Source organism: Gavia stellata, chromosome 9 (assembly GCF_030936135.1).
Source record: "Gavia stellata isolate bGavSte3 chromosome 9, bGavSte3.hap2, whole genome shotgun sequence".
NCBI lineage: Eukaryota > Metazoa > Chordata > Aves > Gaviiformes > Gaviidae > Gavia > Gavia stellata.
Genome location: NC_082602.1, coordinates 6,907,564 through 6,979,652, shown reverse-complemented (window position 1 = coordinate 6,979,652; position 72,089 = coordinate 6,907,564). Strand labels below are relative to the sequence as shown.

Genomic DNA, 72,089 nt, shown 5'->3' with positions numbered 1-72,089 from the left:
GACTTGCTTTCATGAATGTTGCAGTGCTGGTTATGCAATACTGTTTCTCACTGAGCATATGCAAATACTTGCATCAATTGCTTGCTTTCAGCAACATCCTTAATCTACCTTAGTGGTTTACATTAGTGGCTTACAAATGCTAGTATAGACTTAACTGTTGTACAGCAACAACGTAACTTTGATATCTTTAACTATGGCTGTGCTGCTTCCATTAATTGGTGTAAGCTGCAAACAAAAAACCCAGGATCTTTTGCAATTTCTTCACCCATTGGTGAAGCAGCATGAGGCAGCAGAAAGTGTCAAACCAGCTGCAGCCTGTAACATAATTCAAATATCTCGCATTCTGCCAGGTAAATTGGTCCTAAATACTTACAGCTTCTCATAGCTTCTTATGGCCTTACTGGTCTTTTTACACGACTACAGTCAATGCCTGACTATAAAGGAGAACACGTAATTTCTGAGTAACAGCTTCAAAAGGATCTTGTTGTGTACACACTATCTTTGCTGCATTAACAAACTTCAGTTCTTACCTGTACAGTACAGATTCTTGTAAGGTGGTATTAACAAAGAAATCAAATTATAAAGCTTGGAAGGGAGTGGGAGCCTAAAAGCCTGAGAATTTGAATCAGTGCAGTTTCTTAGATGTACTGATTACTTTTAAAACAGGTATAACTATTTGTTGGTTAACCCTCATTGATGTAATGCTCTTTTTATTTTAAGGCTCACCAGCAGAGCAGAAAAGCAGACCGTTTGTTGGCAGCAGGGAAATATGAAGAAGCAATTTCTTGTCACAAAAAAGCTGCTGGTGAGTAGGTATTTCTCACATTCCAGCTCTTAAAATCAGTTTCTAGATTTGCATGCCTCGTGTAAGTAGAATATCTAGTTACTTGCAAAATATTATTTTTATTCTTAGAATGTGAATCTGTTTTTCAGTCCAGATCAAGAACCTTTTTGGAAACTTTTTCTCTAATATGAGCAGCTAAAGCCAGATGTTTCCAAAGTTGTTTTGATTGGGGGTGGTTATCACTGAGAAGGCTGTTCTTGACTCAAGATGAAGGTAACACCCTTGTGTAATGCACAAACTGCAGTTGGGGACCTGCTGTAAGCCAGTTTCACTTTACACGTTGTATTTTCTTCACTGCTTTCATAGCTGAAGTCACCTGCCTTCTCTGTTGATAAAGGAAATACTTAGACAAATGTTTACTTACAAAAGTTTACTTACTTCCTTTTCCTAATGTTTGAATCAAGGCAGCTGAGAACAGGTGAACAGGTGATGAGCTCAGCTTTCCCAGAACTCAAGAAAAACACCAGATTGCATCGCAGGCCTTGACGCTGCAGTTGACAGCCTCTCCTAAGTGAGACTTTGTGCATTTACCCGTCCCTTTAACTAGTCACGCTTAATTGTGTTGGAGTCCGTCAGCTGGCCGAGAGTGCGGCAACTGCTTGGCAGAAGAAGAAAGAGGAGGTCTTAATTGATGCAACAAGTAGGACATTTCCAGTGACAGAGCTTGCGTGGAGACAAAATAAGTGGCTACTCTGAACATCGTAACCTAGATACCAGGCATTCTCACTTTCCATTCATAAATACTAGAAAAACCCATAAAATGAGAAACTGATAGTTTCTTTGGTACTTAGGAATACTCAGAGCAACAAGGGAGCGCACTTACATTCTAATATGCAGGCTTTTCTTTTTGGTTTCCTTCATGTCATATACCAAGCCAAAACCCAGAAATGCATTGAATGTTTATTGCTTTTCTTCATCTGATGATTCTATGCCATTATCTTATAACCTTCCAAATTTGGTTAAGAGTTTCTCATATCTTGTCATTTTCAGCACTAGCCAGATACGCTCAAAGTCTGAAGTGCTGCTCTGACTGTAAGCCAGCACCGTTTCTGGTTTGGAGGGGAAGTTGATGAAAAAAGTGGGGAACTACGGACTATACCTCTTCATCAAGAATAGAATTAAACAGCATGACTTCATAATACTGGTGTGCCATGGGCGAGCGGATTTTACTTAGCACATTTTGTCTTAAAATGCCTGTATGTTAAAAGTCTGGTACTTAGCTGTGTTTCTTCCCTTCACGGGAAAGTTGTTTTGAGACTTTCTGGAAATGACTGCTGTCCTCCTCTGAAAAACAAATTGGAACCACCTGAGCCAACAGGATGCCATGGCAAGGGTGTAGCACGTATTACATGATCTTACAGTAATTTTTTCAGACTTTTGAAAAACAGCAGGTGTTTCCAGCCACTGTAACTTGGTAAATACTTTGCCTCTGGACTGTTGCTTTTATGTGGGGATTCAGAACACGGAAGGTCTGAAGCCTTTTGTTAGCTTTTATGGAAATGTTCAGGTTTTGTAACCCTGTCCTAAGTGTTTATCAATTTTCTCTTCTGCAGCATACCTTACAGACGCTATGAAGCTGACCCAGTCAGAGCAGGTGAGACCAAAGTGCAGCAGACACCAGAATCAGCCATAGCTGTTGTGTGCCTCTGTCCCCTGACTGATCATACCCCTCTTGGGCCTTAGCCTCTGCATAGTTTTCTGAACCCACAGCAACTGCACCAGGAGTTTCAGAAGTGCAGTGATGCTAGTCTTCCTTGAAAGTTTTTCCAAGTTTACATGGAGCAGGGACAAGAGAACTAATAACCTATCCAAGTGTTCTCCAACAGTGGTTTCTAGTCTGCAAAAGGCATCTTCAAGTAGGCGATAAAACTAGTTTCATATTTAACTTTTGCTGTGAGGCACTTAGGCTGCTTTGCTGAGACACGAAGCTGAGCATCTCATCTACAGTCAGTAATTTTGGTTTTGTTCACCCTAACTGGGGGATATCCAGAACAACAGCCCTACACCTTTCCTTATTGATTGCACAAATCTATCTGTGAATGTAGTAGTGTAGTCTGCTCAGCACTCTTTTATAGCAGCAGGCTTTGATTTTAGCCAATATTATCAAAGCAAATAACCCTTGGAGATCAGACATCTGTCTTTCCTCCAAAGGGTCATTCTTGTAGAAAAATGGTAGCCTCTTACCCAGGTAGTTCCCTTGAGTTATTAACCACCATGCCACCCCCTTCATTAAATATGGCTGAATCATTGGAGACCATATCTGGCCTTGGAGCACTTTTCTGCTTAGTGTTGGGTGTTATTAATATGTCTACTCAGATACCATCACAGAAGCATACAAATAATCTGTATTATTCAGCTAAAGTAAGTCTGTGCATGCCAAGTGAATCTCTTCCTTCTTGGTGTTGGTCATAGGTCAGTTAAACTCCTAGTGCCCCTGCTCAGAGGTATTATCATAGCCTAGTCAGTGACTCAAAAACAAAAATTAAACAAACAAAAAGACCAAATGTTAACTCGCTCCTTCACGATACTAGTAGTTATGCTAAATTTGGGTGACATATCTGAATCTGTTGCATTGTACAAACAGAGATCACTTCTTGTTGGATTCAGTATCTGAATAACAAAAGCTTCTCCCCTTCTCTCGGGTATGCTGTGACGCTGTTTATGTAAATATTTACATGCATGTAACTTTACTTGCATGAATATTTGGGTGGGATTAGGGATCACCAATTAAATTGTTTAATCTTGTTCTTACTCAGGCTCAGCTATCACTGGAATTACAAAGGGATAGTCACATGAAACAGTTACTGCTCATCCAGGAGAGGTGGAAAAGGGCAAAGAGGGAGGAAAAGGTGAAAGCCCAGCAGAATGCTGACAAGGAAGTAGCTGCACATCTTCAGACTTCTTATAAGCCACCTGCTGAAGACTCTGATGATCAAAATGTATTGGTTCCTGTTACTCAGAAATACAGCCCTTCCACAGAGAAACATCCACAGGATATTCAGGGTGTCTTTGACAGGGACCCGGATACGCTGTTATTTCTGCTTCAGAAAAAAAAGGAGCCAGTAGAAGCATGTATTGGGAGTAAAGCTCCAAAAGATGACAAAACAATAATAGAAGAGCAGGCAACCAAAATTGCAGATTTGAAACGGCACGTAGAATTCCTTGTAGCTGAAAATGAGAGATTAAGGAGAGAGAATAAGCAGTTAAAAGCAGAAAGAGCTAGACTCCAAAAATCTCCAGTAGACAAGGAGTTGGATGTAGATGCTGACTTTGTCGAGAAGTCAGAGTTGTGGGGTCTGCAGCAACACTCAGAATCTACTTCTTCAGCTGCAACTTGGCAGAAGTTTGCAACAACTGCTGGGAAGGCAAAGGACATTCCAATACCCAACCTTCCCCCGCTGGACATCCCATCCCCTGAACTCCCTCTGCTGGAACTCTCGGAAGATATACTGAAAGGACTGATGAATAGTTAAAAACCAGGAAAAGCGCTCAGTGTAGTTACCCAAACTTAAGAAAAGGGAAAACCACCAGGACAATGGTGATCTGAGGGCAGAAACATCTAACACAACCCTACTGTTGGAGAAAAGGCATTAAAGCAACTTTGTTACTGTGAAATACACATCATATCTGATCTACTTCATAAAAGTTAAAGGTACCATAATCGGTATAAGACGGCAAGCTCTTTAGTCTTTCTCCCATTGTTTCAAACCAAATGACTGCCTGGAGAATGTTTCAAGTAACACAATCCTTCAGGGTTTTAAAGTATGCTATATGTAATAGTTAGTTATCTATAATGCCATAAATGATGGTGCAGAACCTAACTGTTATGGTTGCCATTTGGCTGCCAATTCATATTGAAAAATGCTTTCTAGCATGAATTTAAACTGTGCATTTCATTATGCATAACTTTGTTAATTCAGATACAGTGCAATTTATACACCTCCTAGATGGATTTATGTGCCACGGTCTATATTCCTGACCATGTTAACCTCAAGTCAGGAGAGATTTTAATTTCCATTCTATGAAGGAACCAACTTATTAGTTCTGTTGATGAGTTTTTTTGGGTTATCTGTTTACATAACTAATCAGGGTGCATCGAATCTAGCTATTGGTTTCTGTATAAAGTGACATTGTTTAAAAAAGAAAAATCTATACGTGAGGAAAAATACCCTTTTTGTTTTCAGTGATGCATGAATGGAAGTAATTCTAGCTGGCAGTATTTGATTGAAAAAGAAATTGTTTACAGCTTAACCTGATTCAAAAAGGATATGAAAATAAAAACCAAGGTGTTTTGACACTAAACGTGTGTTAAATATCTACAAATGTTGCAGAGTATAAAAACAAATTCAGATTTATACTAACAGTGTTAGCGTACGTGTACAGCTGAACTTCTGTGTTCATCGTCCAGCAAGTACGGGAAAGCTGGGATGAATTCAGAGGGCCTAGCCGATGCGTGAAGTGACTTGGCTGTCTAACACATAGAGAGCACTGAAGTGTCAGAGGAAGTAGCACTACGGTTTTACTCGGGGACAGGCTACCCGGAGCTGAACGGCACCAGCAGAGCTGTGCACACCCACTCAGGGTTGTGGTTTCTGAGGAGGGCCGTGCAGCCCTCCTCACACTCAGCCCCTTTCAGCACGGGTCAGCCCGTGCCCTGCCGCAGAGCGTTAGCCAGCCCTACCCCTGCACTAGAGTGTTACCTGAACCCAGGCTTTCCTGGGGGGGGGTGTTGTAACATGTAGTGGAGGCATTAGTTAACTTTAGCGGTTACTGATTAATGAAAAGTGTTAAGCGTTGCAAGCTACCCCATTTTAAGTTATTCTTGTGCTGTTACAAGGTGAACTTGCTTTCCAGGGGTACATTTTTCTTCCAGATTAGACTTGGAAGAGCAGCAAGAACACCTGACTGCTGTGCAAATTCTCCCCTTACCTCTGTATACCTGGTGTCTCCTGTGCGTGCTTGAAGGAGAGCAGGGACTGGAGGCTAGAAAAAGCCTATGGATACACAGGTAAGACGAGTTCATTAGAGGAGGTCTCTTGTGCTGAATTGTAGCAGGAAACGAATCTTGCTGGGGAAAAAAGTGTTATTTTTCAGTTGGAGCGGTTTAGGACGTGGCCCCACAGAACAGTGTGATGAGGTAACCTGTTCCAGGTCAGCCCCAGCTCGCTGCTCCCACAAAAGGGCAAGTTACATTCTCCGCCGTCACCTGCCTGGCTGGCTGTTACAGGCAGCAAGGTAGTGGAGCGTGGTGTTTCTATTCATGTAAGTAAAGCAAAGAAAATGGTATGTGCTCACAAGAAGGAAATAAAATTATTTAGGCACCTATCTCATGTCACTGCCAGGGATGATAGCCCAGGGCTGTTAGCTACAGACATTTCAGCTGTCTCTGTAAACAGCAGCTATAGGAGAAGGAAGGAATTTTTAGCCTGGCTACCTCTGCTGAGGAGTCAGGATTCTTCAGAGGGAGGTAGGGGAATTGCAAGCTCTACCTTCTGTTTTTAAGACTAAACTGTCCCTTCATATATAGGTGCATAAACAAAACACCAGATCCAAAGGAAGCTGCTTCTCTGTAGGAAGATAGCCGAGCAGGGGCAAGACTCCACGCTGCTACTTTTGAAAGTGTTGCTAAAATTTTTCTCTCTCCTGCAATGCCAGTGTTTGTTCTTGCAGCCTGCCTACTCACCACGTGACTGCTGCTGGAATCAAACTGCAGGCAGCATGGCTTAGCACGAGAGTTTGCCACTCCCGTGAGGGATGCAGAAAGGAGAAGGGGTGCAACGTTCCCTTTAGTAGGACAGGAGCACTAAGCTGCAGCCGGAGCACTGCTAGCGTTACTGCTAGCGTTACAGAAGCCCCACGAAGGTGATGTGGAAAGCTGAATATTTCTGTGTAATACAGAGACAGTCCTAGAGCTGGAGCAGGCGATACCAGTAAAGAGTCAGACCACGGCCTATTGAAGACCACAGTTGCTCCTGCCAAAAGGAGAGCCCTGGCACTGCCAGCCTCCTCTTTTCCTCCCTTCCACGCAGCAGCACGGCCAGCCAGCCATGAAGCCTACGGAAGGACGGGCATGTGGGAGCAGGTAGGATCACCCCTTTCAGCAGCAGCAGGGGACACTTGTAAAACATCCTGCAGCTGAGAATCCATAAAATGCTTTATGTTCCAGGGAAAAAGCTAAGTGTATGAAATAAGATGAAATATTTTAATTTTTCAAGTAAGGAATCCTTCAGTCTGAATTCAGAGCTAAGCAATGACACGGTCCATTTAAAGAATGAAAGGTTGTATAGAGAATACTCACCACTAGAGGACAAGTTTTACGGGTACATTGGGATAAACGTAAGGAAATTCTTCCCCGATGTCCGTCAGCAATTAGTTTATCCCCGACAGTTTAAAACCGTTTTAAATGATTGTTGCCTTCCAGCTCGTTTGAGTTCTGGCACGCTGAAACGATGAAAGCAGCAGCCGCTTTCCCTTGCCTGCACCTCGGCGCTGGCCGGCACCGGCGTTCCCGCACCTCTCCCGCGCTCCCTCCCCACCGGCAGCGCCCTTTCCCTCCTCCCCCGGACGGCGTTACCCGCCCCGCGGGCAGCCCCGCTCGCCCCCCGCCCCCCCGCCCGCCGCCGCCGCCGCGCTCGGTTGCCGCCGACCGCCCCCTGGTGGAAGCCGCGCCCTGCGCCGCCGCCGGCAGAGCGCCGCTTTCCTTCCGTCGGCCGGCGGACTCCCCGAGCCGTGCGGGAGCGGCGGAGAGGCGCGGGCTCCGCGCAGTGAGACACCGCGCGTGAACTACAGCGGCCGCAGCCGCGGGGGAAGTTAGCGGTGGTCGCACAGCGTGGAAGCAAAGCCTGGGGCGGTACCGGGAAAGCTTCCCCCGGGCGGTGAGTCTGAGCTGTATTGTTTTATACCGGCCAGAACTAAACACTGCTGCGGTCCGCTATTTCAAAGTGTCTCACCAAGAGCCAGTTTTAAACACGTGTCCAGACACTGACTTCTCTCCATAGACTCCGCCTTACCACAGAAACCACTCTTGTCTTGGAAGGCAGAAATACTATCCCTGTTGAATGCAGCCAACATACGCTTTGCAAAAAGAAGTTGTAATTACCCAATCTCTGGCTGTATCTCCACAGAAGGAGAAACCGAAGAAAGGCAGCTGGGAAGCAACGTGGAGTCTCCCGAGAATAAAATCTGCAGACTGCACCACAAGTTGCTACTTACAACGACAGCTAAAACCAAAATACAGAAGTGTTGGGTTATACATTTTGGTTTTATATAAAGGGAAAAGAGGATCTTGTGACCTCTTCCTCTGACAGCATTTCCATTTTCAGGAGCTCTGGCCTTGGACTCCTTCCCACTCTCCTGTCAGCAGCAGCTCTTCAGCCATCTGCAATTCCTGTTGACCTGCTTTCAGTGGTGGGGACTACACCTCATCCAGGCTCCCTTTCCCACAAAAGGTTGGACCAGATCATCTTTCGAGGTCCCTTCCAACCTGGGCCGTTCTGTGGTTCAGGGAAAGCAGGCTCACTAGAAAAATAGATGGAGAAAAGCAAGTACAGCCACAGCAGCTGATAGAACACCTACTGAACTGGACTAAAAATACAGTAGGAACCAAAATCAATCAATCAAACTGTTCAAAAGTAATCAGAGTGGTAGTGTGGCTGCCACAAATCAGCTATAGCCTGGACAGCATTTGCCAGACCTTTCTGCCCCAGTACGTGGCCCGTGGAGTTCAACTGCACAGCAGGAAGTTCATTGCTCCCTAAAGACTCAGAGCTGGGGCCATCTTTTCCTCCACCTCCTTTCTCTCCCGTGTTTGTTTTACCAGCAGTAACCTAAACTTACCCAGGCTTTTTGTCTTGTAATCAGTCAAAGGGTTCCCTCAGGCCCGTTTGCTGCAGGAGTTAAGGTATTCCTGAGATCAAACAATATGAAATCCTCAGAGCTGTGAGAACACAGGATTTCCTGCCTCAGAGCTACTAAACCCTACTCTTTAATTCCACTAAGGAAGCACAGAGCTACGATAAAACCACGTGCCCAGGGACTGGGAAAAGAAACAGGCAGCTGTGTCAAGACAATATTGTATCGGTACGGTTGGAAGGTACCAGAAATGTTCACTTTGAAACATAACAGTAAAAATCCTTCAGTCTACCACTCCGCTTGAGAAAAGCCCCTGTTTAAAAATGCAACTGTTTGTATGCAAGACATCAGGTAAAACATCTTCAATTTTCTGTGAGGCAAGATTTTCCTACTAGCTATATATAGATCGTAACTTCCTTTTCAAAACCTATGAGAACAAATGAAAAAAGTACAGAGGTTAGTTTGTGCGTGCTGCTAATGCTACAGATCATCTGCTCCTCGGTCAGAGTTTCCTCAGCCACCCTGCTGAGATGGAAAGAAAGGGATGTGCCGGTGGACACTGCATCAGAGGAGCCCCCACGCCACCGAGTGCTCCCCTGCCCTCCTGGGGCACACGTATCACCGAACACAAAGGCGGAGAAGGAAAAGTGGCACTTCTGCCAACAAAGGGCAGGTCAAAAGGTGGAAAGCAGGAGCACAGCGGAGAGCTGACATTGTCTGAGGCAGAGCTGGGGGTTAGGAGGGGAAGGCACAGCAAAGCCTTAGTCCAGGAGTCCCAACAGGGAGAGGCGGCTCATCCAGCACGGATGTGGGGGAGAGCACAAACATCCTGCTCGGGAAAGCAGCAGAACAGGGCGAAGGTGGCTGTGGAAGGAGGAAGGAAGGGAAATTCCCAGTTACGGCGCAGGGCAGGGAAGGCTGTCAGCTGTGAGGGCAGGAGAGGGCTTGACAGGGTGTCACGGGAGAGGGTACGAACAAAATTACCACCTACCGAAAAGGTCAGAGAGCATGAGAACGTAGCGCTGATCAGATGGGGGTTCGGTTTACACACACAGATCTGAGCAATTTCCGTGAAGCTGGAAGAGCAGAATAAATAGATTTAAAATCGGACTGTTATAACCCCCTACGTCTGACCTGCATAACGGGGACCATGGTTTCATTGCCGGTAATTCCAGCAGTCCGGGAATTTCTGTTTCAGCTAAACCACATACACAGCCAGCCAGCCATGCTGGAATACTTCAGGTCATAGCAGCCCCGCTTTATTCTTTGCTAATTACTTACTCTTTGTTAGTTACCTCTGCAGTTACAATAGGAAGAAAATTGCCGCGGTCATTCCCTGTACAGCAGTGCGGTGGATGGAGGTGATGATAAGGAGCTGGAAAGGGGTGTGGGAAGGAGGGTGCGTGTGGGAAGGAGGGTGCGTGTAGAGAGCAGGGCTTGCGGTTTTGATGACTTTGAGACGTGAGCTTTCAAAGGACAGGAAAAAAAAGAGAGGAAGAGTTTCGTGGAGAGCGTAGCAGATCAAGGCAGAGCTTGGTCTCAAGAGGAAGGTGGCAAAAGATGACGCGGTACTTCACATTCTTCTTCTAGGATTTGACAGTGTTCCCGCACTCAAACAGCTTCAGCTGATCTCATCGAATACTTTTGGCTACAGTAAAATAGTTGAGATTGTATACCAGAAAACCTCCTGAAGAGTCTTTAGGAAAGGAAGATGGGAAAAATGTGCCCAGTAACGCCTGGCAGAACATGGAAATGGTCGAGAGGGAAAAACTAACCTTAAAACAAAACACCTCCCACAAACCCCTCTTTAGTCTCAGACATCAACTATGAAAACCTTGGGTTGTACCGGCAGCAAGCACGCTGCCAGCCCAACTTCCCGCTCCAATTTCCCGTAGGGGAGCGGGGAGCTCCACTTCATTGTGACGGAGCCAGAAACCTTAAGACATTGACTAAGCTGAATTTGGTACACTAAGGATTTAAAAAACACAAAATTTTTGGCCTCTTTTAGTAGTATTTGGAGTAGCTGTTGCCTTTAACAACTTCTTGTGGTCTGCTAATGCATGCAGCATGCAACTTGCAGAGTCTCTTTAAGATGGTGGCGATAAACGCTGTACAGTGCTTCCCGTCGCGCTCAGCTTGTGCCACGTTTTCCTCGTTCACTCACTTTGGACTTCTTCCCTTCCCATCAGCTACTAGGAAACACCGTCACTGCTATGGGCAGTTTACAAGGCCGTCCCATCCGCAAGTGCAGCCATTCCCAAAGCAAAATGCACCAGGTTATGTTTTTATGTATTGCAAATCCATCAGACATACCCAATTAACCACAAAATTTTAAAATCATGCATCTGGTGTAACTACTGTATCAATTTACTACAGATAAACTCCACTAAACAAATCAAGTGGATAGTTAGACTCTATAGTGACTACGGTGAAATCCTATTTATGCAGTTCAAACTAATTTATCAATTTATCTTTGGTACGAAAGCAGCAAAGATCTACTTACCCCAGCGACTGTGCAGCACGCTGTGCAATGCTGCAGCTTGAGCCCATTGGTTTTGCCTCTCCAAACTGAGACTTTTTTTCTTAAATTCCTGTCAATCTCTCAGGCGTTTCTTTGGGAGGGTTCTTGCTGCTTTGCCATCCGCTTCACCCACATCTTTCTGCAGATTAACAACTTAGACACACACTTCAGGATTCATCAGCAAAGGTGGCAGGAAAAAAGTCACAAAGGAAGAACTTTAATATTCACACTTGGAAATACAAACCAGCCTCTGTTCAGTGACTCACTCGGTGACCACCCGAGGAGGCAAGAACTTCTTCAACCTCACAGGCAGAGGTGGGGATCCCTCCCTGGGTCTGTAAGTGCTGCGGGGAGACGGGGGCAGCCATCAGTGCCCCGCGGGGGCCCAAAGGACGGTACCAGAGCTCAGACCTAGAAGCACGGGGTGCTGCCTGCTGTGCGGTCGCTGACGGTAAAGCACCCCAGTGCCTTGGGGAAGAGACAGAGAAGGAAGCCCGAGGCTTTAGCCAGGACAGACACAGCAACGTGACGCTTTCTGCTAATAAATGGGGGGAAACCAACCGATTCCCTTCAACTGAACTACAAAGACGCCCCAGCACAAGGAGCGAGCTGTGACAACAGCCGTGGCTCAGGCCCCAACAACTGCTCTTTGTGTAGAAAAAAAACAAGGGGGGGATACAGCCGTCTGCAGCAGGAATGCAAATTTCAACAGCCTCCAGAAATTTCACAAATGTTAAAAGTACCTCACCAGAACTCAACTCAAGGGGAAAAATACTTAAGATTAAAATTCACTTACATATCCTGAACTTTAAAAAACAAGTACATGCGACTAAAGTCCACCTGTCCTTAAGCAAACGTGCATTGGCAGGTTTCGCATCTTCAGGCAGTGCTCTAGTCCTGTGCTACAGGCAGCGTAAAGGCAGATGCTGCACGTAACTGGGTACGAAGCTGAGAATCAACCACCGAGCACAGCAACATTCACCCCAACATATTCCTTTGCAACTTCAAACAAATTCCAAGTTTTCAAACCAACTAAATAAAGAGCTTTACTGTTAGAAGCAGAAATTGCTTTTGTGTTCCACTATTTTTTTTTGTGACCCAAAACCCAGTCAGACTTAGTCAGGCAGGGCGCAGTACCCAGGGTAGTTACTATCCCCTTTTGGACATGGCACGAGCTAGCTAACAGCTGCACCTAATGTTTGATATAAAATCTAAACATTTGAATAGTTTTAATAATTTAAATCCATGTACACTTTAACTATTCAAACTAACGCCAAGAGCTGGAATTCTGCTCAACTGTAACATTTAGCATTATTAAATAAAAACAGATACAAGTATTTTTTTTAAACTTCCAATATTTTGCTGTATTACTTGAACTGTAAAAAGCCAACATGCTCTAAAAAATGGTTCTGTAGAAATTCCTTTCCCCCTTCACCCAAAGGAAGTGTTGGATTATTAAAGGCAGAACATAAGCCACATTTAAATAGTTTTATTCTTAAGGAGAGGCTCTTTCTGGCTCAGCCATGTGAGCTGCGCTCCAGCACTTCCCCTCGCAGTTTTGTCTCAAACCCGGAGAGGGCAGAGCGGTGCACAGGAACCGCAGCAGGACATTGCAAGGCCTATGACCAGCGGAACGAGGACTCGGGCTGTCACGCGTGGCCCCAAACATAAAAACCCAACATGACGAGACAACATTTGATAAAGTCATTTTAATGGAAAATGTAAAACCCCTTTCAACTTCAATGTACAAAGCATGTGTAACACTTGCACTTTTAACAAATTAAAGCAAGCCAATGTTTTAAAAAAATACATCATTGAATGTATATATGTATATATTTACATAGCATATTAAGTTTAATATTTAGCTTTAAAAGTTCACATAAATTTTACCAAAATGAGACAATTTTTAAATAAATTACACCTTTTGAAAACGTTTAATTGTACACTGAATAGCTTCAATAAAATACTGAAGTGTCTGTATTTAATATCTACTTTATATACTTTCTATTTTACAAAGTTTACAATTATTTGGCAGTAATTTTCAGATTATGACATGACTGCTGTGCGGACTCAGCAAGATCCCAAATGCAGGCAATAGCTGGTGTTTGTGTCCTACTCTCACAGTAACTGTCTCAATGTAGTGAAAAATATCTGAATTATTTTAGCAAACTGTACAAGTCACATTTACATTTGATCAACAATATAGCATAGAATTTTGTGTTTTTTTCCAAAAATAAATACATCATCTTAAATCTTTGACATTTCACAAACTTCATGTACATTATAATACAGGACAGCAGAATGCTGCTTAATTGTTTGCAAGTCTAACATGTAATCACAGTGGCTGTGATATGAAGCTCTACCGTTGCAGTGTCATTAACAAGTAAATACGATGACTATGTTTTCTTGGCACTGATGGTTTGTGAAGCTTAAATTAGGGTGCATACTGTTCACACATTAGAAAAAATAACCTCCATTTGATGTTAACACAAAAAAGCAGAGAGCGCTTAGTTTTCATCCATATCTTCCATTTCTCCTTCATGAATCTTCAAAGCTCTCACCATTTCTTTAACTGCATGATACAAGATATTTTTAACCTGCAAGAACATCAGACACATTTTAGTAAGGCCTACGACTAAGGAACTCTAAAAAGTAACTGTTTTTAGGACTGAGCCTTAAGCCTAGTGGATGGAAAAAAAAAAAGGAAGGCTACATCAAGGCAGTGCAAAAGGGAACACCTTTACGCACGTTTTAAAACGTAAGGTGAAATCAGTAAAACCAGCAACTGAAGGGAGTCATTTACACCCCTGGCATTCATGCTGCTGCTCATTGTTATTCTGTGTGAACAGCAGCGAGGAAGTAGCTCCACGCACTGCTCCGCATTTCAATGAGCCTGAGCACGCCTTGCCTTTGCAACAGCTTCCAGAGCAGAATTCATTTCCTACCTGCAGTTTATCATCATAATTGATTTCTTCCTTTGACAGCCTCAGCTCCTGCGTTAAGTGGAATGACTGTACAAGATGTTCTGGAGACACAAAGTCTTCAGTTACTTGAACGCAGCTGTGAAAATTTTGCACCTATCCAAAATAACAAGAGGAGACTGGTAATTAGTATTTTGGGGTTATTCTTTGGCAGAGATACCTGAGAAAAGAGTGGGCCTTGAGATGTCTTAAACCACAGGCTTATCAGACTAAAGGGCATCTTCATACGTTTTATGCAGAGAGCAATTAAGTGTATTCGACTTAATCTAAGTTAGCTTCTGGCAAAAGGTACACTTTGAACAATGCACATCTGCCTGTGCTCCGGCGTGTCTGCCTGTAGTCGGCTCTGACATTAATTCAACGTACTCTTGATGTGTTGTTCCACCCTTTTACCAGCTGCACAGGCGCTGCTGCTGTGTACTACTGCTGCACAGCCATTTCCAGAACACCGCGCAGGCGCCGACGCCGCAGACCGACTCTGCGGCAGCCTTGCCCTGCAGGACCCGGCTCCTCGGGCCACGCAGACACGCTGGAAGCCTGCACCCACGCTCTGCCAGGCACAACTTGCCACGTTAACTGAAAAGTAATTGCCGGTGGAAATATTTAAAAGAAAGAAAAACATGGACAAAGGGGCAAGTTCAGAAGAGGGGAAAAGCACTTTCTTTTTTCTCTAAACAATTCTTCTTACTGGTAACTACTGAGAGAAATGGATGCCATCTCCTGACACCCAGGTTGTACCCGGAGGACAGGTGAAAGGAAAAAAAAGCTTCCTGGTTGTGACCCAACTACAATTCCTGTTTGTACTCTTCAGAAAATACAGCATCAGGTTCTCACCCCTAAACCCTTACAAATCACACTGTTTCTTCAGCATGTCAAAAACCTCATTTCCCCAAATTCCAACAACTGCTCATGAAGTTGTGCAATGTCAATTCTGCAAACTGACAAAGCCTGGGGGGGTTGCGGAGGGCGTGCCTTTGCCATCCTAGCAAACAAACAGTCCCACCCTGCTCAGTACTGATGAGATCTGCATATTTTAAGCTTGAGCCTAGCAAAATCTGGAGTTTTTTAATGCATGCTCTAAAACTTCCATTGTGATACCTGACATCCAAAAAAGCCTTTGGGGCCTACACAGTTGAGGACACAGCACTTAATTTTAGAATTTTCTTCTTCAAAAACACTGCCCGAGTCTGATTTTAGAAGGTTTGCTTGCCCCCTTACGGGTGAAATCCCAGAGGGTAACCCCTAGCTCAACACTAGCGTTGTACGCGGGGTTTCTGCAGCCTCATAGTCACCAAGGACAAAGCAGTGCCGTTCCCTCCTGCAGATTAATCGGAAGAGAAACCATTCCGAAGACGAAGAGGGGTTGTTGATGCCACACAACTTGCAAACGGCAGAAAGCCAGGAGCAAGGGAACAGCTGCAGAAGTGCCACCACGAGGCTCCCACCAGTGCTCAGGGAATTTCCTAGAGCTTCAGCTGAAAGGTCTCTGCGCTGCACAGCTGGGCCGCTGGCTCCAGCCCCTCCTCTTCCCTCGCAGGCTTCTCTCCTCTTTCAAGTCTCTACCCGCCCTTGTTTTCCTTTCCACCCCATGCAAATCCCACACCACTCTTTCACTTTCTCCTCACTGAGAAAAGATTTTACTGATTCCCTCTCCCACCACTGCAGAACAGGCAGTATTTGTTGCCCTCAGATCCTTCACTCTGCTGTGCCTTAAACCTCCTTCCCTTCCAGGGCCTGTCTTATCGGTGTGCAAGTCTTTGGGGGGAAGACAGATTTTACCCGGCTGGTCTGGAACTTAACATGGGAATGCCCCGCTGACAGCCCATAGGCAGTTCTATTTATAATATTTATAATACAAGCTGATACAATGACACACACAAATAAGTATGTTTAGCAACGGTTCCCCTGAGGTTTGCGGGGCGAGAACTACAGCACTCCCACGGCTGTGCCAGTTCCAGCTGAACTGAGAGAACAGCTTCGCCCTCAGCCCACGCAGAGCGGAGGTTTTCCAGCAGTGCCCGGGAGACGGGTGGAGCATCGGAAAAGCCTCAGACCTGGGCTGGGGCAGGAAAGGTGAGAGGGCAGGGAGGAAAGGGTTGTCCACCCCAACGGCCGTGGCTCCTTGCTGCACTGATGCCTCCTTCTGTCCTCACATCCAGGATCAGCCATTTCCTGCACAGCTCAGCTCCGGGGCCAGCGCCTGGCCCAGCAGCTCCGCATACACAGCTCCCAGACCTTTATCCTACATCCTTATCGTAACATCACTAGGATGTCACATTACCTCCCGCAGGTCATTCTGCAATATATAATCCTACTGTTAAATCAAGATAATACCACTATAAAACATTATAATAACCTGTTCTACTATGAACAAGTTTTGCATGTAGCCCGAACAACGCATTTCAATCACTGACTCAAGTATTTCTAGCTTTTAATTTATCACTAAAATATTTTACAAATTTGGAATCACCAGATTAAAACCAGGGAAGGCATCCCTAGGGGACGACTGTGATACAGGATGACCCAGAGCGGAGCAGCAGAAAGAACAAATAATCCAAAAAACAGTAAAAACCCCCTTTTTTTAACTGGGGAAGTTTCCAAGGAGAGCTGAGGGCTCACTGTTACAAGTGCTAGAGAGGGAACAAGGCCCAGATGTTAGCAAAGCAAGGGATGCTTCTGAGCTCCGCTACTCATACAGACAAGAAAGGAGATACAATCCTACAGTGCACCACTCACAGCACATTCAGGGAAGCATCTGCAGAGGAGACCAGCCCATCGCTGTATCTATTTCTGGTGTGTGTGTGTCGTGTCGCCCGCCAAGAGAGCAATTCCCTCCACAAGAGGTACTGACAAGGCTACTCTGACCGTCACAGCTCACAGGAGAGGCTCTCCCTCCCACCCCACCACTGGAGCAGGTTGACTTTGCCTACTGAAATGATCACAAGGGGGATGTGACTGCTGTCTGCAAGTACACAGGGAGGAGGGGGAAACCTGGGAAGCAAGAGTAATGCTTTATGCTACTATAAAACATTAAGAACAAGTTACTCTAAAAGCTAGACATGACTCCATAGAAGCTGGAAAGAAAAAAGTACATATATAAAGAAATACACACAACCTCCCCCATGCCCGAGCAGTACAATTCCAGACCAGCAAGTCAGAAGCAGCAGTGACAGTAATCCTAAATGGCTCCAGGATGGAAGCGTCCGAGCTGCACTACGCAGTGACCACAGACAGATGGGCTCCCTAACTCTGTCCCTCAGCCTGATTTCCTCTGTTCCACAACATTACCAATGAGCAAATAAAAATGTTAATTTACCACCAAATTTAGTATCAACTGTCACCCAGTTTTAAAGATTCGTGACGTGCATGTAAATCTGAAACGCTAAATATGTAAACTTAACCTGGTATGTATTCTTGTTCAGACTTCTTTTTGTTTAAATGTGCTTTGTATATTTGAAGTGTTGGTGATCCCTAAGGTCAGTATTTATGTATCTCTATACAGAGTACTATACACGTACATGAAAGAACGTGATGCTTTCATTTCCTCCTACGTGGCAGATTCACAGGAACTTCTCACTGAAGATGAAAAGGTTCTCAGCTTCACCCACTAAAAACACCATGTTATTAACTCCTTGGTGCCAGAAGCTAGAACGTTACCACTTCAAAAGCAATTTGGAGCTTAAAGCCAAGGAGATAAAGATAAGAGTGGTCTTATTTTTGGTCCTTAAACCTATGAACTGCAGGGAAGCCTGGAACAGTCCCACTACTTCATGTTTTATATTCTGCATGCCTTTATGTAACGCCACACGCTATATAAAGTAACTTTCCCAGTATGCTTGTTGATTTTCTGTGGGTTCCCCTTTTCACTCTCCTATCTGTGATACCTCCCCTTGTTTCAAGAGATCAGATTAAGGTTACTGGAGGATGCAATACCTTTGTGAAGGAACGTCAAGCCCGGGAGATATGGTACAGGGAAAGGCAACCTACAAACAACCCAAGATTTGGTCACCTGGGTTTGGTTTTTTTTCCTTCCTTGCCAGAAAACAAATCCACACAGATATCCACGGTTAACATACCACCATGTGAAAACCCATCTGAAGAATCAATGGAATGACAAAAGACTAGTTTGGGTAAGGTACCTGCTGCTCTCAATGCCCCAGCAACTGAAATAGCCAGCAGACAGATTAGGGACATAACACTTGTCATCGCTACAACCCAGTCGTTTTTTTCACAGAGAAAACCCCGCTGCCCTGGTCACAGTGACATGGTAGGCCGTTGCTTCCTCTCTGCACAGAGGAGACAACCGTTGGAAGCTGATCTGCAAATCAGAAACCAAACAGCATCTTCTTCAGAAAGGCCTGGCCTTGCTTGAACCCAGGTGGAGATCAGTGATAAATCTTGTAACAGCAAGATGGTTTGCAACCCCTACTGCAGGGTGGGGATGCTCCTCATTGTTGATAGTCAGCTACCTAATTAGTGGTGCTCGACAGCTGGCAAGACAGCAAGAAAGCAAGCTCCATTTCCTGTTTCAAGAGGAAAAGATTCATGGAGTGAAGAAAGAAATACAGCTAGAACTGTCCTAGAACCACGTCTAAACAATTGTGCTTTCTTCCTCTTTTCACCAAGGAGAAGCAGTTCACAGACTGTTAGGAAGGAAAAAAAACCCCAAACAAAATGAAGTAAACAAACCCTATGTGCTAGGACTGAAGTTTGCTACACAAACTCATACTGTTTCTCCAGAACTGCCGCACTGGCAGTACTTTTTCTTACATAACCAAGAATAAAATCAGCACAGCTGCTGCAAAGGTGACATCACTCTTTCTAATGGTAAGGAAAGCTGCTGAAGCTGACAGTGATGACTCCTGGCGACTGATGCATCTTCTGTGTAAAAGGGTACTTAACGTGGAGCAGAAAAACAACCTCCAAATCCTGTTACAGAAACATCTTGTTACACCCAAACTATCTCTACAATTCTCATATGGCTGAAGACAAAAACGATATGACACCTGACTTGCAGATATTTTTCTGCTTGTGCTCCTCCCCCTGCCTCTCCAGGGTTAACTTTCTGTTTAGAAGAAAAAAAAATCCCAACCTGACTTTGACATTAACTAACACCAGTTTGTTTAGAAAAGTGCTAATGAAATGAAAAGTGGAAAAAAGTGGGTAATAATAGTCTGCTTATTTTTCGTTTTAGAGGAAAAAAAGGAAAAGTATTTTTTCAAGTGTTCAAGTTGCTGTATGTTAGTACTAGCTTACTCATCTATACAGGCAGTGGTACCTTATTATACATTCCTATACACTAATAGCTACCAGCAAGAAAATAAAATCTGTTTTGAGTACAGATGTAGTTATGTCTTTGGAAAAAAGTTTTTTTATTGTATTTATGTTATGTAATCATGCGTGTCTTTAAACAGATGTACATTACCTGGTGAAGTGCTCCTGCTGGTAGAATAATAGCATCACCAAGAAACTGAATAACCGTACAGGTTTTTACTCCATATTCTTCAAGAAGTCTTTGGCGAAGCTTTTTGTTCACATACCAACTCTGATCACGTATTGGATCATGCTCTGGTAAAACTTCTAAGCCTTGCTCTTTTGCTATCTGTAAGTACAGAAAAGATCCCAAGTCACTTTCAAAAGAAGCTGAACCTTTTGCTGGTAAGTTGTAAGTATACCTAACTTACAAAGCAACACTACCGTGTTCCCAATACCCAAACAAGAATTTTAGTTAGGGACTCAAAGGAACTGGGAAGTCCCACTGAACTGAGGACATCTGCAGAACTCCCACTCCGAAACGTAGAGCTTTAAAGAACTCGGCACAATAATCTATTAATAAGCAACACGCTCTCTGTGTGACTTCTTTCACCAAGAAAATAAAATCTGACCTCAAGAGTTCCTATACTGCCAATTCCTCAAGCTTACAACCTTCAGTTCTGACACAGGCAAAACCACCACCTCAGTTCATGAAAAAAAGCAGCAGATAAAACTAAGGGTCATACGGTCCTGGGCAACCTGCTCCAGGTGACTCTGCTTGAGCACGGGGCTGCACAAAAGGACCTCAAAAGGTCCCCTTCCAATCTCAACCACTCCGTGGTAAGAAGTTTTTTTCCTACCATCCCATCAAGGCATTGGGAAAAAATGATGAACATAAAAAAAAAACAACAACAAACTTCCGGACAGCAGTAGACTTAACTACAACAACCACTTCTCATCAATTTAACCACAGGGGGACAAATATTACCCTTAATCAATTGCTAATTAATGAATCATAGTGACTAAAGAAAAAAGTGACTAAAGATAAAAAACGCATCTTGAATCCATCTGTCATGACTCAGGAGTCAATTATCTCACATAACATAGGTTTTTATTCATATTGATATTAAATATACTTCATTATGTGATGCAGAGCTTGAAACTGTTCTTGTGTATTATCACCTTTCTTCTGTACTAAACAAGATACTGAGATTTTATCTCTTACCAGCAGACAAAAGTGGTCCCAAGGTCTAGTCATCGATTAATCTCCAATTCAGTACTTCAAAAATACCACCACACCAAAAATACAAGGCAGTACACAATTCATTTTGGATACCATGGCAAGCTGTGGCAGCACATGACAAACTTTATCACATAGCATCTTAAGTGCTTTTGTTTGAAACCTGCTGCTCAAAGAGTTTCACAATATCCCTTAATTGCTCTGAAAGAAGAAATGCTGAATAACACTCATTGTCCACCTATTCCTTTGCATTTGTGACTTTGTTCACAACTCTCTTTTCCACACATAAGAGCCACCATCTACTTTATGAGCATCTACTTTTTGAATTAACAGAAAAGCCTTGCTGTATAATTCATAATCTCCTGGAATTAGCTGTATTTTGCTTAATAGTGCTCATTTCTCCCCACAGTTCAGCTTGCCAAAGAGCAAATGTTTGAGTCACCACAGGACAGCTGCCCTGGGACTGAAACACTGCCTTATTGTCCAAGAGAATCTTTACTGCTGAATTTCTTAGGCTCTTCCTGCTCGCAGCTGAGACCTTGGCCTCCAGCCTGTTTATGGACCCCTTTGGTTTAGCCAGTTAAAACTCATCTGATTTTTTTTCCCCATTGTAGAAGACAGTGAAGACTTCTTTTCCTCGAGCAACCACTTCAGTGATATTTTGGTATTTCTATGTCATCCACCAAGACCGCCTTCTAGAACATGAAAACATGCTAAAGACAGGGCACAGAAAACAGCTTCCAAGATGGTATGTCTAAATGTACTGCCAGTGATGACTATCAATGGCCCAGTGGTGGATACTCATCCTATATGGTAAGTAACAACCTGAAAGGTTCTGATGCGGCTCTAACTTGTTCATCACATGCTGCCAAAGGAAGATCTGCACCGTAGCCAACACTGCAGAAGTTTGCTGCCCTTGGGTACATTATCCCCCACTGCCTTCATCTTCGCTAAGAACCAAGGCATGTTCTTTGAGCTAACTGACGTGACACAGAGTCCTTATGAAGATTGGTGGCTGCTGGGTTGCAAGGTCAGGTTTTTTCGCATGGGACAATTCACAAAAATTTCAGCATCAGATAATGCAAGAATGGATCAGTGACAGAAAAACATTATCCTACAAACACTAATACTAAAAAAATAAAATTATTCTTTGTATTAGAGAAGGACAAGAATAGATCTCCATGCCCTCCTGAGTGTTCAGAGTTTGCAGGCTACCTGTAACTCTTAATAGGCGAGTACGTATCATGTTATGTATTTTATTTGTTGACTGATGTAGCAGGTCAATGATAGTTTGTTTTATGTGCTATAAAGGAAAGAATTTTGCTTCCCCCCCTTCCCTAAGCATAGATGTGGGGGTTGTGGTTTTTGCCAGCCCCCTTTGATTTACCAGTTACTTAGATTATATTTATAAAATATCTACTATAAATCTAACCTTCTGCAGAAACTCCCTTATCTTGTCGGCATCTTTGCCAGCATAAATGTGCCATAAAGCACCAGGTAATTCACTTGAATCTTTCAACCGCTTCCTTAAAAGGTCATCCAAATCCTCCTCTTCAAACTTCTTCAAAACTCCTAAGATTCAACAAAAATATTTTTTAAAAGTGAGACAGAGGAAAAACTGAAACGAAACACCTTCTTTTCAAACTTCTTGTGTAGGACTGAGCAGATAAAAGTTTGCTGAACACAAAAGAAGCCCCCAGGTGATCCTCTTGTTCAGTGTTTGTAATTAGTTACTAGAACATGAATGCCATAAATACCTTAAAAATAACGTTTAATTTTAAAAATTTTTACACCTCTTGAATTTGACAGAACACCTTCTCCTACCTGAAATAAAGAAGCAGGGCTGGCACCAAAAAATGAAAAGATGAAAAAGGTGTTTTCCTGCGGTCAGCAAAAGCAGTGTTTTGCATGCTGTTCTGCAGCAGCTAGTCACGCAGCTAGAGCACTCCCAATATGCTGGAGTTTTGCTGCTCTTAACTCAGTGCATACACAAGGGAAAACAAAGCAAATAAAAGACAGCAAACCTTACTGCAGCTCTATCAGTCACACCCAAATTCTACATTTGCCGATTACAGAATGAGAGGACAAAAGAATAAGGGGAAAGAAACAAAACTATTTCAGTGATTTAAAGACTGTTTCACATAAGCAATAAACCTCATACAGAGGACTAACATACACCAATTTAAGCTCTCCGGTGCTGAAAAATTACATTACAGTCCAAATTCAATAGAGCCAACACAGTGCATCCAGAGGGAGCAGAATAAACAGAAGGTTTGGCAAATACATCATCCTGACATAATTGTTAGAACTACCACAGCTTCCAGAGAAAATCCTTCATCCTGCACTTCCATTAGTTCTGCCAGACCCGGCACAGGAATGGTAGGTCAATTACAGGTAATGGCAAAAAAAAGTGAGAAGAGTTTGAAATACCATTTCATAATTCATGAACTGCAGTGTATTTTATGCAGAATTAATTAATGTGCATGCAAATTCTCGAAACAAAGAATCTCCCAGATTTAAGCAAGTACTTATGGACATCTTTCATCCGCTTCGACAGAGAACAGTGTCAATTTTTAAAGTGGCAGATCATTCAGCCCACTTACACCTCTTACAATGAGCTTCCCTTTACCTGATTTGGAAAGTACACCATTTCCTTTCGCTATGCCAACATAAACAAGAATGTTCACAACATCAGAAACTTCAATATGGAGATTTGTGGTTCCTATATCATGGTCTTTAGTAGCAGCCACACCTATGTTACAAGATAAAATTAAGATTTGTTGTATTGCAAATTCACCTTCAAACAGAAATGTGCAACAGCTGAGAAGAAATTTCTAGAAGTACACCAAGCATCACATTTCATGTACAGACAGGCTTTAAAGTGAAAATACTGAGATAACACAAACTACAAACATGCTTTTGCTGCACTTGCTAAAAAAGTAACTTTGCTACTTTTTAACAAAGACCTTGAGATATCTCTTAGCCCAGGTAACTGTCCCTACATAGCAGTTGTGTCAGAACAAAGTGCAGTTCGGCAGAATAATCAAAGGTGTTTCCTGACCACTACGTTCCTTCACAATGTTTCTTTCAACCTTTCAGATTGTTCAGGGCAGATATAAGTACAATGAATACCCAAGGTTATCACATCAAATGTGTCGCTTTTATGCCTGGTTATAAGCTGAGGTCTTAACAAAAGAAATCCCCAAGCAAAGAAGAAAATTAATTTTAGTTCTAAGAGGTGAAAACATACATGCTTAAGTCAAAAGGACATTTCAGAACACTAAGCCCTGCAGCAGTATTACATAAAAGCGTCATTAATGATTCAGTTCTTCAGACCCATGCCTTGATCACTATCGTAATATGTTTATTTCAAAGGACATCTGGAGAAGTTTTTAAATCAAAGACCTCATGCTACAAATTACAACTCATTTCTTGTCCTATTACAACAATTTGTAAAACAGAATTGAACAAATTTGTTTGCAAAAGAAGGAGCAGCTGGAGAAGGTCTGAGAGAAACAACCTTTTCTAAACAGGTTTTTGAGTGTACAGCATACAACATAAATACAGGTTACAAGAAAAATGCTGAGATTTATTTATGACCAGAATTATGAACACAGTAATACTTCGTGAAGTATTCTGTCATATGGCATTATTAAAGCCAGTATCTCTCTTTGTGTAAAAGCAGCTAACCATTTATATGCTTCAGGAGACTGTAACAGCACAAGAAAAGACAGAAAGAAATGCAGAAGCAAAATCTCATGCCTGAGGTGCACATACTGTTAATACGCAAGTCAGTAAAGTATCTCTCCTACATTCAGTGAACAATTATCCTCCAAGCAAACTCAGTTTTCTATCAAGCATTGTAACGTGTGATATTCCACACTTTTAAGGGAAGAGGTAACTGCTACACTTCTAGGGCATACTCACCATATGCACTGCATAGTCTGGGTCCCAAATCTGGACGGACAAAAAATCCTGGCAGATGAGAAGCCAAGTTTAGTTTTCCTTCTGGACTACAATATTCAGGCAAGGGTAAACTTTTTAGTAAGTCCTCATATCTGGAGGAGAAAAGAAGAATGTAATTGAATTTGTGTCATTACACAGAAAAAAACCAACATGAAGATTGACTTAATATCTAGTATCAAACTCAAATACCTTGCTGGCATCATAGCCTTGAAATCTTCACCAGAAGGCCAATCTTTCAGTTTTAGTAGAGCTGTTTCCCCATTTTTTACTTTCTGCCGTTCTGCAAGTAACACAGAAATTAGTAAAAACCTAAACACATTGTAGGTGTTTTACTTTATTCAATTGAAACGTAACTGAACTCTTAACTTGTCTACAAAGATTTCATCCACAAAACAGGAGATAATTAATTTTGAGACTCAAGGAGGATATAAAACAAACTCAACTAGCTGAGGAACAATGACATTTGTTTGGTTTCTTATTTAGACCTAACTAATAGATTAGTGTATCTTTAATTCTGCAAAGGTACAAAATGCAAGTTTCCAACACATTCTCTCGAAACAGATTACTTAGAGCTTTCTTTTTAAACAAAAGTTTCTTCAAAGCCTCAAGATCCATAAAGAATATTTTTAACTGCAGTTTCTAACATTGACCGTGTTCAGAATCAATGGGATAACACATTTAAAGTAACATACTTGAAACATCTTCAAAACCATCCCAGAACTCCTTGACATTGGTGTTTGAGATAATACTGTCTTTGCAATTCAAGATATCAGCTTGCTGGTTTCCAAAATCTAGACTAATTGACTCAGCTTTCCACAGGCTGAAGTTCATTTTCTTATGCATACCAGACACTAAAACAGGCTGTAAAAAAATAAAATAAAATAAAAAAAAAATCAATACTTATCCTTTTGGAAGTGAACAACTCCTTCAATTAAACTGGAGTACAAATGCATCAGAAACACACACTGAAGACCTTGGCCCTGCTGAGCTGTTAACTCTTCCTCCAACAGCAACTGTCCCCAAGATGTCATACACACATCTTTTTGGAATTTGAATCTCCCTAACAGTAATTTCTTATTTATTATTAGCAGTTAACTGAAGTTTAAACTATACAAGCTTCCTATGTGGGCTATACCTGACAAGCTTTTGCCCACTGCTAACAATACATTTTCAAACATGGAGTTAGGCAAATTTGTCCTCTAACACAAACTCCTCCAGAGTTCATACTAAGGTCACTTTATAGACCGAATGGCTCAATACCCACCCTTCCTTGTTTCCAGCACTCTTTGAAGAGCTTCCAGTTGTTGCTGTTTTTATGGTCTCTGAGCCACAAAACATGCTTATCACAGATCCACGAATACTGAATATCACTGTACAGTTTACTGCAGTCATCCTGAATGCATTTTCTATCATCCTTTGGCTCATCTTTTATTTCAGATTTCACATTTATCTTTGGTGCTCTATTTGGTGGAATCTTGTTTTCTACTACTGAAGCAATTATGTCATCAAGAATGTTTGGCATGGTCCTTCCACTCTTGCCACTCTATCAGAAATCAAACAAATGTATGCTTAAACAATGTAAAAGCAAATAAAGTTAATGCAATTCCTTTTGCAGTAGAATGACAACATTTCATTACCAATTAGAAGCTTGCCGTTATCTAATTCCTTTGTAGAAAACTGCATGCATCTTTACATGGAAAAAGTTAGAAATACACAGTTATTACAAAACCCAATATATTGGAATCTTCCTTTGCTTTGTCAGGTTAAGGCTTTCTCTACCTTCAGGGACATTTTCTTCACAGTACGTATCAATTATCACTACACGTATATAAAAAAAGAGTTAATGCAAATGTGTGTGTGTGCATATAAAGTTTTAATTATAAACGAGTATTTAAAGCAATACAGCTATCAGACTGCTCTAACTACAATGTATCAAAGATAGAGATTTTCAAATCCTGATATAAAAAATGTCCATCTTTTAAACACTTACTGCTGTTCCTGTGGAGTAAACTGGAGCAAAAGCAATACCAGCATCTGTAGAACCTAGACGTAGTTTGCCTGCTGTTGTAGTTAATAAATCTCGTAAGGTTGAGCCCTGCTCGTTGTTCTGGGATGCAGGAGGGGAGCTTTTGCAGTTTTGGGACTCCAAATTATCCTGGTCTTTCTCTTCCTTTGAATGTTTTCCAGAAGGACATTCTTTGTTCTCTAAAACAACAATAATCATTGGAAGTTTACACTGTTGTATCAAGATGCAGATATAGGAACAGCACCAGTATCCTGCATTTTATAGTGGTGGTAACATACTGTAGCACTAGCACTTTATTCACCTGAAAACACACCAGAGGATGAACTAGATCCTTCAAAATGCAGTCAAACAGTGTGACCATGAAAAGGCCTTCCTCAGCATCTCAGACATGCAGCTGAGTGAGTACCTGTCACAAATGAGAGATGCTGTAGCTGGAAATACTGCCACATTACACATGCATTCCACTAGTGGCTCTTCTGTTAACAGATTCTGATGCCACCAGGAGAAGGCATTGCAGTTTCAAGATTAAAATGAAGGGGGAAAAGAACATCATCTTTTCTTTTTGTTGAACAGAATACTGTGTGAATTTTTCCTAATTAATTCAATTACATACCACTAGTGCTCCCAAAGACATGGACATGCTATGACAATTTCAAACATATACCTTTCTTTTCTTCTCTGGCTTTCTGCTCTGCAAGATCAGCTAACCAATGCAATGGTGACTGGGATTCAGGCGGTGTTAACTTGCTGTCTGTGCTTACATCACTCCTTGGACTTGTATTACCATTTGTCTCGGACTTTTGAGGAGTATTCTGCTGTTGAGACTCAGGCATGCACAAAGAAATTTTATTACTGTGGTTAAGGACGTTCTGCAAAACCTGTAAGAAACAAATTCATTTTTAAGTATCTAACTTTGCTTTAATGTATTTCAAAGACAAGGCTAGCAATTAACCATCATATATGCAAATTAAAATGCAACTGGTACTATTCAAATATAAAAATCCACAAGAATCTAAACACCTGAACAAACTGCGATGTATAAACCCATTTTAGACTCACCTGAGACACACCGTTCATTGCAGGGAGCTTGCCAGCTTGCGTGCTCTGCTTGTTCGTACACTGACAATGGGATTTAATTTCAAATTTTTCTCTAATATTGTGCATAGCATCTAGAAGATCTGTCAACACTGGAAGACAATTAAGAAGAAAATGATCAGCAGCTCTCAATCATTTTGTGACCCTCTTTACAATACAGCCAGTGTGATGCTAAAATGCTATCTCCAAACCTTTTTAAAACTTCAACTATTAAAAATGCTAAATTTAACACTCAAAAATACTATAAAACTGTCCAGTTTACCTTAAAGCTTGAGCAGAAAGAGAGATGGTCTTTAATTAAATAATTGCATACTACTCTTCTGAATGATCTAACCTTTACTCTGCATTCCCGTTGCATGGCACACAAGCAGCAAGCCAGTCATTCATTATTTATTCCTCATTGTTCAACTGGTGGATGACTGCTTCATTTAATAAAACCGTCAAACTACAGACTGAAGTGAGTCACATCTTGACAAAAAAATTAGTATGTGATCATGTAATTTAAGGCTGTTTGGTAAAGGGTACACGAAGAAGAACAAAACTGAAGTTACGTAGGCAGTCTTCACTGTGCCATTTCCAGTTGAGTGGTTCACTTCACAATTTAAAATTAAAACCAGTTTCAGTCTGGAACCTGTTCTGGGGAATCTCACAATTTGAATTTATTATGGAATCTAATCAACCTTCATTTCTACCTGAACTAACATGCAACAACCCATAAAATAATGACTGGATCTGTATTTCCAGCTTAAAATAACTTGGGAATTTGCTTAACAAGTTTAAAGGCACATTTAAGTTTCCTATTCTCTGCTCTGCATCAACGCTGTCAGAGATCACAAGTAAAGTTGCGCTAGCAACAACAACCACACCTAACTGCACTTCTTTACAAAACTTGTTTGGTTATAAGAAAAATTCTGAATTTTGCTGTGTTTAGGATTACTGTTTAGTTTTTCATTTATCACAAGCTCCTTTACTGCATTTTGCTTTAAGATGCTCAGTCAAATGTCCAACTAAAATCACACGATTTTTTTTTTTTTTTTTTTTTTTGGGGGGGGGGGGGGGGGGGGTGTGTCTGTGTGTGGAGAAGAAACACAACAAAAAAGTCAAAAACAAATCCCCAAAAATCTGTTGCCACATAATGTTCCTTGGCAGTACTAGTCTAAGATTTTAACAGCTAAGGTCAGATTTATTAAGTACATTCTGGCTGGTTTATTCCGCTCTGAAAAGGTACAAAACAGTACAGAAAGCACCCTGAATTTCTTCACTGCCTGTCCCTGAAACCCCTTCAGACATCTGTCAGCATACTCCTCTTTCTCTCCTTGTCATCTGTGCCCCTTGCTGTTAACTGCCCAGAATCACTTGCCTTCCTGCGATGATTTGACACAATTTGCAGGTTCTTAAATGGGAAATGAGAAGTTTCCAAGAAAAAACTCTGGCCTCTGTTCAGAGAAAGACCCAGGAAAAAAACACGTCCTGCTTGTTCGCAGGTCTTACCAGAGCCTGGAATAATCTGTGTTGGCATCAGGTGTTTGTGATCATGAGGCTGTCCCTTCACACACTTCATCCAGGCATATAACTCCTTATCTGCAAAATAACATCGCCAATTGTTTTACTTCACTACAGCGGTACACAGAGCAAGCTAACTAACATTTTTCAGATTTCTTTTAGTTAGAAATGGTTTTCTACACATACTGTATGTCTTCTGTCCTGGTATCCTGCGTGACAAAGATTTGCACACAACAGCTACTTCACTTTTCACAATAAGGAAAAGAATAAAGAGTTTTAACAATACTGAAATCTGAAATAGCAGCATCTGTAACACAGACCCTTGTCGATAACCCCAAAGTTTCAAAGTATATTCCCTTTATTACATTTAGAGAGTTGCCAATTTAGCATAGGCCGAAATCCTGTAGAGTTGCAATTGAGGCAACGAGACCCCCTTGACGAATTCTAACATGGAAAAGAGACACAATTAGGCTGTCGTTGTATGACCAATTTAATTTGACACAATCCATGCTCCAACTAAAAGTGTCTGTCTTCAACCAGAGAGGGTCAGACAAGCCAAAAAGATGAATTTTTAACTGAATCAATTCCCTGATTTGGCCTACCATGCAGCTGCACTGATGTTACTGGTGGCACAAAGGAGAAGGGAGTAGTTGCATCATGGTCTTATGTCAGATTAAAGCAACCATGAAATCACAAGTCTGTATGTACTGGTTGAAAATCGTTTGTGACAGCAGAGAGGGCCTAACTGGTAAGAGAAAGAGGCTTTCTATAAAGTTTCAGGAAGAATGTCCCTATCAGAAAAATACATAGTGTAAAGACAAGACAAAGGAAGAATGACAGCGAAAAATGTCTGGCCAAGCAACCGGTCACTGATCTACTATATGATTTTGGGGCAGAAATACAAATGCAGTTTTCTCTCTCAACCCCCAGTCTTGTATCCTATCCACCGAACTGCTAGTTTTAAGAGACTCTTCAAATCTTTTTACTAGTTTGCTCAGCTCTAGCAATGTAAACTTAAGACAGTACACTAAAGGAAGCATTTACCATATTTAAAGCATTTTCTTGCACTGTAATAGATACACAACATACCAAATGTTCCCTTCAGATACATATTAAGATTTGTTAGCTATTTTGTAGTTTTTAAAACTCCTAAATAATTGAAATATGTAACTGGACACAAACGTAAATCAAATCAAAAACCAAAACAGCATATATCTACTTAAAAGTATTTTATCGCTGGAATGTCATAACATGGCATTCCACTTGATGGTGCCATGAACTGTTTGAAGGTAACAACGGATGCACATTCATTCATTCATGAAGTAAAGTAATGAGAGAAGTCATTGATAAATATATGATTATGGAATACTTAAACCTCTAACATTCCTGCTGAAGCAGGGGGAAACCAGTGTATTATCCGTTACATTTAGCAACTGTGAAAACAACTACCGGTTCCAGGAAAAATGGTGTAATATAAAGTGCTATTATATAGACACGGGTGGGTGGTTCTGAACTTTGTAAGAGAGTGCCAAAGGAGAGATGCAGTTCACACGAATCCCACAGCACCACTAGAAATAAAGCCGCAGAGAGAGACACTATCGTACTTCTGCTTTTGCATGTAATGCTGTCACAAACAGTAAAGGAGAACATCTTCCCTGTTAGAAGACTGAAAAGCAGCCTGCTTCTGTACACTGCTTTTTTAGGCTTTGAAGATATTTTACTAAAATTTTCCTGGCTGGTTAACACGCACACTATAAAAAGCCTCTGACTGCATGTTTCCACTAGGGTAAATAACGTTCAGCGGGTATCCCAAGCCATGTCAGATGGATGCACACACAAGCGCACACACAGACTTCAGCCAGTTAAGAGCTGCTGAAGCAGCCTCCAGCATTAAAGCATTAACGACTGTCCTCGGTGTTGGAAAACACCGACATTAGCTCCCTAGAAACTTCAGGCTTTGATGGAAGTCTCTGGGAAAATCCTATAATCGCAGTGTAGGAGGCTCTCACCGCAAGCCGAGGACAAAGTGGATGAGTCTCCCCATTTATTAAAGATCTGCCACCTAACAGTTAAACTTTATTTTACTAACATTTCACATCTGCGACATTATGCTGCTATGACAAACACAGAAATGCTTTTCAAAACAGCTTTATATTGAATCAGTTCCTGGTGCAGTGTTTGACCGCAGGACTGTGCCAGGGCATGATGCCTGCCCCCCAGGGAAAGGCAGCCCTTTTCAACACACAGCTTGAACACCAATGTCACAGCCGAGGGCTCAATGACCAGATTAATCTTCCAAGCCATTCCTCCTTTCAATTGCAAGCAGGCTGGGTCACTCAGAAATCACAGGTTTGCAAGTCAGTCCTGTTATACTTCACTACAGACTAAACTAGACGTTTCCATTAAAGCACAGGAATTAGATTAAACCAAGTGTGTGTGTAGACTGCTGGATTGCAAAACCTCCATTAACACTCATTTTAAATACTACGTGAAGTATTCTTCTCCTTCTCACTTTTTCTTATAAAGTAGGCTGTTAAGTGAATATGATAAGCCATGTACTTCTGAAGGGAAGACTCCAGAAAGCACTCAAATCAAGGCAAGCCTTAACAGCAATGAGTTACCAAAAAGCAGGGAAGTATAATGGAGTATCAGTCTCACAGCTGAAGAACAAGACTTAACCTTGAGGGGCAAGGCACAAGCCATCCAAGACAATCCACACAACAAAAAGACTGAGAGGTCGACAAAGACCTACAATAGCCCCCACAGCAGTTGCTTTCTGAATGACCGATTCTACATCTACTGACAAAAAAGGAGGCAAAAAAGATCTAAGAGAAACCGAAACACACAAGCAGTAATTTAACACTTTACAGAAAGTCAGTTACACTAGTGGATCAGCAGCTCTACAATAAATGAGAATAAACAGCATATACAATGCTCTAGTTCATAAAGAACTGACCTCTAGAACTTTTTCTTTCCTTTGCCTTGTAACAATCTAGGCAGACCACAAATCCACATTTTTGGCAGACCCAGTGAATGTTAAATAATGTGGCTTCACATGCATCACACATCTCACGGACTCCTCTCACTGCTCTCTTCCATGCAATTTTGGCTGAAATACAAAATAAGCAGAATAAAAGGACTGAAATTTAAATGCAAAGCACAGAATGAATAGTCTTTATAGATGAAGCATTCGTAATTTTCCCCTCAGACACAACTGGGTGTGGGGGGAGAAAAGTGATCCTTCATAAACAGACCATCAGCATCTACCCCCTTAGTTGCATTACGCAGCATCCCCTTCCATGATAGTATCAATACACTATAAAGAAATTAAAACATCCAAAAAACACAAACTAAAGTAATACAGGAAGACTATTCCTGCTCAACACGCATGTGTTGCAAGTGCGAAGAACTTCTTTAACATACGCTTTTAACCCCACGCAATGAAGAGAGCTGGGTTTTTCACTTGACTGCCTATGGGACATGTTTTAATCTCAAGGGCAGCCAAACTGGTGAGTTGGATGGTTAAAGCTGGCAGGCGGGGAGGGAGGTGCCTGTCCTGGAGACCTGGCTAGTGCTTCTGCTTTCTGCCCCACTTCCTCCTCGTACTGCGTGGAATTAGCAGAGCCACCAGCCTGTTTAAAGCCTGTGCCCATCTGCTGTGGGCCAGAAGGATGGACTAACTGTGGCTTTGGTGGGGAGGAGGCGACGATGTTAGCATACACTCCGCAGGGCCCATACTGTCACATTATTCTCCTTTGTTTTGGGAAGGACTCGCATCAGAAACACAGTATCTGTTGGCAGGACCTGGCACGCTGTGGGCCTTGGCTTGGAGCTGGCTGCTCTGGCTGGAGAGCTGGAGGCCAAGCTGGAAACCGAGGCTGCTCCAACCCCAACAGCAGCCTGGCCCTGGCCCAACACAGCCACCAGCACGGGGAGGGGGAACAGGCTGGCCCACTGAGGAAGGTCCCTGCCCCTTCCTGACATACCCTCTTAGAAAACAGCCCAGGAAAATCCAACGTAACAGTCCGGTGAATTGAGCTACTCAAAAGGAAGCAATGGGTCATGACGAATGCAAACACTTGAGCAGAACTGCAGAACACTTGAGAGCGTTTGAGATTTCCTTACCGTCTTTCTTCACCCAGGACATAGCCGTTTTCTCGGATGTTACTAACTGACAAAATTTATCACCTATAATATCTAAAATGTATTTAGAAGTTTCTAGGTCCAGTTCATCATCTTCATAGTTTTCATGTGTCCATAAACTCAGTGCTTCATCATCATATTGATCAGGAGAGGAGAAACCATCTATCCTAACCACTCCGTTCTTACTAAAAGATAACCTAAAAATGAAAACAGATAGTTTAACTGCAGATCTCATTATATTCTGTGACTTAGAGTTTACTTGCTAGTTTACCTTACACTGCTTATGTCTTACAACAAGTTAAGCTTTCTTTACCTTCTTTAGCCTCCTGCCATATTTTTTAATTTAAAAATAAATCCTATTGACAGAAATGGTTTTAAAACTAACAGTGAGGAAGCATGAAAACTAAAACTGACTTTTTAGGCAGTTTTTGCATTCAGTTTACTCGTCATTCTTTCTCTGTAACATTTATTACTGCTTTAAAATTGCAGACAGGAAAATTATCTCTTTTTTTCTTTTTTTTTTCTTTTTTTTTTTTTGGCCAGTTTGGTTCCACTTATTCCTCCTCTTTAATTTTCGGAGTGTCTGTGACAGCAATCACTCATTCTGACTCGTATTTCATAGATCTTTCTATGCTACTGCTTTCATACTCAGAGAAGAGGAGTTAGAACACTATATTTAAGTCTTTCTAGGCAGAACAAATCACTAATACAAGATAATGTTTTTGTATCTGCTAAATTCTGACCTTTAAAGTAACTAAAGGCTTTCCTGTTATCCTGCCTGATACCATTCCACTAACCCTGCCTATATTTAGCCTATTTTTAAGCAGTAACAACTAATTATTCCATCTTGCATAATACAGAATAATTCATTATACATATGCAATTATTGTAATAGTTAAGGAATTTTACAAGTAACACCATTAAAACAGTCCTGAATTCAGAAATAAGTACCAAAATTATATCTAGATATGTATTTAATGAACAAGAAGATATGATGAATTTTCAGTTACAATAACGACTTCCAACAGCAGTGCAAACTATGTTTAAAATTCAAGTCCTACTATCTAAACACAATGAAAATAACTAAACTGCTGTAAAATTTACCACAATATATTCAAAACACCCCAATTTTTAAATTCCGTAACTGTGCTTTAAAATGTTGGCAAAACTTTTAACACTGACATTCTCTCCTTTATACAGGAGAAAAAAACCCAAACTCTGACATTGCCACGTTAGGAATTAAATATTCTTACGCAGAACGTATTCCGAGTCCAACCTTGAAATGATTCCTGCAGGACTACCAAGTCTTGTAACTAAAGCTTCATTCTAAAAAATTAAACCCAATCTAGGGAACAATTTCCTGTCCAAAATGAGTTGGATATATACTGACAACACAGCCTACGTGCAAATTAAAGCCATTTTGTTCTGCCTCGATAGCTGTTCTGCCTGCACCATGTACGCTATGCTGCATCCTGGGAAATTTTCCTCGCGACTTGTGAGTTTTCCTTGATTGGCCATTAATTGTGAAAAAGGAGGTCACAACTCCTCTGTCCTCAGAAAGCTCCCAGCAAACCCTGAGCAGCATTCCCACCATATACTGGCATAAGAACAATTACGAATTAGTGTCACTCTGCGGTTGTACAACTTGTCCAGAATAACTGAAGCTTGCCTTTTGAAAATCCCACTTCAAATGTCAGACACCTGTGTAATGGTGATGTGCTGTATTTTCCACTTGCCTAAGGTGCACTGGGCAGCTGTTCTGATGTCTTTGCTATAAAGCTTTAAACAGCAATAAAGTCAATCCACAAAAGAAATAAGAAATACAAATGTAAATACTGTTAAATTAGACGGTGTCTTTTATCAGGCAGACTGACTGAGCCAGAAAAATCAGACAAGCTTTCAAGCGTGCAAGTCCTTTGTCAGTATTATTTTTAAGAGTTAAAACACCATGTTATCAGAAAAATAGCTGTACTTACCGCCGAAAGTAGTAAAACCTACAAAATACTGGTGAGTGAGTTGGTTCTTCTCCTTTCTTACTTCTTATTAACCTACATTCTCTGCATTTTTGCAAATTTGGTCCTATTTCAGAGCAAGAATCATCCTGCAAAAAGGACTCCCCCGTTTGCTTCAGCTTCTTTACTTTGCGCCAATCTTTTAACACCGAGCGAGGTATACCAGCTGCAAAAGCAAGAAGAGTTTCAGATGAGGTACTGGCAGCCCTTATTTGCAGAACCCAGTCAGATCAGTCAGCGTTCAACATTTCTGAAAGTACATTAGTTACCTGCATATTTCATTATTACTTCCATTTGTCCACCTGTCAGCATCGAAGTTTAGAAAGCGTAGCTACCCATTAGACTTACACAGGCAGGAGCACAGTTACCTACCTGCTGAGCTACCAGGAATACCTAGGACACTGTATTTTCTCTTATATTAGGTGTATTGTTCACCAAATATTCCAATAAACGCATCTTCAGAACCTCATTCTTACAAAACAAAAAAATACAATACCCCAAGAAAGGTTTGAATTCTGTTTCAAGTGAAGATGTATGCAAAAAAGGCAACAATTTAATGAATGAAAGCAGAGCTTTAAAAAAAAAAATATATCCTACTTCTTCAAAATTTATTTTTGCCGAGGGTTACAGATATGATTACAGAAGAGCAGCTCTATTCACATGTAATTCATCTGAACTTAATGTAAAATATCCAACATAAGGAAGAACAGAACCCATTTACTCTCTGTCAAGTTTGTTGGCTTTGCAAGGCTAAGTACAATTCCATTTTCGATAAGAAAGTCAGCAGATCTGACACCGAGTAACATGAGGAGCAAATCTATTGAGCAATATGCGCAATTTTCACATACACATTTTGAAACTGAACTATGTTGTTATTTAACCAGGCTTTCATTTTAATGACGTTGAAAAGTGGCACCAGTTTTATCTGCAGACAGATAGGAGTATCTGCCATTTCATCTACCACTACTCTTGAAAGTTCATGTCCTGTAAACAGGGATCTGATGTAAAATGATAGAGAGGTCAGGGTGCTAACTCTGGACTTGGTACCTGGGCTCAGATCTGTATTTTGCCAGAGATGACTTGGGCAAACTGTGCTTCAGTTCATGGCCTACAAAATGCACTCCCAAGTCATCTGAGGAGCAGGTTGCTAACTGGATTAAAACTTGAGAGTAGAAAAGGCTGAAGTTTAGGTTTGCTAGTCCAAAATAATGTTTTCTGCCTTGGAAGCAAAGATCCTGGCTGTCATCTGGGAGCTGCTAGACTTCAAGATCTGTGGGCAGAAACTTGGAAGACCCCCCAACGCCTGCAGGACTGTAAAATGCCTTGCTTTGCAGGAGGGAGCCTCGCAGCCTGGAGCTCTGAGCACTCTGGCTAGCACACAGGCTCCCAGGGCTTTCCGAAACGACATCGGGACAAAGCAGTTTTCAAGCCTGGCAGTATCCAGATACCACCCACGTTGCGGAACTGCCACCGAGCCCCCCATCCTGAAGCACAGTTATCTTCAGCTGCCTATGGGAAGCCCAGGCAGCCATCCCAGGGGGACCTGTGCTTTCCCAAAAGCTCCTCAAGGTTGATTATGTTTTTGTGTAAATCTTTGTGGGAAGTCCTTTTCATAAGAAAATCTCTGACCAGCTCTCTCTCAAAAATTATAATGAAGCTCCCCCAAAATAAAACTGACAGTAGTATCAGAAATGCTCATCTGTTTAATGGGTCAAGTAAGACCTCAGGTCTATTAAGATTTCAAGAGAGGATGGCAAGCACAAGAAGCTGCTATCACACGACAGGCCCAACCTGTTAATGCGCAGGACACAGGCTGTGCGACTCACAACAGAACGTAATACAAACTCCTACCCATTTCCCAACATAAGTTCCATGGAACAGCTCCATAATGTGTTATCATATATCACTCTCATACTTAGGTACCACTAGCCAAAACAAGAAGTGACTGCCTTCCCTCAGCTTAGGTAAACAATCCTTCTGCAACAAACATACAAAAAACCTTTTGCAACAATACAAAGGTCATAAAGACCTAACATGTTACACATATAAATTTACAGTTCACTTTAAGAAGTGAAACCGAGAAAGACTTCATAGGTACGTTCTCCTTGATCTTCCCTTTAGTTGGGAAAAAAGTAATACTACTATTGCTGGACCCAAGCCAGAATAGCTCAGACAGACTGCAACACCTCCAGCACCCAGTACAACTTAAGCATCAAGTACTCTCAGATACCAGAAGAGTAACTTTATATACTAGGCAGTGAAAAGCCAGAAAATGTAATTACAGGGAGCAGTACTCATTTTCTTACTACCTGTACTTAAAAATTCTTGCGAGAATTAATTTAATGGTAGACTTTCTCATACTCAACCAGAACAAAGACAAAGGAACAGTCCTTGGAGAAGAATAAATCGGGATTAAAAAAAGTAAAGTAAGTTCTTAAATAAATTCCCTCATGTTGGCAGACCAGTTTCTCTTTTCAGATGAACCTACTTACAATCTGCTACATGCTACAGCATTACATTTAAATTGAAATTTGTATTTCCCTGAATTTCTTTATTCCTTAAACAAGAGGGGTGTTAACACCATGTAATACACATAGTAGTTAGCAGTGTGAAATGATTCTCCCCCAAACCTTTCATTAAATTAACCAGATCATAACAGAGTGGCATCAGGCTCTCAAGGAACTGCCTCTGGCTTCCTGATCAAAGGATGAATTAAAGTTCAAAAATAGAGAATGTCTCCCTCCAGTAGCGCTCTAAAAATAAATGCATTGTATCTTTTAAAATATAAATAGATATATATCTCTCTCTCGATACAAGTGGCACAACTATATGCACCAGTCTGTTGAATTCTGATGGGACAGCATAAACCAGTTTGTTTACTGCTCATTTTTAGGCCAAGAACCAGTTTGTTAACTCATATATACAAACTGCTGAATTTCTTAAACCAGGATATTTCAAATGGCCTCAAGACAGATAAATCTGGACCTACTCATTTACACAAGCATGCTTTTTAACTCTTTTCCCAGCTATCGTGCATGACGAGCACTCCAGGATTAACACTCCAGGATTAACACTGTTAGACTTCACGTTTGTCTGCCTCTTCCAAATTAGATTAATATACTCACTGCTGTTACTGCTGCTCTGTAACTTCAGCTTGCTTTTTTCTTTGGCACTCCTGCTAAGAACACCATTCGGTTTTACTTCTTCCTCTGTATCACCCTTTTTTTTCTGCAAATCATTTTGTTTCTTTTTGTAAGTTGGCTTGGGCTGCCGTTTAGTCCTTTGCTCTGACTTGCTCTCGCTTTCATCAGAGTCTCCACTTTCAGAGCCAGACTCGTAAGTTCGTTTTGCTTTTCTCCTAGGGTGCTTATCTTCCTTCGCAAACTTATCTGCCAAGATTTTACTATCTATGTTATTTTGCAAATCATTTGATGTAGAAGCTATTAAATTAACAGTACATGGCTTAATAATTTCTGAAACACTGTTCCCTGAATTCTCTTTTTTATTAGTGTTTTTATCTTCCTCTGAATGTCTTGTTAGCCAAGCCTTTTTCAGTTTAGTGTGGTAGTTTGGCTGACTCGTCTGGGAAGTTTGCCCACTGCCTACAGAGTTCGCTTTGTTTATTGTATTACAGACGATAGCAGTGTCTAGGGAGAGAGAGGTTGAAAATGTCTGATTTTTCACAGAGTTGGACTCGGTCTCACTGGTGTTACTACTTTTAAACTGAGCTGCAGCCAAGGCTGCCTTGTGCTTTTTCAAATGGACAAAGTCGGTGGAGGTGGAGAATCCCGAGCTGGGCTGAACAGCGCTGCCTGTCTTGCCAGTGGCGGGTGTAACCGGAGCTGGAGTGCTGACCTTGCATTCCTGGGTCTGTGCCACCGCCTGACTTGCCGCTCTCGAGGCAGTACACTCCAGCGGCGCACAGGCCAAGACCGTGTTCGATAAGGAGTAAGTCACTTCTGAACTACCCCAGCTTGACACGCTGGTAGTTGTTGCTGCTGATGCGGTGACATCCGTTTTGGTACAGCAGATCATAGTTGTGGTAGGGGTGACAGCACGAGGAATGCTGCCTTGCGAGACAGCTGGAAATTTCTTTTCATACTGTGTGCGAGCACTGTCTGAGTTCATATTTGGCAGAATGATTCTTCCAGTCTCCCTGGCTTCCGCTGTTTTCAGGCAATCTGCTTGATTTGTCACAGCTGAAGATCTCTCACTAACTCGATCTTTGGAAGCAGACTGCATTACTGGTACGCTATCGTATTTCGTGCTAGAAGGAGGACGCACAATAACAGATGCTGTAGCGGACTGTGACTTTCCACTCATTCTTTCAATGTGCCAATCCACTTTTTCATTATTTGGGGCATTATTGGACTTCCATATTTCTGATAAATTCTGTTCAGAAGTGCCCTTGTAAACAGTCTGAGCTTCCTTAGGCTCAGGTACTAAAGTTGGTGGCTTCTGCAACTCCTGTATTTTGCCACCACCAGCATTAACGGGTTGAACGGGGGTTAGAGTCGGAGGTGAAAGGCTGCTATAGCTGCTTTCCTTCTTCTCCAGGTTCTGGTGCACAGGGGGGTGAAACACGGGGGCTCTATGCAAGGCAGGCATACTCCGGAGTGTATTTGAAGATGAGATTGACAACTGAGTAGGGCTCCTGCTGTCACTTCTAAAAGAATTTACAGAGTGAGCCTGCACTGACTGTGAAAGCTGCTCGGGTATCTTGCTTGCAGAGCCTTCACTCTCTGGTTGATGCTTAATTAAAGGAGGAGGTTTTGAAAGAGAAGAAATGTAAGAGGGGAGAGACTGGGGACTAGCTGCAGTTGAAGGACAATTAGTTTGCTTATCAACATACGCACTTGAAGCTTCCTTTGACGGGTACGATCTTGGTGGTTCATTTACTACACTGTTAGACAAGGTGGTGAAATAGTTACTCTGCGGCAAACTCTGTGGAACCGAATGCTTCATTTTATACAGTTCTGACACAGAGCGCTCAGCATCTTTGTCGTATTTTACTGAATGGCTTTTGGGACTTGAAGATAAAGATGTTACCCTGGCATAGTTCTCTCTCTCTCCCTCCAGTCCCTTTATTTTAGCTGTAAAAGGAGCAACTTCAATACTTTCTTGGAGTATCCGTCTGTGTTCTTCTTTGTATTTGCTCAGTCGCTCCCCAGTCTCCTGTGGTGGCCTTGGCAGCTGGTTCAACATTGGATCTGCGAAATGTCTGTGCATATGGCTCTCCTTTGCTGTCTGCGTTCTGTTTTGCTCTAGCTCCGCCTTTACTGGTGCAGTTGTAACAGAACGTAAAGGTTCAATAAATGCTTTCCTCTCCAGTTCTCTGTTTGAAAAAGGTTAAGCAGACACAGGTTAGTCTGAACGTAGCGCAACGTGCTAAACAGAAGACCTTTTTTCCCATGCTCGAAACAAAGTTATCTATTAATGCAAAATGAACTTTTCTTTATATTAGGTACAATTTTCAAAAGTCTTCAGATAACTCAGGAGCTCAAATACCATTCCAAGTCAACAGGGCAGAGTCTGGTTTGCAGCACAGTGACAAGCTTTTCTCTATCACAGGCACTCACATTTACAAATAAACTAAAAGGAAGCTAGAAGACAACATCAGCTGCTGAAATGTACCCCCTCACACAGAGTTAAACAGCAAACTTACTCTTTGTGATGCTCCACGATACTTTTGGACAACGGCGGGCTGGAATGCGTTGTCAGTTTGAGAGGCCGAAGGGGATCTGCACTGGATGGTCGCACAGGAATGTGACTCAGTAAACCAAGGCTATCAGCTGAGGTCACCGGCGTCGGCTGGTGTAACCACGGGCTGGGAGTATTCTGTTAACACCATCCAAAACAAAAAAAGTAAAATCAGGTTTCAGGATAATCGTGGGACCACAGAAGTTACTGTTTCAAGTCCTACCAATGATCAGAGTGAAGTAATGTATTTCATCATCAAATCATACACAGTAAATAAAAGTCAACATTTTAAGTCACTTATTGATCAACTGGAACATCTGATTGTACTTCCCCTAGACTTGCGGCATACAAAATAGTTTACACGTTTCAGAAGCATTCTTAAACTGTTTAATTTTCAAGTATTCAGCATGAATAGTTAATTCTAGAACAGCATCTCAAGCTCATCAAAATTAGCAAACCAATGATAGTCTGACAGCATTGAACTTCAAGTAAACAGACCATTAGCTCTTCAGTGAACTGTAAGAAGTATTTCTTTCAAAAGACAAATATGTTTAGTATTTCTGGAAAACAATTTCATCTCCAGCTTTATAACAAATCTCAATATAAGGGACAGAAGTATCTCTTTCCTGGATGATTCCTCTCCTCTCCCCAACCAAATGATTAAGTATGATAATCCTAATTAATCTGCTTTATTTTGCCAGGCATTTTTATTTGGCATAATTTCAGCAGCAGCACACTATTAAAACCATAAACGTATACGCCTGCCATCCTTTGCAGCACAGCAAATGCACGGTACGCACAATTTTGTGCTGTGTACCTAAACACTCAAAAGGTGGGCAATACCAACCTCGTCGTTTACACACATCATGACAGCCTTAATTTATGAAACTGTTTTTTAATTGACTACTTGGGTAAGTTTCTATTCTCGTATCTTCTCTGAAACTTGGGCAACAACTCTGCAGAAAAGACCAAGAGCAGCTCTCTGTCTCTCTCCCCTTTCCCTCTCTCCTCTGAGACCTGCTTACAAGAAACACAGGCAGAGAAGCGGAAAGGCAAGGCACCCTGTTGAAGTGGTGCTCAAGTGCTAGGGACAAGCCAAAAAGGGACTGGGACATGAGTGAGCAGAGCTCTCCTGCGCACCCCAAAGCCCCTCGGTACTGCTTCACCCCTAACTCCTTGCACTGCCCAGAACTTCTTCCCCTCCTCTGCTCCTCACCAGTCCACCCTTCTCCTTCTCCCCAGTCTTGGCGACTGCCAGTTGAAAACTGTTGAGGCAAAAGGAGAGCCAAGAGCTCTCGTGACACATGCATGCAACACAGAATAGATCTGCAGGTGCTACAACTTTGAAGTTCTGATTTCTATGCTTTTGAATATTTAAAGCAACCGTTGAGGTTTGTGCTAACAGTTTTAGTGCACAGACTTCCTAGGCCTGGAGTTCCCACACTGTGGTGAGTTCCCACAAATAGCCTGTAAGCTGTATTAAAGTATTATGCAAAAAAGGCCCATCACCTTCTCCCTAGCAGAGCTGGGGAACATCTGCTTGAGCACCAAGCATTGCCCTGACAGCTCTGTGACTCCACCTGCAACCATCTACGGCCCAGCCCAAAGACAGGAGCTGCCACAGCCACCTGCGGGCGGCTGGAAAAGGTGGGCTTGGGGGCACGGTTCCCTCAGCACGCAGACATGGCTCAGCCCTGAGCCGAGGGTGGCTGCTGCTGCTGTTACCGCTGAAACACAGATCCCTTTCCGTGATCATGGCATCCATGCAAACCGACTTTGGAAACGCCCATTCTGGGTTTCTAAGATGTATTTAAAAAAGGCCTCCAGTGCAAGAGCCAGAAGACAAGTCACCACAAGACAATTGCCACGTATCAACATAATTAAAAAGCTACGTGCCTCGGTATGCAGGGCTGCATACTTCAGGCAGCCAAAGTGAAAACAGAGTCTATCGTAAGTTCTTCAAAACGGACTTCAGCATAGGGTGGAGCAGGCAGCAACATGAAAAGATAAATCCACCTATAGTTTTCTCTTAGGCTTTTCTTCTCTGCTGCGTTTGACTTTATCACATTTTAGATCAAACTGACTTCATATTACAAGGCCAACTCAAACTGACTGACTGGAAAAGACTTAGCCACAATGGTTTGGCTTTTCTCAAGAATGAGGCTGAGGAAGAATAGCTTTCCCCGTGATGAAAAAGAAAAAAATCTCCGTAACCATTCAGAAACTCCAAGCTTTGACGCAAAGGCTTACAATTTGGCAGAAGGACCACTGTCAGCGACATGCCTTTTGTGGTCCCTGTGAAAATCTGCCCAAATTAGGCCAAGTTGTATGCCTCTAAAAATCAGTATGCACATGCTCAGTGGAGGTTTGATTGAAGCTGGCAGTAAAGCTCTCCAAAGTTTCTGTCTGCACTACACATGCTTCATCTTACAGTTCCTCTAAGGTGCCTGCAATGAGTATGCCGTATCCCAAGCCTGCAGGAGCTGAGAAAACTTTTCCTGCAATTGCCCCGTCTGCCTGCCAAACACGGTTGCCGCACCAGGCGCTAGGCTGAAAAACACAAACCATTTCTTCTGAGACTTCAGTGGTTATACGCAGCATACAGAGGAATCATCCTGACTTGAATACAGAGGAGTAGAAAGCAGATGGCAAGGCACGGATGTGTGTCAACAAGAACAGAAGGGGAGAAAAAGGTACGCCAAGAGAGGGTACACAGATAGGTGTAAAGACAAGAGAAATGGCTGTACAGCGCAAGAAGGATTTATAAGTGCTAGAGTTTCTCTTCAGAACTTTCCACTGGATTTAGGACTCCTTCTGTCTCAGCCTTCTCCATTATTCAGCAAGTATACATGAAATTTCACTATGAAGACGATTGTCCTACCTCTCCTAGTATTTAACTTCCCTAATGGCTTTCATAGTTTGAAGTAGCAAATATTCAACCAGTGGACTCGAGGTCCCAAACCAGCTGGTTGACCTCACTTGGTCATAAACAAAAATTTTGTCTCACTTTAAAATACTTAGGAAATCAAGGTCTGGAAGAACTCCCTACTCACGTCTGCTGTGAGTAGTGGTTACTACCGCATTTCCACTCCTAGTTAGTTCTGTGCCTACTCAAAAAACCCACCGCCAATGCACACTTGGTGCGATGCAAACTACCAAGTCTGTACCTAGAAAACCGCTACGGGGAGACACCAGCCCCGGCTAAATACATCATTAAGAAACGAGCACAACTTACCCTTCTCAAGGAAGCCTCCGCGTTAACAGGAGTTTCTGGGTGGACCCATTTGGAGGAGGGCAGACCGAGTCCTGAGTAAGCATGTGTTCCGTTTGGATACTGCCAAATAATTGGATAAAGCCCTAGCTGATTATAGGAAGCAGAAGGATGAGCTTGTCCAAGAAGATGTGGAGACTGGTGTTGTAACATCTGTTGCTGCTGCTGGTGTGCTAATGCCAAATGGCTTAAGCTGCTAGCATGAGCAGTCTCTAGTCGCGGATGGCCACCCAGCAAGGAGGCAGCAGGCACTCCGGGTAACACTGCAGGAAGTAGATGAGGGTGATGAACAGAATGGTGAGATGCGGTACTAAGGGGGTGAGTGTTAATAGCGGACAAGGGAGCCTGAGCTGAAGACCCAGCTAGCAGATGGGATGAACCAGTTAATGCAGGATGATGAGCGTTTGGATTTAAACAGGTTCGGTGGGATGAGGAATGCAGAGGATAATTATGCTGATGCAAATAAGGTGAAATGTGATTAGTTCCTGTTTCTTGTCCGATCAGAGTGGGGTCCCTGTACACCGTGAAATGTTCATTCTTGTCAATGATAAGAGGACTTTTAGTAGCTTCTAGAGCACTAACTCTAGCTGGAACCGGATGAAAACTAGACCTAGGCAAATCATGATCAGTTTTATTGGCTGACCTTGTTAATCCAGTAGCGTGGCTGTTTTGGGAACTAACCTTAGACTTCACAGTATCGGAAGATTGGGTGAATTTAGGCTTAACATCAGGTGACTTTGTTTTAGGATGATCAACTGAAGCACTAGGTTTTGACTTCACAGAATCGGGGACTGGACTTTGTTTATGCAGTTTACTCTCTTCTGCTACAGAAGCTACATTTAACGAAGACATAAACGAGCCATACTGCACTTTTTCTTTTTCAGGATTTAAGTGTTCGTTTACTGGTAACGTTTTTACAACCCCAGGTTGTATCAAATCCGTTTTGTTAACAACACCGCTAACCCAACTTTGATCAGCTTCCTGTTTTCTTGCTTCAAGGAAATTTGCATTTGCAAACTGCTGTTTTAAATCGCTGCTGTGAGATTCTATCTTCTGAACCGTTTGCAAACCAAAGGTACTTGCAGCATTATCCTGGCTCTCCTTGTCAGAGTTGTTTTCATTAGTCATGTCAACAACACATTTCGGAGTAGGAGGTCCAGGTACAAATTGCTCATTTTTTAATTCTGCAGTATGATGTTTTTCTGCATTGCACTCTTGAACATGTGGATCCTTGGCATTCTGCTCATAAGGTGTTGGCTGCTCTGCGGCATGGAGTGAAGATTTTTCCTGCTGATCTAAGAAGGATGACTTCAGTCTTTCTGTCTCTTCGTGTTTTTTATCCTCCTGTATTTCATCCCATGGAGACCGTCTATCTGTTAGTGTCTGTTCTACTCCCTCAATAGTTTGGGATTTTCCTTCTTCTCCATTTATCTTTGAAGTGTTCTTGCTTTTTAACTCATTTTCCGAATTTTGCTCTGAGGATGAATCTGTTAATCTTTTATTTGAAATTTCTGAGTCACTGCTCTCAGAATAATCTGAGATATTGTCTGTCCGCAGTCTCTTCATATTTAATTTTTTTTCATCCTCTTCAGGTTTTCTTCTTTTATTAAGGAAGTGTTTGTTTTTGGTTTTGGGGTTTTCTGTAAAAGAAAAACATATCTATCACATTTTCAGTCTAATATGGTTTTAAGAAGCTCTCCCTCCCTTTCTAATAACTGCTTTTACCTCCTCGACCTATATAATCGTATCTTTCTTCTTTCATCTTCTCTTCATCAGGCATGCTGCTATCAGAGCCTTTCCTCTTATTTGGCCGAGTATTCCTCTGTTGCTGGTGCTGGTGGGAATTCTGTTTTGGTGCTGCAGTTTGGGAATTCATTGCTGGTCTGGGACTATTTGCTTGCGCACGCGTATAATGACCCTGAAAATAATTCTGTGATTAATTCACTGAAATGCAAATTTAATTAGCAACTTTAAACACGTATTTTTAATATTTGCAATACACGAAAATACTTAGGAAAAAAGATAAATGTATCTACGTGGACTGTGTTGCTGTTCTGGTTGGAACGAGACCGTCGGCGTGAAGTGATGCCAATATTTTCACCTTTCAACAAAGAGTGAACAACATCATCTAGAAAGGTCATCTGAACCATAGAAGGATCAACATTCTGAGGTTCTAACACCTGGTTTATTAAAAAAAGAAAAAATAATAATCAGCAGATATTCAGACACTGCCCAATCTATATTTTCTGTAATGGTGTTCACCAGTCTATTTTGTGTGCTGAAGACTAATCAGAGAAAAGCCTAATTAATCCTGACAAGCAGAACTGACATATGACTCTCAAAGTCTGGGAATAGAGTAAAACCAAAGCAAACGTGTCTTTACATATGACTATAAAAATAACTTCTTTTTTTAAAAAAAAAAAAAGTACCCCCACTACCACTTCCTTCCCCTTCATTGACCTGCAAATTTGAAATTAAAAGACTGAGCTCTTCACAGAGTAACCCTTAAGTAGCAATATTCAAATATTTTGTAAAATTTATTTAGTAGACTATAAAATACACTGCAGAAGCATATTACAATATTGCTCCCAACAGAAGCAAAACTGTTGAAAGAAAGGAACCAAAACAACTGAAGAACTCTAAGACTGGCAGAGTGTTACTAGTGAAGGATGATATTTCAGGAAGAAGGAAATGCTAACCAGATCTTTAATCAATGTGTCACAAAGTGAAAAAAAATAATATTTGGGAAAAATTAATTAGAGCAAATTAAGGGAAAGAACATATTTGAGCATTAGACTAGTCTTAAATCTTTATTGTCACACATGATTTTGTCAGTCATTTCCAGGCAGACCGGTCATTCACTATATTAACGTTGAGTCATTACTCTGGTCTCCTGAAATAGAATACATTACTGCCACTAAAAATACCAGCATTAATTCTTTTTGTAACATCAACTTCAGAAATACAACTAACACCCACCACAGTAAATGTAAATTAGGGCTGCAGTAAATGCTCAATTCAATAAATGGCAGAAAGTAGATATTTCAATTGCTTGGAAGAAGTAATTGCTACTGCAGTGCTAAAAGATTTCAGTGTTGAGAAAAGAAACTCTCAACAGAGCTGACTGGGAAGACCAGTTCTTAAAAGTAGATCGCTTCACTTCAAAGACTTCACTAGTCAAATAGTGACAGCAGAAGAAAAGCAAAACTATAGGACTGGTATTAATCATATCATTGCACAAACGTTCAGCTTCAGGATGGTTTTAACTGCTAGTCCAAAGCAAAGTCATGCTGTAATTTCAGCGCAGTAAGAGACTCACGCTGCTGGAAGTGAACAACTCAGTGTTATTTCAGCGTACCACAAAAAAACTTAAGAACTCCCAACGCGTAGTTTACTTGAAGCTCGTTTTCCGAGTATCGCGTATCAGACTCACCTGGTCATTCATAACAACCATAGTGCGGGTGAAGAGATCATGATGGGTAATGATACCAGTAAACCACTGGGTGGCAGAATCCTGTCTGTACACTCTCACCCTATAACCATTTAAGGAGTACGGACCTTCAGAAGGGGAAGAAATAAAAAAGCCATTGAGGAATTCAGGGAAAAAAAAATATAAATGGGTTTTCCTGGTATTTTAAGCTTCATAGCAAACATATAGTGTGCATGGCACGGACAGCAAACGACAGGCAATTCTGGCACAGCACTGCCTGTGGATTTTACTTTTATTCAGGAAGACATTTTGAAATGCATATGATATGTTTAAGTACGCTTTAAGGTCAATTATGCTAACATTTTCAACATACAATTTTCTTATCTAACTAAATCTTTCTGCAACCATGATGAAAAACGATGGGAAAATTCCTGCGTGCAAACAGCAACCAGAGAAAAGTAATCTGAAAGGCTAGACGATGGCAACAGCAGGTTATACAGAAGCTATTTAACAGGCCAGTCACATGCCCAGATGCTTTGCTGGCAAAAAGATTTACATCTTGGTGGTTAGGCTCTGCATCTGCCAAGTCTTTCCCATAAGTGACCACAGAGTTTCTCTCCATTACAGCAGTCGGAAAGGCAGCTGAGCGATCCCGTCCCTGCTATGGCCACACAGAACACTCAAAACCACACACGCTATGAAGACTTTAGCTCCTGTTTTCAGATATATCAACTGCAAAGAAACCCTGCACACTGTCCCTTTGCGAAGATCAGCTTAATTCACCTCCAAAAGCCCATGGTGGTGGGAAGATACTACGATACAGTACTTCTTTTATAGATGGTTTCAAGACCCAGAAAATGAGATTGAACAATTTCATTCATGTTCAGTGTCTCATTTGACCACTGGGACCCTAAGTTTCATCACACATAGTGTTTATATAGCATTTTGTATGACCAAGCAACGCTGCCGCTGAGTTCAGTTCCAACTGGGCAGGTTTTGCTACTTCTGCAACCAAAGCCCGGGTCAGGCATACAGGAACAGAAGCAAAACCTGTCAGTGACAACCTACAAAAAGCCTAACTTAAATGATTTAGTTGCTCAACCGCACAGGCAAGGCCAGAATTCCCCTGTCTTTCCTAAAGAGCATTTTTTTCCAATCCCTGCCCAGTACATTAAGTAAGCCCAAACATCTGCAGCAAACAGGCCAGGGACCTCACAGGTGACAGCTTTCTCTATTAAAATATCCACATTCACATGACTGGGTCCATTATACTCTCTGCATGAGAAAGAGTGGGCTGTTTTTAACGTCAACATTTGAGAGATCAAGAGGAGTGCAAAAGCAATAATAATTTAGACATTTCCAAGTGGTCTTAGGGTTTAACTTTGGAACCTCAGCAAGGCACTTTGTGCATGTGATTATCTAGGTTTTAAAACAGATAGGAAACAAACACCATGCAATGGCACCCTTCTTTCACCCACATCCACCATCATTCACTGCACAACTGAAACCTTGAGACCCAGTGAACTCTCCGAGCTACCGGCGACAACTCATCCCCAGAGCACATTTCCTGCTGCACAGACAAGGGTCAGAAGTGCACCAGCACGGGCGCTGCCAATCACCAATACGTATGGGCAGAAAAAGAGGAAGAATCTACAAGCTTGTGTCTCACATTCCTGGTCTTGGACCAGACAGGGTTCCCGTGGGGACACACTTCCTGATGGCTTCTCTCCAACCCTTACTCCATATGCCCCTGCAAAACGCCTCCAGCTCAGCTCCCACACTTCTGGCTGTCTGACCCAACCCAACATGTCTCAAACTTTTCATGGCTGTCCCAAAGCTCTGGCTTGTTCAGACAGTCTCAGTAAAATTTTGCCTGTATCTCTTCGTGCAGATTTCCCATTCCTACTTTCCTATCCCAGCTCCTCCTCTCTTGCATCCTGCTGTTAACTGCACAATGATTTTCAGTCTCTTGCATAACCAGAACCAGCCTCTCCCCTCTCCTCAGCTTCTTGTCTCTTTAGCATTTACGATTCCAGGCCACTGGCTTCCAAGTCCTTCCCCAGTCTTCTCAGCTTACAAGCCCCATCCTCCCTTCTCCATCAGCTTCCAGCTTCTCTTACACTCTTCTGCACTGACCCAGTGCCAACTTCTTTCCTCTTACTCCTTGCTCTGATCTGTGTCTGCCCTTCATCCCAGCTGTTACCCCATCTATTTTTAAAAGAGACTTTATCTACCTTTAAAAACAGTGGAGGTTTTTTCTTACGTGCTGCTGGGGTGTCAGGAAGAAGGAGAAAGATTAAACTGCGGTCATACAGCACAGGACAGGACAGCTCAGCTCCAGCCCAGCCCAGCCCAGCCACAAGCAGCCATTACAGGAAAAGCCTGGCTTTGTCTCCAGTCCCCGGCTGAATCACACTCAGCTACACATTGCTGAAACAGCCTGTGCAGTACTATCAGCAAATATCTTCAGGGCTGAAGCACACTTAGTGTTTCAAGACGATTATTACACACGCAGCCTCAGAGATTATAGTGATAATAAATCTAATAGGAAAAAAAATTCAAAGATTTTAATTGTTAAAAATCAAAGACACTTTACTATGTTCCTTGAACTGGCTTTATTTGTCCCAAAAGCTTTCAACTTGGCCAAGTTTGGGAGGAGTTTGGTTTTTTTTAAAACAAGGAATAAACTACTTTCCTGCCAAGCCTACAATCTCTACTGCAAAGCATGCTGCTGTGACTGCCGCCCAAAGAAAAGGTCACGAGGGCCAGTTTTTTTCTTTAGTCTCATTCTTGTAAATAATTGGACCAGTTTTGACTAGAATTCCCCCCTCCTCAAATTGGCATGTTTCTTTTCAAACATTTGGAACCAGATTTTAATGTTTTTCTCTGACCCTCCTCTTTCTTCAGATAAACTGCGTTTGAATGGTGAGAGTCAAAGCAGAAAACGGAAAGATACGAGATGACGGCTTCAGCATCATAGACAAGAAGGAAAAGGCTGGATCCTAAAAATGCTGTAGAGGATGAAGTAAGAGAATATGGTGACAACCTTAATAGATGCGTCTAGACAAGGCAGAACTGAAAATGTTTCTTAAATTGCAGAGAACAGGAAAATGGTAATAACGGAGAAGGTGAAGAAAACCAGAGAAGGGAGAGGAGGAGAAAGGAGGGATAACACGACTAGATTACAGCAGCTAGCACTGCTAGAGGGCTGTCCATAAACCACTGAAAGGTTTGTGCCAAAGGCAAAGTCTCCGTGACCAGGAGCAGAATATGCCCCAGGAGTACGTGCGAGCAGTCTCTGCCAGCTGACCGCTGTCCCGTGGGGCTGAGGTGGTGGCACTGCAAAGGCCCTCGTGGGGGATGCCACGTCACTGCCCGAGGAAGCGCGTCTCTCCTCAGGCCACACTGCGTCACGTCAGGTGAGCAAGTGGATTTTAACTGCAGCTTCTCCTTAGACAAGGAGAGCTAGTCTGCAAGGATGTTTGGATTATATTCATCTCATCACCTAAAATGCTCCCAATTTGTGCACTTCTAAGCATCCAAACACCTGTTTCAGAAATTGTATAAAATTACGTATGTAAAGACAAAAATACAGTTCCTGCAATGATGGGATGTAAATGAGTTGTGTGGATGATGGGCTGGCAGTTTCATTTAGATGACTATTTCAATATTGCTGGGGCTTCGCTCAAGTATTGATTCGGTACCAGTGTACACACAGACTTCTATAATTGTCTTCTTATTGTTACTCTAATGAAATACAAAAAACAAGCTCAATTTTAGTTTCCTTTTCATGTAGCCCTAATTTGATTTCGCATCACCTCTCAATCCAGTTTTGGCTGCAAATTTCATCAACAGACTATTAACTCATGCTGTATCTGAGAATATTAAGATAAAATCTAAAATCACTTACACTGACATACCAATTTACTATCTACACAATTCCACACATTGCTTTCTTCAGCATTCTTACTCTGTGGCCCGTAAGAGTAATCACATCTAGTCAAATTAAAAATTCCACAGAAGGAAAGACACAAGTTTTTTACTGTAACTTCAATATTACACTTACCATATTCCGTTGGTCTTCTAATCTTAGCTTTATCAAAGAAACCAGACAGCAAGCAAACCTCAGCACCATCCTTATAATATCAGATTATTTATTGCTCCCCTCCACATCTTAATTTACAGAATGACTGCTTAAACATTTTTGTCCTCAAATTGCTTTACTGCTTGCCTGGGGATTTTAACCTAGACCCACAGAGGTTAGCTTCTGCCCCCCATTGCTAGAAATGCCTCTGTAGAGCTGCCCTGTCAGTTCTGCAGAAAGTTAATGAATGTACTGCAAATGCACATAGTATTTTTATTATCAGGAAGATTGAGCCAAAATAATTTATTCTAATTCATACTAGTTCTCACATAACTTGTATCTACAGTGTGAAAATGACGTATGAGTTTGCTGCAACCTTCCAGCATTAGAATCGAGTTACAAAATCATAACTGATTTGAAAGGCACTTTTCAATGGAGGGTGAGGGTGTGGAGTGGGGATCTGAAAGTATCCTTCATCTGTGACAGAACTGTGAAGAACTACAAGCACAGACAGGTATTGGAGAAGTTATCACACGTAACAGTAACACTAACAGAGCACAGAACAGTTTTAAACATGCTAAAAGGTGTGTGGTTGCCATTCACACGCACTTATTCTCACAACAAATTTTACAAAATATCTACATTCAGACTAATGATATCCAGCTTTTGCAGTAATCACTAAGACATCAAACAAGTTAAGAAGAGTCTGAAGAAGTCATGCACAGCTTCTTACATAGTCTTGTTTTCTGGAATTAAGAAACACTTCCAAAATATAACTTCCAAGTTAGAAATACATTCTCCATTATATTCACAAATGCTATGGGATGATCCCCACACAACTAATAGCCTTAAACTAGCTAACACAGAACAAGAATAACACAATTTCCCACATAATTACCTTGCATAAAAATCTCCTGAACCTTTTGTTCCTTTACCCAGGCTTTTACCTCCTCATGTAACTGCGGGTTATCCCTGAGAACTGGGTTTAGACTGTCTACGTCGTCCTAAAGTAGAGATTAAAAAAAGAACCATATGTTATGTTTACTTGTAACATTTCTGTTTGTTTTCCTAGATGTCTTTTAGAGTACAATATTAAGTAGTTTGATGCTAATTTTACTGATTGCCTATAAATCCCTGTGTTATTTTTAGAAAAAACTTAAAAGCACAACATAGTGCTAGAAGGTGTTTCATGGGAACATGGTATGTCAGATCCCACATGTGGCCAGACTTGAAAGCTATTAATAGGATCCCACTTTCATAAATACTGTCTTACTACAAGCTAAAATTGCCCTCTAAAGACTTCAGTGTTTACAGGTATGCAGAAAGAATTATTTAAATAATGACTACATGAATTAAAAAAAACTGTTTTGCATATCCGTAAAATTTAATATGGACATATTGAGCATAAACATAGATATAAAACCCACAAAGGTAATGCGTAAGAGATAGCTGTATTTTAAGAGAAACAAACATTCTGAGAGAAACACCATTACTGATTTTCAAATATGTAGGCCTTTGTTAATCAGCTAATTTCAAGTAAGACATGGTTTAATTTTTATTTTTATTGTATTCATTTCTCCTGAAAAAGATTCTTTTTCACTATTTGAGTAGGAGATCATCTGGGAAATTAAGACATATTTGGTGCCACTCTTGTCCTAACAAGGAAAAACCGGGCACAAAATCTGGTTCGTATCCTTGAAAGCACGGCTTAAATCATCATTCATCTCTAGACTTTTAGAATACCCATTTCTCTTTATTTCAGAGCAAACTTGCTATTTCTGCCTTTGAGGCTGTGGCAGAGAAATAAAGCTGCACCGCAGCTTGGCGACTCCTCATGCAGAAGGCGGTCTTGGAAATCCGTGAGCTGCAGGAACATTCATTTGTGCCGAGAGAACTTCAGACAGCTAAAATAATCAGAGGGATTCTCCACATACAAAATGTAAAATGTTTTATCAGTACTGCAGCTGAGATCAAGTAATTTCCTTGATCTCCAACAAGTTCCTTGATGTTTCACAATTTATTATGAAGAGCTCCAACCATAGAATATAAAGATACAAGCAACACTCAGGAATCGTGCATTGCTGCCAGGCCCTCAAGTGACATGAGCAATTTCTCTCTATTCATCTGGATGAGATTATTCCTGCTAACCCACTGATCACAGGATGTCTATTTCAAATTCAAAATTCACTTCCTGACACTTGAAGATTTGCTGTGCTCCATTATGGAGAACGCATCAATGCTTCAGTTATTACAGAAAATTACTCTCTCTCCTTAGGCTTTTGAAAAGGATATGGCCTCGGATCCAAAAGGAACGGTCAAGATGACCATTTTAGTACATGTGAAGTGGAACAAAGTAAAAGTGAAGGGGAAGATCAACAGGACCTCTACCAGCAGGTTAAAAACACCAACTAGGGAAGTATGTTGCTAGCATTATTAGAGGCACAAGAGGGACAACACTAAAATTTATCCAAGAATGGCAGACTAGCAAAACACTTCCTCCCCCGAGGCAATCTAAAAAGGGTATTAGCTGTTCTACTTTCCCGTGCAAATCCATTTTTGCATTGATCCTACATACAGAAGCAACACAACCACTGGAAAGAAGGAATCATTTGCCAGGGGAACTCAACAAACCCTGGAACTGGAGCTGCCTGATGATCATTCATCTGTCCTCCTTCCCATGCACTCTCTTTCACAGCAACTGCAAGAGATTCCTGTAGCAAAAATTTCCCCTCTCAGACCCACAATTATTAGACGGACTGAGGCACTGCAAAACTGGAAGTCTGGCTGACTTAAAAATGCAGTTAATATGCAGATCTCGTACATTTTGAATAGTTCCTTCAGTCCCATCTATGAAAATTTTTATCTTCATTTCAAGACTATACAGATTGATTAGGTACCATGAAGTCAGACCTGTTACTCTTAATGTTATTCTACTTCAATGAGTTCTTCATGCAAAGTTTTTGAGTCTCTGTGTCATCTTGAGCCACTTCTGATTTGTTTCTGAAGGCAACACATACCGCTGCTTTTCTTTTTTTAGATTTCACATCCTTCCTAAGCATCTTTGCCTTCTTTGAACTTGATACTGAAGATAACTGGTCATCCTACAGACAGTACATTTGAACCTTTTTTGTTCTATCTCCTATTCGGATCCAAGACATATCAGTACCTTTCACTGAGAGTCCTTAGTGTGAACACTTAGAAGAGGAGACTACGGAGTCCATTTTGTACCCCTTTCCTCACTCTTGGAGAAAGGTGAGCTCATTTCAAAAATGAGCTACAAAAGGCACAAGTGAGGTCAAAGATCCGTTACAGAAACTGCATGCAGGTCTGACTGGGATTACGTACAGGATACCAAAGAGAACCCAGGGTTTCTACATACACACAAAATACACAATTAACATATCATCAATCACGGGGGGGGGGGGGGGGGGGGGGGGGGGCGGGGCAGGGATAAAAAGTGTTTTGCTTCTAGACATGAACATGCTATACACTGGTCAATAGAAATCAGTACAGCAAAGCAAAATTGTAATTGACAACTGAAGCTCAGTATCGAGACACTAAAAAAAAGGTTCCTGAAATCTCAAAAATTCTGTTCTTTTTGTGACCATATTACATGTATCTATGAAAAAATTGTGTGTGCCATAACTGACCTTTTTCCACCATTAATCTTAAGTCTGAACATTTGAAAACCAGGAAATTAATTGCATAATGTGTTAAACTATATGGTGATGGCCTTAAACGCGCTGTTTTAGCGCACACCACAAACTTTGGCAAAAACAGGGAGACAGGGCAACAAGCAAGGCTGATGACTTGCAGTCTCTTCCCTGTCTTAGCACTGAAGATGAGCAGATGACTCTGCAGTGCCAGCCTTTTTCCTTACCCTGTATTTATATTGCTCAGGAACCAACAACTCTGCCTACAGATTTGAACCCTGGCAATTATGACCTTCAGTTTTCCCCTCCTTCTTGGTCGAAGTAGCAAGATTGACAGACTAACCCACAGGCGAATTAAATGCCCTGTAGGATTCTCCTCCAGACTTTTCCTCATTTGGAAGTAGTTTCACTCACAAAAGTAAGTACGGTACCCTCTCCTAGACCAGTTTTTCCACAAGTCCTGGAATGCCTCCTCCAGAAGGATGTTAATGCTGGTTTGAAATCCTTACAAAATGCAAATCAGAATGCAAATCAAATAAATGGGACTGTAATTTTCTGCTTTAAATCTACTGTAGGAAGCTCTTTATGTACTTCATACGGCAGTGCCCCTTGCTCCACAAATTACTATATGCAATAGTGGGAAGATGACAAAGGGCGTATGGGCTAGAAAGATATGGTCAAGATAATCTTTCCTTCCTTTCTGGAAGACAGTCACATGAAGCAATGTGACTATCAGAAGCTTGCCAATCTATGTCAGGTTTTTTAGATCTTTGCTGCTATTCTTCCTTCTTGCCAGACCAAAAGAGGAATTCACTTCTGGTGGAGTGGACTTTCTTATTAATCATCCAAAGAATACTTGAGTCAGCTGCATGTCTCTCTAGGTGAGAATTCTCACCTGCTGGGGATAGGCTTGACTCCTAGGTAGTCCTGAGAAGAATAAAGAATGACATTTTCCCAAATAACAAAGTGATCCAGTGTTTTTCTGAGTATATCTGTTCCTTCTTCTGTTGCAAAATGATGGAACAGGTTGGAAAATATAGACCATACCATCAGGTTAAGATACCACGCTGCTCTAACCAGCAAGCAGAAATCTTTGTTCAGGGAAGCATTTTCAGAGACCTTACACAGACAAACATAATTTATCATTCGAAGCCACAAGTGAACAAGTGCAAATCACTTCTAATGCTTCTAAATTCCTTTAAGTCATGAATCAAACAGGAATTTCAAAGACAGTACCCACAGAAAAACAACTCAAAATCCAAATACATACAGAATTCTCCTACTCGAGCCTCATCCACAAACAAAATACTGTCCAAGATACTGAGAGGCATCCCTGGATGAGCTGAATCTGCACACTGCCCAAAGACCATACAAAGTGCCTTCTGAAAGGCTCAAATGACCACAAGCTCTTTTTCCATTCTGGGCAGCCAGGCATGTGTGTGGTGGGAATGCCCGCGCATTTCCACAGCTTTCTACCTTCCCAACAAGGCTTGCACTATTGAAGCAAGATGTTTCCTCAGCATTTTAAAAATACTTCTCCAAGTCATTCTTCACAAACTTGAGGAGCAGAAACGAGTTCATTAAATCAAGAGATGAAACCCCAGAGCACAAAACAACAACTAAAAAGTGGATTAAAGTAGCTGCCCCTACCCCAATCACACAGCCTCCAAGCTGCTTACAGGAGGGTATAGAAACTCCAGTCAGCTGTCAAGTCTCCTTTCTCAGTGAAGGAGGAGAACTGACAATGTGCATTCCAGGAAAACCAGTCCTGGAGAAACAGTGGCTTTTGGCACTAGAAAGGCTTAACTCAGAGCCCTGAAGACCAAGCTGCAACACACACCATGCATTAGAACCTGCAAACGTTTATTGGGGAAAGCGCCTTCCTTGGCCACGGCGTCTCTGCATTTGGCTTCAACACATCCAAGGACATCTTTTTAAAATCAGTAGGAACTCATTTCATCTAGTGTTTTACAGAGAAAGACTAAGTAGATTTTGCAGTCCTCACAAAGGTCAACACCACATTAGTCCTCACCATCTGTGGCTTAATTAACTATAGCTTCCTCTGGCTGCTTAGAGGTTTTCTGATAATTTAGGACACGAATTAAATGAAAACTAGTACATAACCAACTTGAGAGTCCTGTTTACAATGTTTACACAGTATGTGCTGCACACGGGAATAAGCATTTTGTTAGTACTTTAATGGTAGAGGGAACACATTTAATTTCAAGGACTGCCAATGAAAAATTTAGAGATCAGTGTCAAAAGCTTGAACCTTCAGTTTTCTTCTTGTTTCATGAGTGAAATCAGTTTCTATAAAATGAGCCATCCCCTTCTTTTTTTTTTTTCCCTTTTTGCACCAAATCATTTTTTACAACTGCACAGAACTTCAGCTGCATGGAAATTCCATTTGGCAACTGCAGTCTGAAAAACAAGGAACAAGGTAAGTCAACACCTGCCTACTGATTTGCCCCAACAGTCTGCAGAGAGCAGTGGCACCAAAAAGTATTATTTTTAAAATCTAGACTGCTGAGAATTTATGATAGTCCTCTAATGCCATATTTTAGAAGATGATTTTTTTCCCATAAAAAAAATCCTCTCCTCATTTTCATTCCTTGATAACTAGCCTTCCCGTTCTTTTTTCTTCCTCTTTTATCTTTCACTGATTGTATCACCTGACATATCTGATTATATCACTGACCTGTAATCTCTTTCACTGACTGTAACCTTTTAACAAACTTTCAATCTAATATTGTCCTGCCTGACATCAGAGTAAGCAGGGGGGAAAAAAACACAAAACAGTGACATAAAATCTGGATAGGCAGAATATCAAAGATCTTAACAACAACATCACCTATTGATTGGCAGTATCCCTCTGCCATGCTATCAGACTTTTTTCCAGTGGCAAAAGATGAGAATCTAACTGAAACACTGGCAGCAACTGACACCCCGGAGTGCATCACCAGGCAAGTGCTGCCAAGGCCACGCAGACAACACCAAAACCCTACAGGGAAATCACCAAATTTAGCTGAGACTAAAATATACAGATCTTCTGTTGCTTCACCCATCTTTCTAGACACATACGCATGCATAAACTGCTGGTAAACTGCAAATTCCTTATTCGTTTCTGACAAGTGAAAGGCTTCCCCAGCTGCCACGCCACTGCAGCTGGCAGGCAAGAGGTCAGAGAGGCACGGAAGGCTGCAGGGCTGTGCCGCTCCGCTCAAGCCAGCAGAGAAACGCCTTTCCAGAGGGGACCGCTCCAGGGGGAACACGTCGACCCAACCCGCCGCGTGCCCCTGCGGGAGGCAACCGGCCTCCCGCTCCAGGCTTCGCACGAAGGGCAACGCTAGCCAGAAACACCAAGGCTACAGAAGGCTAGAAAGTTTTTTGGGGAGATGGCAACTTCCCAGTTTACCTTAAACGGCTTTGTCTGAGCGGAGAGAAGAGGCTTAGGCTTACCAGGCGACGCTAGCGCTTTCTATGTAAACCCAACCCACACTTGACCTATTTTCTGCTCTTCTGAGCGCACGGTCACAATTTACCTCATTCAAACCCAGCAGCTGCTGGGCTACATCTGAACCAGTTAAGTCAAGCTTGAAGGCACAACCCTGACCCCTAAACCCGAAACAAAGTCGAGCTGAGGTCAGCTCTGCTCACACGTGCGCGGAGACACGCCACATGGGAAAAGGCAGGGACGGGCAGTGACGCTCTCCCTACGTGCAGAGGCCAGGCAAGAGAACAGGGATAACTACTCCCTTCCCAACCAGGGGCTCTGAATGCCTTGTTCAGGAAAGGGCAAATGTTTATAGATAATTTCAGGCCACAAACATTTAAGATTAGGGGTTATTTTCAGTGCCTAACAGCAACAACTACGTTTCTGTGAGTAGAAAGTTAAAACTACAGGGAAAAAAAGATGAGAACTAAAAATTTAGTAACTTTCCAACTGCCAGCAAACTTAACACTGCTCAGGAAAACCTATCGTCAATTATTCTTTTGCTCCCCACTCTTTGTGTAATGCCTAATACTTCTCCACACACACTCCCACTTCCCTCCTCATTTCACCTGTTCAATAATTAAAGAGTTGACACTGATTTTCAAATTTTAATTACCAGGTTTGAGAATTAGGGGAGCAGGGCTGCATACGCTTCTCCAAGTCATGATTTCAGGCTTGAAGAAGCATCATTGCACCGCTTAGTACAGTTCTAGAAGAGTAACTCACAGCCCTAAGAATACCTACCAGAAAATTTCTGTTAAAAATATAAAAGATTATCCTATGGAAAATATATTAAAGTTAGCAACATAAATATACAGGAAAAAATCCAACTCATAGTCAAATATTTTTCCTGATTTTAACTCTCAAACACAAAAATAAACAAGAGATATTTGCCTTCCTATAAGACTACCAATGCCACAGGTGAAATGGGCATGCTGGAAAACTTGCTTTTTACAAGTCGGCTCGTTATTCTTGTATCTGTAGATGAGAATCTAGTATGGAAAGGCAGAAGAGAAATGAGAGCATCATACAGAACGAGCGTGCAGCAGGGAAGCAAGAAGCCACCAATGGATAAGCAAAACAAAACCTGCGCCAGGCAGATATTGTCACAAAACAACCTAGAAACCGCTCGAGTGACTTCTACAATAGTTTTGCATTTGAAAATAAGAGATTAAAAAAAACAGATGACCCTTATGCTCACAGGTTATGTCACCCTCTCTTTGGGACAATCTGGGTCAGAAAAGCAAAATCTCCTGGAGTGACAGATGTACCTTTTAGCACCTGATCTAAAGACTTCCCCAAACAAGTGGCTCCTACCCACAAACCTGGTGGGCTGTCAGCTTCCACATTGAGCGCTGCCGTGACCGTTTGTACTACTTACGTTCTCCTCCATGCACAAATGAATGAAAGGTCAAGTGAATAGCACTGCTCCATGTCCACCTTCTCCCTCATTTTGATGACACAGACGTACATTTGCTTTTCTTTCATTTTCCACTGAATCACATTTCCTTCCCCTTCCTCACTGCAGGCTCCATACATTTATCACCACCATCCCAGCAATATGCAACTCTGTCCTAATTTTGCATTTTGTCTTACCTACTCCCAAGAGAAACAGGGTGGGAGTACCAGTCCTACCCCACTCAGCCAGTGACTCCCAACTCATGTCGTGATACTGGAATAAGCTTTTGAACTACTTACGAAGCAACTCAATGCCACCATGGGAAAAGAAACCTCAAAGTGCAGACATTTCCCTGAAACGAGCAACTAGCAGAGTGAAGTTGATGCTAACAAGGAGAGCAGCTAAGTGAGTAGATCGGAGAAAAACATTTTGTACATTGATATTAAAATTTAAACTGAGACCCAGACACCCTGTGAATTGTGAACAGCTTTCAGAAGGTATCTAACAACTCCCCAAATCATATCAGCTGAAGGACAAGCTGTAAGAATGGAGGTGTCTTTAAGCAAAAAAGAAAGTACATTCTGTTGATCATCAGTTGTCTACACTAGTGGGCTGCTAAAAAGGCAGTCTAAAGCCTCCAGAAATCAAGCCAAGAGATCAGTTCTTGCTCAGAGACTGACCATTTTACAGAAGACACATCTTCCTTGCATCAGGGACAGCAGAAGTTACTTGCAGCAGCTTGAAATGGGAGAGCTGGAAAGCTGTATACTGCCACCACAGATAATGACAGACCGGATAGTTCATCTCTTATCTCATAGTAGTTACCTCCATCACATCTTTTATCAATTGCATTACTCAGCAACACAGTATTAATTGACAAGACTCCTGATAACTAAGAGCTTACTGTATTAAAGAGCAAAGGTCTCTCAATTCAAACCTGCAGAAGAAACCTGTAAAACGCTATCCAATACGTGGCAGACTGACGACAGCTCCTAGAATCAACACCACCTCCTAGAAATGAGCATCAGAGTAGCTCACTTTTGTGAATGACTCTCTGCTCTGTAATTTGAACTACCACCAACTTAAGATTACCAGCAGTCACAGAGCTACCCAGTCTCTTCTGCAAATATCCTCAATCCTATTTACCAAATAGGAGCTCTGGGAACATACAACTTTCCAGCTCCTTGCCCCCCATAACTCATGAGGATTATGAACAGAACACAAATCCTTCCCAGCAATAAATATATCTTAACCATTTTTTTTGTCAAGAGGAAAGAATACATCAGACATCTTCATAATGTTCTTGAAAGCCAGCTTCAGTGGAGTTTGGTCCACTTCATTACTATTACATTAATGTTGTTTTTTCAAGTGGTTTTCCGGGGTTTTTGAAAACATGTTTCTTAGACTAGTCCTACATCATAGTAGTATAGCCAACATGCTGATAATATGAAAGTAGTTCAGAATAAACCACATTTTTCTCAGGTTTTAAACGAGTACCACTGCATTTGCACAGAACTTTTCAAAGTTAATTTCTAATAGGATTTAAGGCAGCACTGCACAGAAGCAATGCATCTGAGTTGCGAAAACAATTAGCACATTTTCTTGCAGAATTTCATTCAGAAGAACAAACTTCTCTGGTTTCAGGGATACGGTGCAGAGACTCTCCGACCGTCTGGCTGGGCATACAACAGCAAGCCCATCCCTGTGCAAATGTGGAAATGCCGCCTCAGCTCCAAGACATCATCAGAAGCAATGCAGCGATCATCATGTGCTTTTTTCTGCTAAGAGCTCCGTTCTGACCTGCTGGAGCCATTTTAGGAATTTTCCCTATAAATAACAGAGGTCTGACCAGCTGGGATGTATATCATATTTGGATTAACACTACAGCTCTCTGCAACTCTGGAGAAAGCAGTGGCTGTGCCTTTTATAGAACAGATGAATAATGGCCTTGCAAAGAGGAAAGATTAAATTGCTAATCAGAAAACAGGGACATTTCAGTTGTTGCTGCATAAGCTCCTTGGGGTAAACTTAGGAAAGTCATTCAGTGTTTAAAGTTGATACAGTACTCGTCTATTTCACAATATTTTTCCATCGATAAATCTACTAGCACACAGAACCAAAGAATTCCTACTAAAAACATAATTCATGACTGAAGTACACCACTTGTGGGAAAAAGAAAAGCCTGTATGTAAAGCACCATGCTTCAGCCACCAAGTCTTACGCATCCTGACATCTGCTTTACCCCGATTTTATCTGTTGTATACCAAACTGACATGGAGCAGTGAAAAGAAGATAGCAAAAGGGAAGAAAACGTTCACACTGGGTAAAAACCCAGCCTCTGTGGTTGAAACATAATTTCTAAACTGTATGCTTAAAATTCACTATTAAAATCATAAAATACAGAATAATTTGTGAGATGCACAGAAATTACTGTGCTTCAAGCCCACCTGCTCAGCAAAAGCATACTAAAATACTACTCCCAGTAATGCTGGCAGACACACACAAGAAGAGGAGGATGAAGGGGAAAAAACAGGTATATTAATTGTAATTCTATTCAAAAGACAGGAAATGTTTGCTAGACTGAAGGGTAGTAAAATGGTAGTAAAAAAAATTTCATTTAATTATGTAGTACACTTATTAAAAGAAATTAAGTTTGATCAGGAAATGCACTGTACACCAAGCCCTCTACATCAAAACAACTACTGCACTTTTTGTTTTATTAGTAAAGTTATTCCAACGTTTAAGAAAATGGTAAGATTCATACTTGATTTTAATTAAAAAAAAAATTCAAGTTTGTATAAAATCACTTGAGTTTCTCCCCAGATGTCTGGCCTAGAAAAGGAATTCCATATACACACCTGGAACTGCTACAGCTCTCAACCTCTACTAACTGCAGTTTGCTGAAGGCTGTGGAGCAGTTCTCACGAAGCACTAACCCTAGACTATAAATGAGTTCTATTAGGTGTAACTTCAAAAATACATTTTGTAGGAAAAAGTTATATAATAGCAGCCCTGAACAAAGCAGTGTTGTATCAGAGGAAGGAATGAAAGCAAACAAAACCATGAGCACTTCATCAAACGAGCTATTGTGTTTATCACGTCAAGCTAAGCTTAATTTTGGTAACAACGCATTTCAATGAAACTCAGTTTCCCCCCCTACCTGAAATGCAGGAAGGCCTACTCTTTTCCGTCCCTGGGTAAGCACTCTCATGCAATGACTGTGGGACGTTAGGCTCATTCATGCTTCAGAGTTCCCCAAACACTAAGGATTCCCAACTCCAACATACAGCAACTATTTGGGAAAGCGAGAACATACTAGCAAAGCACCATCTGGTTATAAAGTGAAACAGACTTCTCTAGGAGCTGACTTTGTGTCTGGATTATGAAAATAGTGGTGGTCAAGAACATCACAGAAGAAAAATACTTTGAACTTTCATTTTTAAGAAATCAAATGTGAAGATTGGAAATTTTAAGGACACAGAACCGAGGATAATGTGCCCTTCTCTTACTACTGAACAGTATTTTCCATGGGTGGTGAAAAAAGTAATCTTTTGTGATCGGACACAGGAAGTTCCTTACCCAGAAACACTGGTTGGATTTGTAAATTCAGTATTCAAGACTGCTTTTGAGAAGTACTAAGATACATCAGTGAAAGGATTTGATCTTCACCTTCAAAGAAGAAGCAAGTTTTGTTCCATCTGTTCTGTTTTGAATTCCTAACTTTTAAATTATTTATTTCAATGCTATCTCCTGAAGTAGGATTAATGAAGTCAAACCATTTAACTGATCATGATTTTTGAAAAATTTAGGAAAAGTAAAACAAGTTTCTCTATGACAGTGGAAGGAAACCTGTTTTCCTATGGATCTGAGACCTACCTCCACTATAGCAACTTCAGCTTACCCCAGGGACCTCACAACTCTTTCCCCTTCCTCCTCGTGTACCTTCCCCTTCCCACGGTCTTCAGCAGTTCCACCTGAACTTCCTCCTACTACCTGGAGAAGCCACACCACCTGTGGCAGCTATGCCACACCTGCCTCCTGACTGACTGCCTCCCCTCCATGCTGCTCATTTCCCTGAGTCTTGTCAGGTCTGGAAGAATTCCACTCCCGCATCAAACCTCGCTGAGAGAGACGAAAAAGTGACTAAAGCCTTTATTTCTTAGGAAATCAAGGTAAAAGAGAAAGGTACAAATTTATTCCACCTATTTTGAGAATAAAGAGAGATTAAGTCCTCAGGGAAGCAACTCTTTTTCAAAGGGAGGCACAAATACAGGCTTAGGAGAGATGACGTACATCTCCCTCTGACTCTACAAATGGAGGGTGCCAATCCCTTCTCCCTACTTCCTCTCTCCTTGCGAGCATTCCAATGAAACTCTTCTGTCCCACACGTGTTAACAGGGAGCAAGGACTGGTATGAGTCATCTGACCCACTTCTAGCTGGACGCAGCCTTTTGCTTCCCCTCACATTGGAAGCGTATACTTAAACATAGATGTGTCGGTAACAAGCTGTTTAGACCACTGCTCTATACAAAGCTGCCAGAGAAGCCAGCTGGACTGCTTATGGGTGGTCCAGACACCAGAGACACAGGAAAGAATAGAGACGGCTCTTAAAGGCGACGCTGAGAAGAGTTAAAGATGCACAAAGCTGTGTGTGCCTCTGTCACCCGTGAAGGAAACGAAACCGGGAGGCGAGCACATGATGGCCACGGCCGCCAGCTGGCCAGCACCAGGAGTTCCCGAGCTGCTTCTGTCAACCTCAAAGGGTGGGACCAACCCAAAAGCTCCTGCCCGCCTGGTCAGTGGAGGTACAAGTTTATGGGAAAAGCAATTTTCGGCTGCAGAAGCTATTTTTAAGCCTGAAGTCTAAAGTAAGAGAAGTCTGAAAGATGAGTGCACTGTATGATTATGGGGTGCTTAAAATACAGACAGAAAAATATTATTTTATCCCTGTTTCAAGATGTTTAAAGAATTTTTTTATGCGTACATGTCATTACTACACAAACCACGTCACACGATTGGCTTGCTCTTATGAGCAAACAAGTCACAAAACCCCAAAGCATCCAGGCCTGAAATACCCAATGTCTGCCCATAATAAACAGAAAACGAGAGTATCAGATTTGCACAATGCCCTTTTATCAAGCCTTACTTCACGCATATAGAACTTGAATTTCTAATAGATCAAGTAAGATTAGTGCAGTATTAGATCCTGAATCCCAGGTACCTATTCCATGATAAGTGAGAAAGTTTATTATCATTACTCCAACAACAGTGAAGGTGTGTTAAGGCATTTGACCTGTCGGCTCTCAAACGTGCAATGCACATTTGGAAAAAGAGCAAAGTACGCACGCCTATCACTGTGCATGTAACACCTCCCACAGGGGATTTCTCAGTGCCCTATCTTTACATCTGCAACCTTCAGCACAGAGGTAGACAGACCGACCTTACCATTTTGAAACACTAAGGCAACGAGGCTTGCCTTAAAAAAAAGAAAAAGTTGTTCTGAAGGAGAACGTGAGTAAGTAGGGTAGATCCAAGGGAGATTCCACCATAGAGAAGAACTGAAGTGTGTTCTTGATTCATTCTTTGCAGGGGGCTTTTTTGTTTGTTTGTTTGTTTTAACCCAACATGCAGGAAGACTTTTTGAAGACTGCGCACACCCTTCCACTTCCTTCCTTGAGTGGTGAAATACCCTCTTTGCAGGAAGTTCAATGATTGTGCAGGAACTTAATTTGAATTCTTTGCCCTCGCTCAGCTGCGCACATTTGTTCCAGTGCTGTGTGCTCAGAAATCCTTTGGGAATATATTATCGCACACACACAAAATGCGTGTATGTATATTTGGAAATATATAATCTATCACGCACCCTGCTCTGCCCGACCCTGACACATAACTGAAACGCACTGACTGCCTGGGCAAAGCAGAGCCTTTCCAGGCCTTTCCATAAGCGTATTTTATTACAGAAAAACACAATATAAACCACTTTTTGTTATTCTTTATTTGCTTGTCCAAAGTCTAATGCAGTTGACTCCAGCTGTTTCGGCCAGTAACAGCAGAATCACACACTTCAGCCCAATAGTGCCCGTGACGGGTACTGCCAAACACCACCCAGACAAAAACACCACACTGATGAGGTCACACATACCATATGCTGAGCTTTAATGCTTCACATCCCCATCTATAGTCCTTCAAGTAAACTACAATGCTTAAACAAATTACGGCATGATCAGCTTTGCTGCTGCTTAACTTACTACATGGATCATAACAAATAGACACACAGCTGTCACAGAATAGTACAAGTAACTTATTATGACAGAAAACCATTTCAGTGCTAATTATTTAGGTCACACTTGTAATTGTGCAGGCTTACCGTAGTTTTGCTTAAAATATTTCAATAACGAACACATTTGAAAGTGCGTTCATTTTCAATCTATAGCAAGAGCCACTATAAAACCTACCCCATTTGTCAATTTTCACTTAATCACAAAATATACATGATGTGCTATGAATGCAAAGTAGAAAAATGTTAAGGACCTGACTTACACATCACATTTCAAGACTACATTTCCTGCAGATACTAGTTTGACATAGAAAATGCATGTTTGAATTTTATGTCTGTCACTTCCTGCAAAGGAACGTAATTTTCATTTCATTGCTAAGCAAAGTACCACGGCAAATGTTCGTATCTGCTTTCTCCTCAAGGTCTCCTTGCCACCACCATAAAAAGAACTACATGACTAAATGGTCTGACCATCCCAGATTAATGAATGAGTCATTCTCAGTGACACACAAGTTTCACATCGACAATAATACCGTTTGTATCCTCTATGAAGCAACAGTGATAAAAGCCACCGGAAACAAGTTGTAGGTTGGTGTTTAAGGCACCACACATACAGCATCCAAGGAATTTTTACGGAGAAGGGCAGGATTCAAAGCAGTACACACGTAAGGGAAAAGAAAAATCACATAATACACTTAGCCGTAAAGAACAAATTCACTGACAAGTGCAATACTTGCTATAGAAGACCTTGTGAAGATATGAAAAAATGGAAAAAGGCTGGTATAGCGCAGCTGCGTACCCTACTTTTAATAATGATATTAATCTAGCTCTTACAAAGGTTGTTGAATCTCTTAACAATTGAAACGTGTTTATTTATGCAAAGAGCAGACATGGCATGGGAATCGGTGGTTCACGATTCCCCAGCGAGTCCTGCCAAAGTCTCTTTAGTCTTGTTCTGGAAGAACCACTTCTGGTAACGACAGTAATTTAGTTCTGCGCCTACTCAAACTTTGTTTTTCCTGCCAAGAAAAAGGATGCCAAGTGTGCTGTTTTCTTTGCCTTGAGCAGTTGTCACCTTTAAACTGGACAGCACCATCTTGTTCATGAAGCCCTTTAGCCCAATAGTTACATTAAACAAAACTGCGTTTTTTGATCAGAACTGATCTGAGCAGAATTCATACCAAATGCTCATCTGCTGCCCATTACTAGTATTACAAGTATACGCAACGATGGGAAAAATTACTCAGTAGTTAAGAAATGTATCTGAAGCGAAATGGACTCTTCCCACACAGATTCAAACTTTGTTTGTTTTGGCAGAAAGGTACTGGAATTTTAGGCACTAACAGCAAAACGCAGTAAAAAAGTGTTTAGATCACCATGGTCTCCAAGGATTTCATATTGAAAATGTACAGCCATGAGAGCTTAAACCAAAAACTAAACACATTCAGAAAGACTCAAAGTTAACTCATCTCTGCAAAGAATGGTTCCTCAGTCCTGTCTTCTGCTCAAAAGCAGGTTCACAGTATTCCAGAACAAGGAAGCAAAAAGGCCATTTTTTCTTCTTTTTAGAAAAGCAGATTTTCACAGAAAGTTTACCAAAGATTTATCTAGGACCTGTTTTCATGGCAAAGAAAAGGAAGACCTTCCAAAAAAAAGTTACAAGTAAAAACTACCTTACATTACGTGACTGAAGGCTAGGAAAGTGGTAACAAAAAATAACAAGCAAAACAAATGAATAGAGACAATCCTCCCACTTCAGGTATCTTTCAGGAGAAAACAGTCTCACAATGATCAGGTTAATACTTCTGTCTAACACTGTGGGTACATAATTCATTTAGCAGATTTTAAAAAATAGTTTCTGTTCTCTTAAAGACATTATCATTCACTGAAGTTCTTATCTGTACACTTCACTCATAAAACTTGGCAATGAGACACCACTAGACCTGCAAAGAGACATGCCTACAAAAGTAATTTCTAAAACTTCTTATAATCGTTCAAATAAAGAAATCTTTATTTGATTAAAGCTCAATGTTATTTTACGTATCTACATTCAAGATCTGAGCTATAGCCAGTTAAGATGCGAATTTCGGATGCCTTAGCACTTAAAAGGACTCTCCTCTTGTAATGTTAAAACAAACAGATGATCTAGGTATCTCTTGTCACCAAACTACTTATGATTGATACAGATCAGTAGCCTCCAATCTCAGGCTTTAATAGGTAGCTGTTTGCTCCATGAGAGGGGGAAACAACCCGACCTCTCACACAGAGTTGCCCTCTACGTGTCAAAAATGGAGGCCAAGAGTTAGGGAGACCAAGCTTGTATCTGGAACTATTTTTCACAAGCTACTGCTTTGTGCCAGATTTTGGTCAACACCTCTTTAAAAACTGAAGTTGCTTATGCTGCTAATTACAGTATTATTTTCCAAGATATTATAAAGCCAGCTGTTCATGAAACATTTTCAAAAATGACACCTTCAATTTGTATGCACTTTCCCAAACTAAGGTGCTTCTGTGTCTAATACTGTATCAGTAAATACTCCTTGAAGTGAAGGACCTAAAATGCATATATAGCATCGCTATGTTACTGCCAGCCAGGCCTGGCAATAGGATTGTTTTACAAAAGGCAGTCCTTCCCACATATTCAATTTGTTTTGCTCAGCTAATCTTGTAAGAAATGATCCATTGCCAAAAGGAGATTGATTACTGTTACTGGAACGAATGTTATCAGAGACATGATCTTGATAGATCTCAGGCAAAGGACAGACGCTAGCACAAGTATTTGCTTTGTAAAATGAATCTGGAAGATTGCGGCTGGACTATGAGGCTGAATTTACACTTCACGGCTCAGCTGATTTAAGAGGTCGCGGCTGCCAAAGGAGGATATCCCACTCTGCGTTGCGTCATCCTGACCCCCAGCACTCACTGCACCCTGGGCTAATCCAGCTCAGTCACTAATATCACAGACTTCCCCCCCGCCGCCTCGTTTTTGAAAATCAAGGTTGTGCTGGTTTAGAAGGCTGAAGGCACTAGCGTGGGGTCTGATAGTGGGAACCGTCCTTTGCGGCAGAGCCAAGCTGTTCGAGCAGCTCAAGTCATAACATGTAACCTCACCCTGACGAGAAGCACTGAACTCGTTTGGCTTCCCCACCACAGACATTCAAAAGCACCAGCCCTTCCACAAACTGAACCTCCCTCTCCTTTCCCGAGGATTCTGTCTCAGTCGCTTCTCTTTTTCTAGCTCTATATTTGGTATTGGGGAAAAAAAACGTCTTGGTGAAGGAGGAGGGAAGAAGGGGTGTCAGGACAAAATTACATAGCATTTATTCAGGGCCATCTGTTATTCCAAGTCTCAAAGTACTATTTCTGTATCACTGCAGTGTACCATCCCAGCCGTAAGAAAAAGTTTATGGCTATTCTAATTGCTATCAGTTCAGCACAAGCTGAAGTATCAAATGTTTTTCTACTTGTCATAGAAGAGATTTTTAGAGCTTCTTCTGTGGCCGGGGGGGTGGGTGGGTGGGGGTGGAGGGGGTGGGGTGGGGGGTGTCATTGTTTCTCTTGTTCTTTAAATACACACACATTAATATATTAATGTGTTTCCAATTAATGAAGAAGGCATTAAAATCTAGGCTACTGGAAATTTTAGCAGGCTTAGAAACAATAGCAAGAGAAAGGGGTTATTCTTTTTAAAAAAATAACACTTTCTGCTATTCATTCTCAAAAAAACAGTAAGTCAGATATCACTGTAGTAGTGCAAAGACCTAGAAATGAAAGCCCAGCTTCAGAAGGATGGACACTATCTTTTATCTGCTCTACAATTAATGGTACTGACTAACCTTTAAAGGGGTCAGGTATTTTACTTAAAGGCGGTTCAATAATACTAGTTGCATAGTACCCCTTGACACGATCAGATTCACTAGAATCAGATACAGTATCCAATATAACCTTTCACAAAATGAGCAACAATCTCTACCAATAATCAATAGGAAATTGTTCCTGTAACACAGGAACTTGACTATAAAATGCACTTAAAAATAATAAACACATGAATTTTAACTAAGCTAAATGGACAGTACTTATACACTAACCCAATTTCTTACCTGATAGGGCTGAAAGGCACTATCTTCAGTTATGAAATCCAGCTGTTTGTCCACAAGGAATTCTACTGCAGTAATTGAATTGTATACACTTTTTCCAACCAAGGGCTTGAATATCTATTGGAAAAAAAGAAAATTAACCAATTAAACAAAGCTCAGCACATCAAACCTCCAGGACTGTATAAACACTTACGTAATTCTTTCATCAAAACAAGTTAAAACAGAATAACAATTACTAATTATACAAGAAAGGAGGATTTTGTCTTTTGTCGTTTTTCCTTTGTGCCGTTGGTGGAAAACCAGCTAGAAAAGGGAACTACGCCATACATTCTTCCTTTCCCTCACTGTGCTTGAGCAAGAGTGTTTACCACAGAAGCTCAAAGTACAGGAGCATGATTATATCTTAAACATACAGCTTAGCACGCAGATCCTCTCCTTCTGCCTGCAGGACTAGCTAGCGCAGTGGTAATTACACTAAGGACGCTGAAGTGGAAACCGACTGCAGACGTGAAAACGCTCCCCCCCTTCCTGTTCTGAAATCGTTCACCTTGCCTCGAGTCAACCATCTCATTTCCCTGCCCGTCTCTGCATCTGTTCCGACTCTGCTGCCTGCCGCCCCCGCAGCCGCTCCTCCCTGCAGCAACCGGCTGCTCCGGCGCAACGGCTTCGGAGACGACAGCGCCCGGTCCGGGGGCTTTTGCAGCCCGACAGCCCCTCGCCGCTTCCCCAGCAAGTGGGAGGAAGCAGGAAACCTCCCGGCCCCGCTGCAAAAACCAGGCATGGAGAAAGGGGACCGGGGAATAACGGGCTCCTCGATGCCCCCATACAGCCTGCCTCGTCCAGGCGCAGCGGGATGCAGCAGGCGAGTGGGGAGGGAGCCATGATTTCCGCGGGTCTCCCCCGAGAGGGGACGAGCAGGTGGTCCCCTTCCCTGCTGGCTGGGTTTCCTGGAACAGAAGCGCAAGGAGAGCGTGACTGAGCGGGGATGTACAGAGAGGGGATGAGTCAGGTGAAAAGGAAATCCCAGCGGATGGAGGGGAGAGAAAATGCCACTCTGAAGACAGAAGGAAACAGCAAGAGGAAGGCACGGGCGAACAAAAGAAACGACCACCAGAAAGAGCATGCAGGATATAAGGGGAAAAAAACATGGAGGGACAGAAAAAAAAAATAGAGGAAAGTTATTCTACAGGGAAAAAAAATAGTAACGAGAGAAAACAGGAAAAGAAAAAAGCCCTTTGAGACTGATTCTA

General features: G+C 41.7%; 2 protein-coding genes across 3 annotated transcripts in view; one reads left to right on the top strand and one right to left on the bottom strand.

Annotated features, from left to right (window-relative positions):
• The window catches only part of NRBF2 (nuclear receptor binding factor 2), a 15,723-nt gene extending 10,599 nt beyond the window's left edge, over positions 1-5,124 (top strand). The window contains exons 2-4 of the mRNA XM_059821367.1: positions 721-805; positions 2,398-2,438; positions 3,601-5,124. Of these exons, the coding sequence (XP_059677350.1) occupies positions 721-805; positions 2,398-2,438; positions 3,601-4,317 (843 nt within the window). The 3' untranslated portion in view covers positions 4,318-5,124. The remainder of the gene's footprint in view (positions 1-720; positions 806-2,397; positions 2,439-3,600) is intronic.
• A 7,901-nt stretch (positions 5,125-13,025) lies between these two features.
• Positions 13,026-70,901, bottom strand: JMJD1C (jumonji domain containing 1C). Of its 2 annotated transcripts, none has more exons than XM_059820917.1 (24): positions 70,843-70,901; positions 52,819-52,924; positions 47,840-47,964; positions 46,443-46,586; positions 46,132-46,324; positions 44,371-46,046; positions 41,101-41,273; positions 38,561-40,770; positions 35,400-35,601; positions 33,406-33,620; positions 32,237-32,389; positions 29,269-29,358; positions 27,742-27,869; positions 27,347-27,560; positions 26,647-26,861; positions 25,921-26,199; positions 25,349-25,517; positions 24,846-24,936; positions 24,618-24,748; positions 23,320-23,442; positions 22,123-22,262; positions 19,623-19,799; positions 14,162-14,293; positions 13,026-13,813 (listed from the first exon to the last, which is right to left on the bottom strand). In XM_059820917.1, exons 2-24 carry the CDS (start codon positions 52,823-52,825, stop codon positions 13,724-13,726), a joined length of 7,077 nt encoding a protein of 2,358 aa, XP_059676900.1. In that variant the 5' UTR covers positions 52,826-52,924; positions 70,843-70,901; the 3' UTR covers positions 13,026-13,723. The 2 variants fall into 2 exon arrangements, with proteins under 2 accessions (XP_059676900.1, XP_059676901.1); XM_059820918.1 differs by having other exon boundaries at positions 38,564-40,770.
• Positions 70,902-72,089: the final 1,188 nt, after the last annotated feature.

What these genes read in the sequence shown, in the direction of transcription:
- JMJD1C (XM_059820917.1), bottom strand. An exon ending in CAATGAACGGTGTGTCTCAG is followed by an intron (nt 27,561 to 27,741) that starts GTGAGTCTAAAA and finishes TGTTTCTTACAG; the next exon opens with GTTTTGCAGAACGTCCTTAA. An exon ending in TGGTTTTGAAGATGTTTCAA is followed by an intron (nt 24,937 to 25,348) that starts GTATGTTACTTT and finishes TGTTACTTGCAG; the next exon opens with AACGGCAGAAAGTAAAAAAT.